At 43.8% G+C, this 68,256-nt stretch overlaps 3 protein-coding genes and 2 long non-coding RNA genes across 7 annotated transcripts; 3 read left to right on the plus strand and 2 right to left on the minus strand.

The window, feature by feature from the left end:
• The first annotated feature begins 5,832 nt into the window (after positions 1-5,832).
• Positions 5,833-7,854, plus strand: LOC107278699 (GDSL esterase/lipase At4g10955). Its single transcript, XM_015790697.3, has 2 exons — positions 5,833-6,032; positions 6,389-7,854. The coding sequence occupies exons 1-2, from the start codon at positions 5,947-5,949 to the stop codon at positions 7,494-7,496; spliced, it is 1,194 nt and encodes a 397-aa protein (XP_015646183.1). The 5' UTR covers positions 5,833-5,946; the 3' UTR covers positions 7,497-7,854.
• A 7,344-nt stretch (positions 7,855-15,198) lies between these two features.
• LOC4343174 (P-loop NTPase domain-containing protein LPA1 homolog 1) lies at positions 15,199-21,223 on the plus strand. 2 transcript variants are annotated; one of them, XM_026026957.2, is made up of 18 exons: positions 15,199-15,292; positions 15,389-15,457; positions 15,780-15,929; positions 16,024-16,156; positions 16,255-16,428; positions 16,521-16,594; positions 16,954-16,987; positions 17,133-17,191; positions 17,400-17,514; positions 17,612-17,649; positions 17,735-17,832; positions 17,951-18,006; positions 18,318-18,600; positions 18,893-19,008; positions 19,639-19,695; positions 20,047-20,112; positions 20,381-20,455; positions 20,803-21,223. In XM_026026957.2, the coding sequence occupies exons 3-18, from the start codon at positions 15,895-15,897 to the stop codon at positions 20,860-20,862; spliced, it is 1,473 nt and encodes a 490-aa protein (XP_025882742.1). In that variant the 5' UTR covers positions 15,199-15,292; positions 15,389-15,457; positions 15,780-15,894; the 3' UTR covers positions 20,863-21,223. The 2 variants fall into 2 exon arrangements, with proteins under 2 accessions (XP_025882742.1, XP_015647758.1); XM_015792272.3 differs by having other exon boundaries at positions 15,783-15,929.
• A 1,026-nt stretch (positions 21,224-22,249) lies between these two features.
• Positions 22,250-24,724, plus strand: LOC136357325 (uncharacterized). The gene is made up of 4 exons (XR_010742583.1): positions 22,250-22,462; positions 22,548-22,849; positions 22,981-23,165; positions 24,445-24,724. It is a non-coding gene; the product is annotated as an uncharacterized lncRNA (long non-coding RNA).
• Positions 24,725-25,225: 501 nt separating this feature from the next.
• LOC4343175 (ubiquitin-related modifier 1 homolog) lies at positions 25,226-26,867 on the minus strand. The gene is made up of 4 exons (NM_001422144.1): positions 26,630-26,867; positions 26,440-26,518; positions 26,235-26,317; positions 25,226-25,553 (listed from the first exon to the last, which is right to left on the minus strand). The coding sequence occupies exons 1-4, from the start codon at positions 26,650-26,652 to the stop codon at positions 25,436-25,438; spliced, it is 303 nt and encodes a 100-aa protein (NP_001409073.1). The 5' UTR covers positions 26,653-26,867; the 3' UTR covers positions 25,226-25,435.
• Positions 26,868-43,802: 16,935 nt separating this feature from the next.
• On the minus strand, positions 43,803-49,110 carry LOC136357187 (uncharacterized). 2 transcript variants are annotated; one of them, XR_010742361.1, is made up of 5 exons: positions 48,489-49,110; positions 48,094-48,174; positions 46,848-46,965; positions 45,342-45,451; positions 43,803-43,984 (listed from the first exon to the last, which is right to left on the minus strand). It is a non-coding gene; the product is annotated as an uncharacterized lncRNA (long non-coding RNA). The 2 variants fall into 2 exon arrangements; XR_010742362.1 differs by having other exon boundaries at positions 46,844-46,965.
• Between the last annotated feature and the right edge of the window lie 19,146 nt (positions 49,111-68,256).

Consider the following 68,256-nt stretch of genomic DNA (forward strand, 5'->3'; position numbering starts at 1 on the left):
AGATCCTCTAACTTAAGTCACGTGACTTTGATTCACTGACATGTAGACCCTCTTTGCTATGGACACACATGTCAGTGACTCTAAAATCACCTGACTTAAAGTAGAGGATCTCGATCCTATACCTATACCTATATGAGGGGTGGCTCGGTTCTCTCTCCTTCCTGTAGGACAATGTTAATATGGATTTCTCTAAGGTGGTTGAGTCAGCCTTAGAGTACTTGCTCTTATGTAATACATTGAAAAGGAAAGTTCTTGATAATCAGAACTTTTACGGTATTTGCATATTAAAAAAGTTAAAATTCAACACTCCGAAAGAACAAAAGTTAACATCTAAAACATATTTAATTATTGATATAGATAGGTAGAAAGGGTAAAATGATAATTTTGTTGTTAGATGGATAAGAGCGTGATTATCTTTGATATTAGTTGTAGGTACATTAGTGCCCCGTAGGTAATTCTTCCCCGTCTGCAGTCTATGCGTTAGGTAATCTTCATCTCCATTATGTCATTTGCTTGTTTTTGTCACTAGAAAAACTATTTTTCTAGACGGTGGTATTTTTATTCCAAGCGGGTAGGTCGCTCGAAGCTAAATAAGCCACCTATGAAAATGACAACCATGGGGCGAGAACGTTATCCGCCTGCAAAAATCTATTTTTGCAAGCGGATCACTTAAGTGGTAAGCCTGCAAAATGGTTAAACATATTAAAAACGCCACCTACCCACCAAAATCATTAAGTCAGCCTCTTCGGCTCTCCCCTCCCACCTCTCCCTCTCCTCCCTCCCCTCCCTTCTCTCCAGATCTCCTCTCCTCTCCTCTCCCGGCGCGGTGGCGGCGGCTCCAAGCGGTGGCATCGCGGAGGGTGGAGGAGGCGGTGGCTCCCTCCCAGATTCGGTGGAGACGACGGCGGCACGAAGGGTGGAGGCGGCGGCGGCTACCAGCGGTGGCAACGTGAAGGGTGGAGGAGGCGGCGGCTCCCTCCCAGATCCGGTGGAGACGACAATGGCACGAAGGGTGGAGGCGACGGCGGTAGCTCCCCTAGCTCCCTCCCTCCCTCCAAGATCTGGCCGGAGTGGGGAGCGGGGAGGGCGGCAGCGCTCTAGGCGGTGGCGGCGCTCTCCCTCCACGATACGGTCTCCCTCCCTCCCGGCGGTGGTGGCTCCAGGCGGTGGATCCCCTCCCTCCCTCCCTCCCTCCCAAATCTGGCCGGAGGGGGGAGGGGCTGCGGTAGCGGCGGGGCTGGAGGTGGGTAGGGCTGGTGGTGGGGGTGGTGGCTTTTTCTTATTTACCCAAAATATTTTCGTGGGCGGGTGGATATGATGCCTGCGAAGATGAAGATGACACCTGCGAAAATGATTTTTTGTAGGCAGGCCGTTGGGCCGCAAGCTAAAATCATCTATTTTCGCAAGCTGATGCGTACAGGCGGACATTCCTCCTGCCTGGGAAAATGATTTTTTTGGCCGCCTGAAAAACGATTTTTCTAGTAGTGTGTTTTCTTAGATTTATAAATTGTGACCAAAAGCATGATCGGTTAAACTTGGTGTGTGTTTTGTGATAGACATGTATAGATTCTTAGGTTTGTTCCTAAAAGACAATGCTCATATATTAGTAGTTAATTAATCCACTACCATCGTGATCCACGTTACTTCATCTATTTAGGCAATCTTAACCCAAAAACTATCTATTAGTTCTTATACTTAGCATACTTAGCATATAAACACTATGTTTAGAAACAATATGCATATATAATAGGTGGTTCCTTTAAAATAAATTTGCTTCCAATCATCTCTCCACTCTCTTTTCATCTACCTATCCTCTTGTTTTTATTTTTGTTCTTGCGTAGAGCTAGTTTCTTGCACTACTAGAAAAAACCATTTTTCGATGCGAGTTTCTTTTCCAGGCGGGTATGGTCATTGGAGAGAAAATATGTTTTTGCAGGCAAACCACATAAGGGCGCCGCCTGCGATTATTGCTGGCGGATGCCTTACATGGTCTGCCTGCCAAGATTATTTTCGCGGGCGCACCATCTGATTCTGCCTGCAAAAATAAGGCTATATAGCCTTCTTCCTCCCCGAACACTGTTCTTTTCATTCGAAGTTTCTCTCCAAAAACAATCAAAATATAGGGTGGAAGGTTTTGAACTCCAAATCTTCGAAAGATTTTTCTATATTGGTTAGATCTATGTCTTTCCACTTTTGTTACGTATTTCTTTTATAATTTTAAACCTCCTTTTGTGATGGATCTATGCATGTAAAATAATGAAGGAAAAGCACCATGTTTTTTCCTTTCTTTTATTTTTAACTTTCCTTTGATATGGTTGTGTTGGATTTATGTATACTCGTTGATGCCATGTGGTCCTCTCATCCTCTAGTGGTTGCATGAGAAATTGTTTCATCTTTTCCCTCTTTTCTCATTAACTATCTTGCCACTTTAGCCTTTTCTTACCTGCTAGTATATTTCATACTATGGAAAATAGCTGAGTGGAAGTGTTGGGATTGCCCTAAATTATTGCTGAGAATCAGAGATGTCGACAGTAGCCTTTGATTCTCAACAGAAAAAAAAGGGACCGACGCGACAGTATGATTCTTACTACAAAACCGGACCGATGGACCAGACATGCATATGAACCGTTGAACCAACCAGTTTTCAGTGAACCGGCCACAAAACCGACACTGGTCAGACTGTTGTGGCATTGTCCAGTCTGACCAGTGTCAGTCTTTTGGCCCATATAACCTGCCAACTGCCAAGCATGCTCACCTTTTTGGCCCATATAGCCTGCCAACTGCCAAGCATGCTCACCCCTGTTTTGGTTGCCAAAAATTGAAGGAAATATGCTCGTGAGTGGGTTCGACCTCGAGTCTACAGGCTACAAGCAAATCAGGTTTCCTAATTGGAGCAGACAAGCAAGTCTGTTTCCTAATTGGTGCATATGCGTCCTGGGTGCGCACTTATGGTAGACACGGTCCAGCCCCTGAAGACCGAGACCTAATTTCTCGTTCCCCACTTCCTATCTCACTTTGATTTTTTTTATTTTAGAAATTGATTCTTCCATCTCTAATTTCAGTTGCAAGTTTTGAATTTTGGTTGAAAGTTTTTGAAATTTGAGTTGAATGTATTGAATTTTGATACAAAAGTTTTCAAATTTGAGTTGATAGTTTCCAAATCTTGACTTGGTTTTTTTCAAATCCAAGTTTAAGCTTTCAAATATTAGTTAAAAGTATTCAAGTTTGAGTTGAAAATTTTAAATCTTGAGTTAAGAGTTCAAAATCTTCACTTGAAAGTTTTCAAATATGAGTTTAAAGTTTCAAAAAATAACATATAAGTTTTTGAATCTTAACTTGAATTTTTTTTAATATGTGTTGAAAGTTTTCAACGAGGGAAGAGAATGGAGATTGGATAAGGTGTGTGTGCTATTTAGCTTGCTAGCGCATATGCGCGAAATAGGAACCATCGAATTTCCTAACGCGCACAGACGTGCCGGCAATCCAAGATGCTCGCGTTTTTTTTGGCCCACATCTTCGCAAGCGGTTTTGGCCCACTAACGAAATTTTTCGTGCAATGAAACTACTAGAGAGGCACATGTTCGTGCGCTTGACTCGGGAGATAAAAATTGTGATTTGCTTAACTTTTACATAATTAATTTTTGATAATCGTGATGTTGAGGGTAGATATCCCGACCATGGTATTTGTAGAGTATGGGGATCGTCGGTGCTAGAGTATGTGTGAAATTGAGGTAAAAAAGACGGGAGGCATGGATTTTTATACAGGTTCGGGCCTCTTAACTAACAGGTAATAGCCCTACTCCTGTTAGCCGAAGTCGGTATTGCCTTTATATATCAGAATCACACAAGAACAAGATTTGGTATGACCTAATCTAATCTCTGTCGGCTTGGTGATATGGAGCTCTCACACGTAGTCGACGGCTAGCTTAGTCTTCGTCCTCGAATATGAACTTGGCGAGATTGGAGGTAGCGCTAGATTTCTTATGTCGGCCTTCGTGGCTCCGGATTGGGTATGTCTAGACTTGCATTCCGTTAGCTTGTTGGCGTGTCACCCCTCCTTATAAAGGGTCTTGTATTTATTCCCTTGGGCGTCTTCTTGTCTAGGTAGAACTAGGGAGACAAGTGTAGATAAGATCCGAATAGTCCTTGTAGTGCTAGTAGAGCTCCGTTTCTCCTTCCTTATCCAGAACAATTTCTATATATGTGACATGATTCTGTATAGTACTTGATATATGATTAGCCCCACCGAGTCCAACCCAAAATTATTACCTTATCTATAACACATACACATAGTCTTAGTTAACCTTTTCTCTTTTTTCCGCATTAGGTTGTTTCTTTTTTAACTAAAGCTAGACAACATGTACGTTAAATTTGTAGCCTTCAAATAAAATTTAAAACTTTATATAAAATGATTAAAAAACGTATCCAAAATTTAAAACTTCCAACTCGAAATTTAAAAACTTTCAATTTAATTTTTGAAGATTTTCAACTCAAATTATGAAAACTTTCAAGTCGAATTATGAAAACTTTCAACTCGAATTAAGACATTCAACTTGAAATTTTAATTTTGGAAACTTTCAATTGAAAATTTAAAATTTCAACTCAAAATTTAAACATTCAACTTAAAATTTAAAACTTTTAACTCAATTTTGAAAACTTTCAAATTAAATTTTGAAACCTAATGATTGGCCCCACGAGCCCAACCCAAGGCTATTGCCTTATCTATAACGCTGACACATCGTTTTAATTAACCTTTTCTCTTTTTGCCGCATTAGGTTGTTTCTTTTTTTTTACTAAAGCTAGACAACCTGTACGTTAAATTTTTAACCTTCAAATAAAATTCAAAACTTTCTATAAAATAGTTAAAAGACATACCCAAAATTTAAAACTTCCAACTTGAAATTTGAAAACTTTGAATTCAATTTTTGAAGATTTTCAACTCAAAATATGAAAACTTTCAACTTGATATTTTAATTTTGAAAACATTCAACTGAAAAATTAAAATCTCAACTCAAAATTTAAACATTCAACTTAAAATTTAAAATGTTCAACACAATTTTGAAAACTTTCAACTTAATTTTGAAACCTTTCAAGTCGAATTTGAAACTTTTAACTTAAAATATAAACTTTTAAGTTAACTTTTCAAAAATTTTCAACTCAAATGTCAAAAACTTTAAACTCATATTTTAAAACTTTTCAAATTATAAAAACTATAATTAGAGTAATCATTACCGCTAATGAGGTGCGAGCGCAGGGCCATGGGCATGGCTGCGCTAGTTAATAACCAACCATGCTACAGGACCTCCCCCCCCCAAAAAAAAAAAAAACCATCCAGCAGCCCAAGAACTTGTGATGAAATAATAAGTATTGAACCCTAAATAATAACATATGTTGATATAAGTATTGAACCGCGGTTCGACCGCTTGGTTCACGGTTGGATAGGTGGATGTGAACCAAGATATCGACCGGGTTATCCACTGGTCCGATTTTTTTTATACAATGATTTGATCGGACTGTAAATGAATGTGTACGTTATTAGTTATCGACGACGGGAGTTTAAAATTTGAGTAACCCAGTGCGAGGAAAGAGTCAGCAAAACGTGGGTGCTTGATCCAATCTTGTTTCAGCGACCAAGTTTTGTATGCCTTTACATATGCAGTGAACATTCTTCCTTGCTAACCCAGTGGGTTTATTTTAGAAGTCAATGCTATAAGTTTCAAAAAAAAAAAAGAAGTCAATGCAGCTTAACTAAAGGATGCGTTATTAACTTATTACCTCAGCTACCTCTAATCCAGTATAAATACGAGCACATTAGCACTAATCCTTTCGCGGCAAAGTACGACACAACAACCAGTCGAGCACTTGAGCACTTGAACACTGTGTCCCTTCTTGAGCTCTCATTCCGTCTGCTTCCTCTAGAGCTAGCTCGATTGATCGCATTGGCCGATGGCCTCATCAAGCGACGTCGACCTCGCCGACCGCTTCGACATGTCCGGCCCGACGCATATGATGAAGGAAAAAATTATTCATTGGTATGCAGCATGCTTGTGCATATAGTACTACCTCCGTTTTTTAATATATATGGCTTTTTACATCATGTTTGACCATTTATTTTATTCAAAATATTTAAGTAAATATATTTTCTTTTGTCGTGGTTTGATTTATCACTAAATGAACTTTAAACTTTAAGTATGACTAATATTTTTTAGATTTATACAAAATTTTTGAATAAGACAAACGGTCAAAGATTATAACAAAAGTTAACAGCGTCATATATTAAAAAACGGAGCGAGTATATACATACGTGCATTCATGATGAGATCATGAGCTATATTGTATATTGGCGGCTGTTCTGCAACATCGATCGATCAATGCCACCCGTGTGCAGGGACAAGGAGGAGCACCGCCGTTGCGTCGCTGCTTGCCTTGTCAAAGGCGCCTACGTAGTGGAGAACGACCTCAACAGGCGCAGGATGTGGGGTAAGGAGCTAGCGCCGGCGTGGTGGGAGAACTTCGGCTTCCGCACCGTCGACGTGATCAACGACGACGTAATCGACGATAACGATCAAATCGTCACAGGTACAATATACGAGCACGAAACGCCACCTGGTGGTGGCGAGCCCCGACACCCGTTATCTCCCCGCTATGTGGTCGCCTTCCGTGGCACCATGACATGGCACCCCAAGGCGTTCGTGGATCTGTACCTCGACCTGCAGGTCCTCTTCAACACCCTGCAGGACTCCCAGCGCTTCCGCCTAGCGAAGGCGGCGGTTCAGAAGCTAGTTGACACCATCCACAAGGGCACGGGAGTCTGTGATCATGCTGTTGGTGGTAGATGCGTTGTCTGGCTCGTGGGTCACTCGCTCGGTGCTTCCGTGGCGCTGGAGGTAGGCCGGGTCATGATGACGGAGCAAGGTTACAACCTCCCGACCTTCCTCTTCAATCCGCCGCAGGTGTCACCGGCTCCGGTGATCAACTTGCTGCACCCGAATGAGAAGGCAAAAAGGCACCTGCACGCCGCGAGCTCCCTCCTCAAGGTAGGCCTAGGCAAGATCATGAACTCCCACGAGGAGCACATGGAGAAGCTATTCGAACGGCTTTCTCCGTGGACGCCGGAACTGTACGTGCACGAGAGCCACCCCATCTGCCAGGGTTACATCGACTACTTCGAGCAGCGGCAACTAGTGCAGGAACGCTTCCGTGGCATCGGCAATTCGGCAATGAAGCTGTCGTACCGAGACATGTTCTTTTCAGTGCTCGGGAAAAACAAGGAGCGGCCACACCTCCTGCCGTCAGCACTGCTGTGGAAGAACTCGAGGGTGGACGATGACGTGGAGGATCACAAGAAATTGTCCAAGTGTAAGATGCTCCAGGAACAACTGCACCAATACAAGAAGCTGGCCTTCAACGCGCACAGCCTCGAGCACTGGTGGAAGCCGGACAATGAGCTGAGCTTGACCAAGACGCAGTACATGTACAGCTATCCTTCAGCATAGCATTGGAGGCCAGCTCGATCGGGTTCGAATTGCACCATACCTTTGTATCGTTCATAAACGTGTGTGATATGCGTGTCTTTCCTTTCTATTAGCGTACCTATATTGCATCATGTTTCCTTATTTCATCTTGCTATTTTGGCACTTTGTATTCCCACAGAGAGTTTGTACGAGCCACACGCGTGCGTGTTCACGTCCTGGTGAAGTCTAGGTCGCTCGCTCCGTGTTCTGATCATGTGCGATGGCACGCGACGCTGTGGGACTTGGGGCACGCATGTAGGCTCTGAAATTAATGGCCACTTCCATTCAGTTTGTAATAAAATTAAGGAGAAAGAAAGCAACGAAAACGCTGCGCAAGTTAGCAGCACAAACACCTTGCGAGCATTCTGGACGTTCATGGTTTAAGCGAGTTTGAAAGCAAAGATCAAGGATCCTGGCTGTCAACTGGTATCATAGCCATGTTAGCTTTGATGCCACGCATGTTGTTAACTTGTTATTACTTCCACTGCAGACATTATTGTGAGGGACTACTTATACATTTGTTGATAAATTTTCTTCTAAAAATTTGGCAAATGCAATCGTAGTATAATTATGATATAATTACATTGTAACTTGTATGTAACTACGATGTAATTTTTTATGTAACTTCCAAAATTCCTCCAAAACTTGAGATTTACTAGAAGGGGCGTTGTGCGCGCTACTAGTCCAGTCACGCGTGTCTACGTCCATATCGCGCATCCCATCCCACAGTCCCACCCCCATGCCCCCTCACATGTTTTCACCACTCGCCTATTTTTTTTCTCGATACATCTTCTTTTGATTTCCCTATTTTTTCTGGATCATGTAGAATCTGGATAAGCAACTGCCCTACTCCTCCCTGACCTCCATTCTCCTAGTCGCCCACAGCAACCATCCCTCCCAGTCGTTCCCGACAGTGGGAAGCAGGGCTGCCCACCTCTACGGCAGATATGTTGGTGGGGGAGAAGCGAGCTCGTCAGTGGAGAAGGTAGGTGGGATTTCAGCTATAGCCTCTTCCCATCGAGAATGGAGTGGGGACAGGCAAGGTGGTGGCTAGCCCACTCAGAGCATTGAAGTCGCATCAAATCATATCATGAACATGGGACAGAAATAAACCGTGGGACAAAAACGGAAATCATACACTGAATCACCCTTGAGGAACATATCTGGCCTCTCCAAAATCAAATTGGACTTCACCCAAGCGAGGAGAAAAAGGACAATATGGCACTCTATACTTGTAGTTTCAACAAAATGACACTCATTTGGATGCAAAGGATTAAATGCCACTCAATAGGTTGCCTTTAGGCTCCGTTCGGCACCCCAGGTTCCCAACTTAAACATCCAGCACGGAAAACGAAGCAATCCACTAGCACGTGATTAATTAAGTATTAGCTATTTTTTAAAAAAAATAGATTAATTTAATTTTTTAAGCAACTTTCGTATAGAAACTTTTTTAAAAAAACGCACCATTTAGCAGTTTGAAAAGCGTGCGCACGGAAAACGAGAGAGAGGGATTGGGAACATGGGATGCTGAACACACCCTTAGGATAGTTTGACAATTTAGAGAGTTTTAGCTATTTTATTTTCTTTTCTCCTCATTTTAGGGCTGTTCAGATTGTTGTCATTTTGAACCATTCCTTATTTGGCAAGTTGTAAAAATTTGGCTTCATTTGGTTTGCTACTAAATATTGGTAATACCCATAGAATTTGGCAAGATTCTAGAAACTACTCACAAAATTATGTCAATATTTGGTAAGGTAACAAACTAAACATTACATTTACATTTTCAACTTGCCAAAATTTGGCTTTACTAACAAATGGTAAGGTTGATTTTGGCAAGAAACTGAACAGGCCTTCTTTCATGAACTAACCAAAACACCCCTAGCTGCTCCTAAATAGATCAGATCGATCCTGTGTCCATCCAAATCGAGCGCCACTTCTCCAGCACCGCTCGCTGCCTCACGCTCGCAATGTTGCTCTTCTAGCACCTCGCGATGCTCCTCCAACTCCCTCACCTTGCATGGCTCCTCCAGGGCCGCTCCCCCAACACCACCACCTCACGCGCGATTTCTCCCTCTCCCTCTCCTCCTCTCTAAAAGAGGAGAGTAGGAACAGAGATAATGGATAGTAGATTAACCACACAAGGGTGAGAAATTAATGAGGTTATGTAGTTTCAAGAGAAGAAAGAAATATCACCAATTATACTTAATGGAAGGCAACTATGTAGGTATACTAGTGGATACCCCCTTTTGCAGCGGAGAATTTAGAAATACATCAAAGGGAGCTAAAAAAAACAATATGTATGTCGTGTACTCATAATATCTAAATGGATAATATTTGTTCCATAATAGTTGATATGAAATCGCAATTCTACATGACATATGGATGATTACGTATCAAACATGAGAGGAATCCAATGGCTGTTAATTTTCTAGTGTCTGATTTCAATGCGTATGGAGTTTTATAGCAATAACTACACTTAATGGGTTCTAAACGCATATGATAAAAGGATGACTAAGATCAATGTATGAACGGGATCCAAATTTTACTAATTTCTAGATGATCTGGCTCAATGCATGTTAAGTTTTTTATTCAACTATATATGATATATACAGAAGTATATAGAGTTCGGGATTGCTAAATTTATAATGCCACATTTTTCACTTAATTCCACTCACTTTTCCCCCCTTTGATTGCTCTCTCTCGTATGTTTCTATCTCTCTTATCTACTCTTTTAAGTAAATAATGAATCACTTTTGATCATAATTCTCTTGTATATTATTGTGTATTAGATAAGTTACAATATAAACATTAAAACTTGCAATTAAAACTTGCAATGTAATTACAGTATATTAAATTTTTTTGTGTAATTATAATATAAGTTTAGGCTAGTGTAAAAATGATCTGATTATTTTTTTAGTAAAAAATATGAAGCTATGGTAAAAACTACTCCTATGAAGCTAGTCTCTAAGGCCATATGTGTAGAGGTGGTAGGGGTGGATAACATACTAGTTGGCATCGCTCAATTCAATAACCCTGAAAATCTTATAAGTCTAAGGGCCCCTTTGAATCATAGGAATGAAAAAAAATGAAGGAATAGGAAAAACACAGGATTCTCACAGGAATACAAGAGTAAAACAGAGTATTACAAAACATAGGAAAACATAAGAATGACCGTTTGATTGAGCCGTAGGAAAAACACAGGAATTTGAGGAGAGATAAAGACTCAAAGGATTCTTAACATAAGGTTCTACCTCATGCTAAATTTCCTTCAAAACTTACATGGGAAGAGGCATTCCATAGGAATTTCATAGGATTCCATAAGATTTATTCCTTTGATTCAAAGGGCTATATAGGAAAAATTCCTATAGAAACGAAATCCTTTAAAATTCCTATGAATTTCCTTTGAATCAAAGGGGGCCTTACTCATCTTTCTCAGCATGGCATACTGTTGGGATACGCGTAGGCTATGATAGCATAAATCAAAATTTTCTATCACGTAAACCAGGAACCATGCAAGTATTAGATCATAGATCGTTACCACCCGACGCGCTGCGCAGCGGAAGAAGACGCTGAGAAGTCGAAGGAACTCTCGCGAAGTAGCGTGCGTCGATGTAGAGGAAGTAGTCAATCGCACCGGCTCGACTTTCTCCACCTCGTGCGTTCTCCTCGCTGTACTCCCACGCCGATCAACACCGCAAACCAGCGGCGCCTCTACCGGTATCCACACGTACAGGGACAGAACGCCACGCGCAGATGTGCTAGCACCCGCGCGCGGCTAGGGTTTTGCTTGAGGAAGGAAGTGACGGCTAGGGTTTCTAACGTGATGCAATTCCTCCGCCGGTCACACCCCTCACGAATATATAGGATCCATCACTCGGGCCTCCAAGGCCCGTAGGACTCCTATTCGGATCCCTATCCGAATTAAGCTCATATTGGATCTCCATCCAATCCCCTTATTCCGGCTCATTAAGCGTGCGACCCTGTAGGTTCATATATACTCAGCTGTAACCCGAAAACTCCTGTTCGGTCCACGCGTCAACAGCGGCCCCTAGCAGAACATATTAACCCACCGGGCATACATAAAGATCATATCGGCTAAACCTCTAGTGTATACTTGTATGAACCCCTTTGCCTCACGATATCGATTAAGCTCAAGGCTAGATATGTGCCATCCTCTAATAGCTCAATCATTCACTCGAACCTGTTGGTAGATTATATAACTTGTGATTGACTCCTCAATCACCTTTGGCATGGCCATGCACTTCCATAATCTACAACATCAAGGGGCCCAGAGATATCTCTCCATAGGAGGGGCAAATCCCATCTTGATTATTCATATTCCACTACATGTTTCATAGCATACCCGAAAACTACTTTTATAACTTACCCAATTACAGAGTACCGTTTAGCAGTCCCTAAGTAAGCTACTACACATGTTAGGAACTATGATAATCTCAGGTTTAAGGATTCAACACCAACACTAAATGAGATCACTGATGATACAATACATATGGCTCTTGCAGTGCCTCATGTTGGGTCTATCCAACAACATGTTCACTAACATATATGTCCACATTATTAATTTGGTATCTCTATACTATGATCCATGAGACATGATCATCAATTAATACATGTGCTGATCATTTAAACATATTTGTTCCACATATGATATTTGATCAGGAATTCTTTAGAAATAACAACACATAACATAATGAGTCTCATGAAAAAATCACATATTCATTAACCAATAATGAGTTTATCTATTTTAAGGAACAAAGTCGGATAAATATGTAAACATAGTGTGTGATACAATCATCTCTATGATTGCCTCTAAGGTATATCACTAACACATACGACAATGACGGAAGATATGCGAGTTCAGTGTAAATAATTAAAGATTCAAATATTAACAACATAAAGTACGGTAACATCTATCCCTATACCAAAAATCATATTGAAATTTGATCAACATAATAAAAAATGGAAAAAAAATAAATTCAGATGTGAATAATACCAATACTACCATTTGTACGATGGGTTGATTGTCTTTTTTATTTTTCAATGTATTAGTTAATTTTTGACTTGTTCGTGAATCTCATCAATTTTTCTTAATTTTTATAATTATATATTTGGATTGGCGTTTGAACGACGTCACCTCCTCCGGAGCTTAAAATACTTACCCGAACTTGTGCATTATATTCCGATGCACACTGATTTTTTTCGTAGCTTTTCCGTAGAAAGTATGCCCGATACAAAACTACCTTTACAGTTGGTACTACGACCTTATTACTAAGTATTCCCTTCGTACTATTAAAGGAAGCTGTTTAGGACAATATTTAAGTCAAATCCTGTAAATATAAATCATAAATAACTCTCAAGTTGTTGGATTTAAAAATGTAAAAATTATATAAATAGATTTGTCTTGAAAAATACTTTCATAAAAGTATAAATATATCATTTTTCAATAAATATTTTTATAGAAACAAGAAGTTAAAATGAAGTTAAAATTGTGTTTTGGAGACCATATCGCTGTCCAAAACAACTTCCTTTACGATTACGGATTACGGAGGGAATTCTAACGTTCATCATCTCAAAAAAAAGTTCAATTAGATGCTCGACTGGCTGCACAGCAACAAACAGTGTAGTGATTCTTCTACACCGGTGATGCTCATTTCTTTTTAACTAGGTGATTCCCCGCGCTTTGCTGCGAGAATTAATAAATAATTTTTAATATATTTTTTTTGAAAATTAAGCAAGGAGTAAAAATAAAAAAATGAAATATCAGGGTTTATAAATACTTATCATAAAAAAACAAATAATACCCACACTTTAATGTAGAACATGTTGATAAGTATATGTTAAATATTATAAAAATAATAGCTAGATTTATTAAAATATTATGGAAATGATGTGAGAGATAATGATTGGATATACTTACACGTTGATTTGTAGAATTAAATAGATTGTAAATGATGTTTCATGCTTGCATGAGGTTAAATATACTGTATATTATTACTGGTGGGTGATGACGTGGCATTGTTACATGTTAAGCTTTAGTGGGTTGTAACTTTATAGAAAGTATACATTGGCAGGCATGCATTGTAACTTTATAGAAAGTATACATTCGCAGGCATGCAGTGGCAGGGGATATGTACTTTTGGAATTTCGTATGGTGTGCTGCAGCCTCTCTATAATTATAGTATTACATATCTAGAGTAAATTTCATACTCCTCCCTCTGTATTGGAATATGTTTATTTTTTTTCTTCCAGTTATTCCAAATAAGTTCATTTTTAAGCTATCATTGTAATAAAGTTTGTGAGATTAAGGAGTGAATGTATTGGAAGTAGATAAATTATTAAGAAATAATTACATGAAAATTTAATAAATTAAAATGAGGGTATTTTAGACTTTTTTATTTTAAGTTGCTGTTTAAAACTCAGACATGGATTATTTAGAGGGTTCAAGATTTTAGAAGTAGCTACAGGGTACTACATTATTATGAAAAACAAGAAGTAAAAAGTCCGTTTGATTACAAGAAGTAACAAGACGATAGTGGGCGGAAGATGAGTCAGATGACCGTGAGATTTTGGTGTCGTTTCGTTGGATCGCTCATTACATGATGGATGAAGCGGTAAAGAGAATGTTGTTAGTAGTATATATTGGGTGAAGGGATTTAGGCCCTATGCAAATTCGGGTCGATCTTGTTGGACAGGGAATAAGTCTATTTTTCTCGGTTATTTTTCTTTTTGCTTTTGGTTGAATTGTATCGTTCAGGCCTTATATATTTGGGGAAAATTTTAGGTTTGGTTGTCACATCAGATATACAGACCCACATTTGAAAGTATTAAACGTAGTCTAATAATAAAACAAATTACAGATTCCACCAGAAAACTGCGAGACAAATTTATTAAGCCTAATTAATCCGTCATTAGCAAATGTTTATTGTATCACCATATTATCAAATCATGGCGCAATTAAGCTTAAAAGATTCGTCTCGTAATTTACACGCAAGGTGTGTAATTAGTTTTTTTCCTATATTTAAGACTTCATGCATATATCAAATATTTGATGTGATATCGTGAAAATTTTTATTTTGGGAGCTAAACAGGGCCTCAATCATAAGAAAGCAGCCCCAACTTTTGGATTCACCTTTGATATAAGGAAGCTCAACCGAACGGTTTAGCTTAAAAAAATCACACTAACTTCAACTCCAACTCCAACCAAATTTCAAAAGTAAGGGATGTTTAGATCTTACCCAAAATTTTACGCCATGTCACATCGAACATCAAACATCTGCATGAAGTATTAAATATAGGCTAAAAAATAACTAATTGTACATATTACGACTAATTTGCGAGATGAATCTTTTAGGCCTAATTACTTCATGATTTGACAATATGGTGTTATAGTAAACATTTGCTAATGATGGATTAATTAGGCTTAAAAATTTGTCTCGCGATTTATTAATGGATTATGTAATTAATTTTTTTATTAGTACCCGAACCTCTCATACAATACCCTATATAATACCATATGTCCTATATAATACCATATGTGACACGTCAAATTTTTACACCGCTGGATTTGACACCCCCAATTCTACACATGAACCAAAATTACCCACGAATGCCATCCAAGTCCAACTACTCCTCTATGTCAGCCCGTACCGCTTCCCCGCCACCCGTCGCCCCTGTCTCGCGCGGCGCAGCTGCGAAGAGGAGAGAGGAGCGCGCGGTTTTGGCGGAAAAAACGAAGCATCGGCGACGACGGCGAGCAGGTTCCTTTTCCCCTCCTTTCTCTTCTCCCCTCCTCTCGTCTCTTCCCTCTCCTCTCCATATGTTGAGTTGTTGACCTCCGGCGGCCCTTGTTGCAGATCAGGGCGGCTGCGATTCGCGGCGGCGGAGGCGCAAGGAAGCCACTCCCCATCCCCCAGCCCCACACGGTATCCCCTCCTCAAACCCTAGAAATCCCTCCAAATATTTCCATCAGATGTGCATGGTTTTTGTGGGATGGGTTTTTTTTTTGGGGGGGTTGATGATTGCTTGGTATTTGCTCAATCTTGTGTCACATAGGAGTTGTAGACTCTGATCTATTGGGTACATTACATTGTATCACAGCAGGTGTTCTCTTCACTATTTCTCTTGCAGCGTGAGAGGATAATGTATATAGGTGGATTAGGTTGTATGCTTGATTTATCTCTCTTGATGACAATGCTACCGGTTATTATTTCTAAACATTTTTATCATTACCTACATGTCATGCAGCAGCAGGTGGCAGCGTCCCGTCTTCCACTTCTTCTTCATTCATCTCCTGTGAATGTGAATGTGATCCTGTCCTGCTGCTTCTTCCATTTCCAGTTCCACCCCTTCTCTCTTGTGCATGCTTTTGTTCGTGCAACACCCAACACCCAACAGGTGGTGGTGGAATCAATCAAACCAATCAATCGTGCAAGAAAAGGGAAGAAGGGAATCAAAATCGATTCTTTTTTTTTTTTTTTGCTTTTTGAAGGGAGGGGAGGGGGGCGATCGACATGGTGCGAGCACCGGCAGGGGCAGATCCACCACCATTCCTCCAAACACGCATGGACATGGCCGCCTCCTCCTCCTCCTCTTCCCTCTCTCAATCTCACTCTCAGTCTCAGGTTCTTCTTGATTCTATCTACTCTTTGTTTCTTAGTAATTTCCTTGTTGATAATAAGAGTAATTCATTCCTCACTCTCCCAATCCGATTCGCATGCAGACGCAGGCGCACAAGGTGGAGGAGGAGGAGCACGCCGCCGACCCACCCTCCCCATCCCGTAACGCCTCCTCCAAGTACGACTTCGTCAAGGTCAAGGTGTGGCTTGGCGAGAATGCCGATCACTACTACGTCCTCTCCAGGTTCCTCCTCTGCAGGATGCTCACCGTCACCAAGGTCACCCACTTCCCCTCCCTCCCCCTCTTTTATGGCTGGCTGGGATCTTCTCATCCCCCATGACGGATTCCTCTTCTTCTTTTTTTTTTCAGATTCCTAATCATGTTGCCATTAAGATTGCCCTCGAACTCAAGAAATTGCTTGTCGACAACAGCCTGCTTGATGTGTATGCTCATCTCCACCCATCCTTCTCCTCCCCTTTCTCACTATCTTTTCTTTCTCTTCTTTTTTTTATCATACATACATTGCACTCACTGCTTTCAAGTTGCGCTTTCAGCTGTTACCCACATGTATGATATGTATTCATCAATAAAAAAAACACCATCTTTTTATTAGTTTTAGTTTTCCTTTGTCTATCATTTTGACACACCATTGTTGTTGTTTTTGTTTTTGTTTTTGTTTTGGGACACTCCACTCATTCCCCTTGCCATCTGTATAATATACTATGCTCTACCTCCTGTTTTTAACACTAATGTGTATGGATTGCCTCTTGGGTTTACACTAATGTAGCTTGGAATCTTGCAGTTCTCAGAGTGACTTAGAAGCTAACCTATTCAAGGTGATTTCTCTTTTACTTTCTTGTTATTATCTCTTCCTGTTCTGTGCATATCTTTTTCTTTTCCTGCGGGCTTGAGTGCGCGTGTGTGTTTTGGGTGTTAAAAGATGCTCGTCAATTTCAAACTCAAAAGGCACTACTTTTGCAGCTGATGGAGAAGCGGGGATACGGCGAGGATTATATTAATCGGTATAAAATGATGACCAGGTATTTGCAACATGATGTTTGTAACATCACTATGATAGTCCTGAACTAATGAAAAAGATGCATATAATTTGGTTTATCCGTAATCCATACTCTTATCTGTGTAACTGCTCCATTTTGCACCATTATGACATTCATGTTATGTTTACTCTCGCAAACTTCTACTTCAATTGCATTTGGACAGTATGTTTATGCTCTATTTGTCTTGCAGATTCCATCATCAAAGAGTACCACTAGTAGTTTTAGTGTGTGGAACTGCTTGTACGGGAAAATCAACAATTGCTACGCAACTAGCTGGAAGGTTGAATCTACCAAATGTTTTGCAGGTTTATTTTCCTTTTCTGTTGCATTTATGATATTTTGTGTTCCAATATTGTTATCGTTTCTACCTTGACCACCTCATTTCCTGATTGTAACATGTAGACAGACATGGTGTATGAGTTGCTACGGACATCAACAGAGTAAGTTGTTTCATTTCTTTTGTCTCCATTATCCGTTGCTATATGATATCTTTGTTTCACTCTTGGCCCCCACCTCTCTTTGCAGTGCCCCTCTTACTTCGGTGCCCGTGTGGGCTCGGGATTTTGATTCTCCTGAAGAGCTTATCACAGAGTTCTGCAGAGAATGCAGAGTTGTTCGCAAAGGTATGTGATATCTTGTGGGGATTTTTTTTTTGTTCACAATAAATTGTTCTCTGCATCAAATATGATTGGATACTGGTTGTTCACTGAGTTGTTTTCTGGTTGTCTAAATATTGACTAGGTTTGGCTGGTGATTTGAAGAAGGCCATGAAAGATGGGAAGCCAATTATCATCGAGGTATGATGTCTTGCCTCTTGATTACTCGGTCAACCATGGTCCACGCGTCATATACGCATGACTGACAAATCCCCCAATAACCCCATCAGACCACACTACCTCCTGTACATGTCATTGTGTGACATGGCTACGAAGGTCAGGAGGGGTGTCGGTGCTGCATAGATCCACTGGTAGTACTTATCTGCATTTTGATAGTGCTGCCTCACAAGTAAGCACAGGACATGTAACCATCAATTTCTTTTAACAGCATGAGCCCTGTGCCATATTTGTATATAGATTTTACCTAATATTAACAAATATTTTCATTGCAGGGAATTCATTTGGATCCAAGCATTTATTTTATGGACGAGGAAAAGAGAGATGATAATTCAAAAATGGAGAAAAAGGTAGCTGAATGTGAACAGTCACCAGCATCTGTAGAGAGCAAGACAGAAAGGCAACAAGAAAACGAACTACATGAGAAGAGAATGGATGACAGTCAGGAGTGCATGTCTGAGGAGGGAGGAATAAGTGAAGGGCTATCTTGTGCTAAAAGCCACGTAATTAGCTCTTCTGATTCTGCATATTCTAAAGAGAAAAATCCCAGAGCTGAAGGTAAGCCAAATGGAAGTAAATTTTATTTCTATTACTAGGGGAAAGGTCAGTAAAAACACCACTAGGTTCATGCAGATTCAAGCAATTTTAATTGTATTACTATGTAGTATGCACTAGTTGGACAATATAATCTTGGTGCAAGTAGGGAGAGCGCCCAATATAAGAAAACAAATGTGCAAAAGACCCAATCCTACACTATTCGAGTATTCCAAGATACCTGACACTAACCAGGCCAGTTTGTTAGTTCCAGTCTCACTGCTGAGGGGAGATCACCGTTTGTGATGTTTTGTAGACGAAGGACATAAGGATTTGGACCTACAGAAAAACAACACCACCAAGAAGGACAAACCTGCTGCTGAACCAATAGTAGTCCCAATTGTGTTGAGGATGTCTGATTTTGATCACAAGGTCTGTTTTCTCTCTGTCACAAATTTAGATACTTTTATGCTCTTTGTTTTTATTAAATTAAACCTAGTTCCATATTGGGAAAGAGGAGTTTGCATAAGATGCGACAATGATAGGCTCAAGGCAAGTGATTGTCCTGCTTACTGTGGTAGGGTTCATTCCCAGCCAGCCAGCCAACCGTGACAGGAGGCTCCGATCCCCCAACTTTGGATTTAATTTGGTCTTTGATGATCCACCAAGAGACATATGCCAGCCTTATAGTTTATCTGCCAACTAATAAACCAGCTAACTGGAGAATCCTATTTCTAACCAAGCAATAACCTAGTAGAAACTTGACTAACAGCTAAATCATTCCTTGGCATCAATGATGCTGGATGCTATCTGTTCTGGTTTGTCCTCCCATTCTCCCAATGAATTCGTCCACTAGTATTGAGTTTTAAACCCATCTATTTTTATTTCACATTAGTGCCACCTCTGAAAACTATTGAGTAGAATAAGGGAATGGATGCACGCTCCCAATAATCAATACTGATGTCATGGATGCTTGTTTTTTTATATATTCCACACTTGTCATTTGTTTCATTTGTTTATATTCACTATTCTCATTCAGATTGGTTTTGTTGTTTTGTTCAGGCATTGCTAGAGGAATGGACAGCCACCAGGGCTTCCAGGGATAATTGTCTTCCTCAGGTACTCATATAAGTTAGTGCACAAATGGTATCTTGTTTCACACCAGGAAAAATGCCATGTAATCCGAATGCTTATGATCTGCACCTGTCATTGAATGATTATTGACATCTTGCTCTATGTTAGACAACTTATAAAAATAGGACCTAACAGTGAAATGCCACATGTGGTGCTGCACATTGTGCGACTTTTAGTAGTATTGCTGCCAGTAAGAATTGATTCATTATAAAATTGTTGAAATTTTTGTCTGATATTGTGGCTATTGACTAATATGTGTACTCTTAATGTTCTCGGCTTTGTGAGCTCATTTGAGTAATATCTGACTTTGTGTAATGTTAACTTCCCATTATTCAGGATCATCGAAAGCTTATAAACAACCTTAAGCTTATTCAGGACTATCTTTGTTCTTTTGAGTCGCAGGTAACTTTTCCTTCATTACTGAAAATCATGAATTCCGTTCCTCCAAAAAAATCTACCTACTACTGCATGCAGTTGCCTACCCTTGTACTGGTGCAATCATTTTAATGGAGTAAATATGTTCTAGTTCAAAAAATGGTTTGATGTATATTTTTTCATATACCCCTCATGTGCTACTGTTTTTTCCCAGTAAGATGCTGCATTCATTTATCTCACATTGGATTATCATTTGGTTTCAGTATTTTCTTACCTTTTGTAAAATGTTATTCAGGGGTTGACCGTTGTTGACATTTCAGCGAACTCATTCCCTCAGACACTAGATTGGCTTCACAGCTATCTTCTTCAGGTACCTGAGAAAAGGGCATATCCTAATGTGCTTTCCTTATAGCGATTGAATCATCGCGAGCTATTTCCATTAAACTATGCATTGCCAATCTATATAACTTTTTTTTTACGAATTATTCAGTTGACATGCACCACAATATACCAAAACATTAACCAAATGATAAGTTCTAAACCATTATTTATCTGTAACAGGTCTTTTCTCAAACTGTCATATATGAGTATATGATCTGATCAAATTTACTTGATGAAGCTTCATGTTTTTTTAAAGAAAAATCTTATAATCTTGATTTGACAATATACTATCTAGTGGTGAGTTGGTCCTTGATTTTGTTATTATTTACTTGACAGTGCATCGAACGTGGCCTTTTGGCTGCATGTTCAGAAAGTCCCAAGCAAGGTGGGAGCTAACGGATACAGATGAGCGAGAGGGAAGCCCGCATTAGTCTTGCTTAACATATACTCACTCTGTTCCAAAATAAACCAACATTGTACGGATGTGCCACATCCTAATACATCTTGGACACAAGTACTAGTATGTGTCACATCGGGTTTATTTTGGGACAGAGGGAGTATGTCACATATATGATGCTTGTAAAATTGTGCTTTTAGTGGGTTGATAATCAGGAACTTGTGCGTTGCCGCCATCCATAAACGTTGGCAGTGGAAATGTAACCGAGTAGAGAACTCCATAGTTCGATAAAAACCTTTTAGAGCTGGAATAGGAAAAGGAAAATTAAAAAAAAAAGCTCAAAAAAGGTTGACAACCAAAGTTCAGAGCGATGTGCATGCGCTAAGGCCCAAACGAAAAATGCAAATATAGGAGGTGTTTAGATATAGGGGTGTGAAGTTTTGGCGTGTTACATCAGATTTATATAGGGTGTAGCATGGGTATTCGGACACTAAAAAAAATAATTACAGAATCAGTTAGTAAACTGTGAGAAGAATTTATTAAGCTTAATTAATTCGTCATTAGTAAATGTTTATTGTAGTATCATATTGTGTCAAATCATGGAGTAATTAGGCTTAAAAGATTCGTTTCGCAAATTAGTCGTAATATGTGCAATTAGTTACTCTCTTCATTCCAAATTGATCACTATAGTTTTTTTTGAGGTTATTTCTAAATAATCTATATATTTCTGTTCCTTCTATGCACACAAGTATTTATAACCTACATGCAATATTTTAATTTACTATTGGTTAGGAAATAGTGGGGATGGTGCATGCTACTATTGGCTAGGAAATAGTGGGGATGGTGCATGTATCGAGTTTGTTGCTAGAGTAAATATAGCATTAGAGTTATTAGATTTTCTTGGTTTTGGTGTATCTATAAAATATGTAGATCAATTTGGAATAGAGGGAGTATTTTTTAAGCCTATATTTAATATTTTATGTATGTGTTCAAACGTTTAATGTAGGGTGAAAAATTTTAAGGTGGGATCATTCACAGATGATGCTAACGATCCATCCACAAAAGTTCTGTTTCTCCCAGAGCTAGTACATCTCGCAGAATTGAGACGAGTATGCTTAATTAATTGAGAGAAAAGACGAGTATAAAGAGGTCAATCTCGGGTCATCCAACATAGAAGTATCAACAAACTCGATCAGCACATCAAGGTCGTCCAAAGTAAAAAAAAAAAAAAAAAAAAAAGAATCAGGTAGTCGAAAGCCAAACTTGCGCAAAAATAAATGTGGCGCAAAGTGGCCCCGATGAAAGCGGAGACGTTAAAGCCGACGAAATGGCCGGCACTCCTGCGGCGTCGGCTTCGCTAGCTAGCCGTTCCCCCATGTCGCTCTCCGCGACATCCGGAGCTTAGACTTGCGGCAATGGCGGCGGCCACGCATGTCGCTGCCCTGCTTTGCGTTGCCTCGATCGCTGCCTTCCCTTCTCCGCCCCGCAGGTAACTGACCAAAGAAGTGTGCAGATCTGGTATATGTGCTACAGTGTTAATTTGGGATTGACCTGTGGCATCGGCTGGTAAACACAATATCATTTCCCTACCTTGATTTGGTGAGTCTGTCTACTCCTGATTAGATCTTATCACTGTGCTTCCTGTTATTTGGGGTATGAATATGATTAGGCCTTGATTTGACAGCGACAGATACACAAGTTGCCGCCCAAATCATCAATGCAATGTAGTGTGCTTCACTTGGAAAAGCTTCCATTGTACCATATGCTGTGTGTTCTTCTACGACAAATCAGAGGAGCTATAGAGCAAATAATCCTTCTGACCATCTCAAACACAGGGGTCAATCAATCATCTAATTAGGCCTCTTTGTTGCAGGGGATACCCAATTATTGGTTCCTCTGAAAATGTCCACAGGGTAACAGAACTTAAGCTTTAAGACCGTCGCGAGCACTTGGTTAATGTTCCAGTGTTAGTTCCAACCTGAAAAGGTATGGTTGTGTGCTTCTATACTTTCACTGCTAGTGTTAAAAATTACATTGGAATTCTGTGAGGGGGTGTATGTGGTACATCGCCAAACTTTGTCACACTTAAGTTAGGCAAATTTTGCCTTTTATGGCAGTTGTTTGATTCCATGCTACCGTTGTGTCATGCCAAACTTTGCTACATCTATGCCCCAACATATCATAGGCTCATCAACTAGCCAAAATGTGCCACAACAGCCAACTATTTTGGCACCACAAAAACTACGGCATTGCTACATTTTTGGCACAAAAGATTGGTGAAGCGAGGGAACCATCCAAACAGGTACGACACACTATGGCCAATCAGACTAGTCATCTCAAACATTCGAGTGTTTAGTTGCTTTGTCTAACAAACTTTTATTTCATTCTTGTCCTGTACCTTTTTGTGAACCTGTAGTTTAAACATGGTTCTGATCATTGTGCATCCACTCTTTGAATTTTACAGCCTGATATTTTCTTTTCTTCACTTCGATCGCTCATTTTGTTATCTTTATTTAGCAGTTGCAATTCTATTAACCAAAAGCATGTTACTGTTATGGATTCCTAATGGGACTTGCATAGTTTCGTAATTTCATTTGGGGCAATGATGATGGATGCATGGATTGGTTGTAAAGTACAACCAACCAATTACTGATTGAAGTATTTTCCACCAAGATCCCTGTATTTATACAGGTTGTCATGGCAGGCATCCATTCCTTCCTTTCTTCCTTCCTTCCTTCCTGCCTTGCCTGCCTATATGTCTGTCTGTCTGTCTATCGATCATCTGTTATGCGGTTTAAGATGAGAATGGTCATTGAATGACTAAAACACCATCTGAGCCCTAATTTTATATTTCAAATGTTGAGAATTATTGACAAATGGATCTTTTCTCCATGTACAATCCCTTTCTTTAAACCATAATTCATTTCTTTTCTTAAACAACAGAGCATATGGCTATACTCCACGACATTCTTGATTTGGCACTTCCAATCTTTTTTTTTCCTTTTGACCAAACACTTCCAATCTTTTCAGGTTCTGATCTGTATTTCAAATTGATCTTTATTTTATTAATGTGGCAGCATCATCAGAAGTAATTCTCAGACAGTTTTATAACCTTGCTGATTATTAGTATCGGACAACACTCCAAGCATGAAGCGAATGGTGCTACTTTGTTCAGTTAGCACAAATGATTGATTTATTGAGCTGGAGTATGTTTTGTTATTATAGCAATGCTTTTTAAAGAACATCGCTAGTTTCTTATTAGTACCAAGGATTGTTTTACTCATGCAACTCAATATGACAGTATTCTCATTTATATGTTTTTTGTCATCCAATAATTTCTGTGTCACATACTGATGGTGAGTAGCAATCATACTGATGCACACTGCTATTGGACAATGTACTGATATCATGGTTTTGTTTCAAGTGATATCATGGTATTAGCTCCACTGCGAACCTTCATGTGATCGTCTACTCTCTCATGTTTCAACTAATTCTCTATATCTGCATTTTTCTTTGGGCATATTTTATGTATGGCAAATTTCTGTTTCCAATAAATGTGATATACCATCAATTCTATGCAGATGGGAAACTGTCAGCAGAAAGAAGAATTGGGCAAAGAGGTTCTCTACATGATAGCGTTTGAGATTAAAATAAAAAGGAAAAATTGTATATAGTTTAGTCCACGCAAAAAGATGTGAAAATGATCTGAATGATAGTCAACAAAACTTAAGCTACTTATCATATTGCCGAATCGACAAGGCCTTGAATGAACTCATGTTTTGCTCACTCAGTGATACTGTTGTAATGACTGATGAACAGAGTTCACAAAATTTGCTCAGTAATTTTTCAAGCTTGTAACCATGGTACTGGCTGGCTTTAGTAGGTAGTATTACTGATAGTCTGATACTAATGTACCTCGATCACACGATGAGCCCATTCAGATTTGCCATTTTTGAACCATTACCATTTTTTGAAAAAAAAAATTGACAAACACGTGAATGCATTTAGTTTGTTACCAAACATTGGTAATACCTAAAACATTTTGGCAACAGCACACTTAATCTATTCTAACAAAGTTTTGGTATTGCCAAATTTTGAAAAGGATCATTGTGGCAGCAATAGCCACGCTTACGATTGTTTTCATTTTTCACCCATGCTTTCCATGCTATATATGTGCACTAAGTAGATTAAGATTTGATGGCAACACCATGTATGAGGTTTTATTAATTGATCCACAGAGCAGGGTAAAAGCAAAGTCGTGGATGCTTGGCCTAAAAATATCTAGTCATCGACATTTCAGACTTCAGATAACGCCTACGATAGTGATGGATGCAGAAAAGCACAGCAGCATTGGAAAATACAGGATCAGTATACTGCAAATCTGTGATATTGAATATTCATAACTGACAACTGCCTTTTCATTACAGAAATTGACCATATCAACTTCAGCAGATTCCTCTCCACAATCCATTCTCTCCAGAAATTTATGGCACACAACCTCTGTTTCTGATGGTACAAGATGCATTTAGCAACATGATATCAGTGGTGATTTCGGTAGTCCTAATAGTTGTACTAACCACCGTGTAATGTGGAGATAAAAACAACAACATCCTTCTCCTCCAACTCCGCGTCAAGGCCACCGCATAGCTCCCAGTCACAATCATTTATAAGTACGAGAACACCAGGCCTTCTGCAAGCACGAAAAGAAGCACCTCATCAAGACTAATGGACTTAACTTTGTCCACAAATTAAAGAAAGAGAATTTCTAAATTTCCTTCAAGTTTGACATTGCAAAAGTTTAATGATATCCCCCAGCTTATTGCGCTAACAAAGCATCCACTTCTCTGCAAAGAAAACAGCAAATAACCTGTATACCACCCAAAGCATTCATAAGCACATACTAAACTGTCATTAGAAGGTTTCCTTATTCAAGTAAAATCACCGGATCAATAACCCTAGTTCATTATGCATATTTCTAATGAAATCAACTAAACTGTCATTAGAAGGTTGCATATTTAACATTTACTCCATCCGTTTCACAACGTAAGTCATTCTAGCATTTCCCACATTTATGAATTACGTTGTGAAACGGAGGAAGTAGCTCCAGAAACAATGACAAACATTTTTAACGAAATAACAGAAATAAAATATTTGAGCATTTCTCCTATAACTTAAGTTTGCATGGTTAAGTTGAAATTCAGCAGAAATAACAGCCAGCATCACCAAAGAAGCGACACCACTCATCACCTAGCAATATCCATACCGAAGTGGACCGAAAACAAATAAAATGCTTTGGACACACCATTGATCATTGAAGCGGATCAAATCATATCATGCACATAAACCATGAGACGGAAAGGGAAAATCATACACTGAATCACCCTTGAGGAACATCTCCGGCCTCTCCTTGATCAGATTGGACTTCACCCAAGCGAGCAACCCTTTCATCACGACCTGCAAAACGAAACAAACAACAAAGAAAATGTTCACACACAAACAGCTCAGAATTCTAAGTCCGTGATTAGCTAAGCAGTAGCTGCACGCGGCGCGGCTCCGTCGAGGCGGGCGGGCGTCACCTTCCCATCGCCGTCGTTGGGCTGGAGGTCCACCTTGTGCACCTTGGTGGACTTCTCCAGGAGCAGCTCCAGCCCTCCCCTGCAACCACCACCACCATCAATCAACCCACACAGCTCATCAGCAACCACAAAATACACAGCAGCAACACAACGATGGAAGGCATCGAGAGAGAGAGAGTGAATCACCCACCCGAATTCGAGGGTTAGATGCATGGCGGAGAGGATTGGGAGGAGGCGAAGCGCGAACAGCGATCGAGCGTCGACGCGGCGAGGGTGCGAGCGGCCGAGGAGGGGGGAGTCGCGGGCGGCGGCGAGAGCGAGTAGACGGCGGCGGCGGCGGTGGGGAATAATTGGCTCAGCTCGCGGCGGAGAAGAGACGAGAGCGATGGGCTGTGGCCTCTCCTGGGTTTCTGGCTGTCCAGAGGAATAAGTTCACTTTAGGTCCTTCAAGTTGTCGTTGAGTATGCAATTCGTCCCTAAACCGAAATACCAGAATAGCAGGTCCCCCGCTTCACAAAACTGGATCACCCGAGGTTCTAGGCAGTATTATCTTCGGTTTTAAGACAATCTAAGTCAGCGTGGGACTCACATAGTGCCCCCACATGTTAATGACACTTATCTCTCTTCACCTATCTCTCTCTATCCCTCCCCTCTATTCCCATCTCACCAGGGCGGCGGACGGTGAGGAGCAGCAGCCGACGGCGGCCTGTGAGGAGGACGATGCTGGCAACAGCAGGCGGCAACAACTGCACACTAGAGCTCGAGCTCAGTATTCCCAGTAGAGTAGCCAAGCTAGCTTATTTCTACTGCACAAGCAAGTGAAATCCTACCATGATCACAGCCTACTCCTCCATGACCTCATCCTCTTCCGCCTCTGAACCCTAGTGTTGGGATACGCGTAGGCTACGATAGCATAAATCAAAATTTTCTATCGCGTAAACCAGGACCATGCAAGTATTAGATCATAGATCGTTACCACTCGGCGCGCTGCGCAGCAGAAGAAGACGCTGAGAAGTCGAAGCAACTCTCGCGAAGTAGCGCGCGTCGATGTAGAGGAAGTAGTCGATCGCACCGGCTCGACCTTCTCCTCCTCATGCGTTCTCCTCGCTGTACTCACACGCCGATCAGCACCGCAAACCAGCGGCGCCTCTACCGGTATCCATACGTACAGGGACGGAACACCACGCGCAGATGTGCTAGCACCCGCGCGCGGCTAGGGTTTTGCTCGGGAGGGAAGTGACGACTAAGGTTTCTCACGTGATGCAATGCCTCCGCCGGTCACACCCCTCATGAATATATAGGATCCATCACTCGGACCTCCAAGGCCCATAGGACTCCTATTCGGATCCCTATCCGAATTAAACTCATATTGGATCTCTATCCAATCCCCTTATTCCGGCCCATTAAGCGTGCGACCCTGTAGGTTCATATATACTCGGCTGTAACCCGAAAACTCCTTTTCGGTCCACGCGTCAACATCGGCCCCTAGCAGAACGTATTGACCCACCGGGCATACATAAAGATCATATCGGCTGAACCTCTAGTGTATACTTGTATGAACCCCTTTGCCTTACGATATCGATTAAGTTCAAGGCTAGATATATGCCATCCTCTAATAGCTCAATCATTCACTTGAACCTGTTGATAGATTATATAACTTGTGATTGACTCCTCAATCACCTTTGGTATGGCCATGCACTTCCATAATCTACAACATCGAGAGGCCCAGAGATATCTCTCCATAGGAGGGGCAAATCCCATCTTGATTATTCATATTCCACCACATGTTTTATATCATACCCGAAAACTACTTTTATAACTACCCAATTACGGAGTAGCGTTTAGCAGTCCCTAAGTAAGCTACTACACATGTTGGGAACCATGATAATATCAGGTCTAAGGATTCAACACCAACACTAAATGAGATCACTGATGACACAACACATATGACTCTTGCAGTGTCTCATGTTGGGTCTATCCAACAACTTATTCACTAACATGTGTCCACATTATTAATTTGGTATCTCTATACCATGATCCATGAGACATGATCATCAATTAATACATGTGCTGATCATCTAAACATATTTGTTCCACATATGATATTTGATCAGGGATCCTTTAGAAATAGCAAAAAACAACATAAAGAGTATCATGAAAGAATCACATATTCATTAACCAATAAGGAGTTATATATTTCAAGGAACAATGTCAGACAAATATGTAAACATAGTATTTGCCTCTAGGGCATATCACTAACACCTAGATCCCCTCACCTACTGTGTAGAGAGTTGGCTTGCCCCGGCATCGGAACCACCCCCACCCATGGCAAACGTGCGCAGCACGCCAGCACCTCCGCCGCCACAACAGCACCGCGCTCGCCTGTGGCTAGTGCTGCTCCTTCACTGCCACCCACAGGGCCCCGAGCACCATCGCGCACTCTCCGTCGTGTCAGGAGGAGGGGAAGTCAAAGGCAGCACGCGCAATAAGCTCCCGCTCAAGTTGCCCTCGTTGCCATCCTTCCAAAGCTCCCCGTCATTCTTTGTCGGCTGTGTGTCCCCTACAAACCTAGACAACTCGTCCGTGGTGGCGGTTGGAGCGAATTTGGAGGAGGATGTGCCACTGAGACCGTTGGTGCCATTCGTGGCAGTGCGTAAAGAACGGGAAGAAGAGGGGAGAGGGCTGGATCTGTAGCTGTGCCTCTAGGGGAGGGATGGGAGGAGCGTGGCGATGGAGCTGCCATGGCACCGTCGGGGGCCACTGTTGGCAGCGGGACCAAGAGGATTGAGGTGGAGAACATGGAGGTGTTCAAGGAGACCGTGGAGCTCATGTGATTTTGTAGCAACTAGCTAAAGGCCATTTTATTGCAATGGATATTATAGAAATAAAAGCAAAAGTAAAAATTATAAGTTAATAGTACAATTAGTTGATTAGGCATATAATAACATATCAAAAGTAAAAGCATTCACGTGTGAGGACCATATGGCTCCATATGTTAGCTTGTGATGTTGGAGATGGACTCGGACACCACCACTAGCATCATTTTAAATTATAGTTTAGATTGTTACTTGTGTTACATGTCGGACTGCAATATATTACGAAATCATAGCTTAATTAAAAATAAGAAAACTACTTAGACTTAGAGACTTAGAGTGACAGTCTAAATACTTATGTAACATATTGCTAAACCTTGTTGAGAATTGGCATAACTTTTTGTTATGACCATCTGTCTGTAAGTTATATGTAGTCCTTATCTGTCTCAAACCAGAAAACTGAAACTTCGACATCAAAGACCGATCCTTTGCTGACTGAATTTTGCTCATCTAACCACTGATGACTGACATTGAGCCACAACGGAAGATAACATCAAAGTGTAACTAGTTGTAAATCAGTCGTCCGATCACTTTTTGTCACCACCAAAACCATGGAAGCTAATCCGGTGGGAATAAAGCCAGCAAGAACACTGCACCAATAGAAGACTTTCAATTTGATCACTACTGGTGAAACGATCTTTGAAGGGTCGAGCGATTTCCACAATAGTCTCGGTTCTAATAAGAACCGGGACTAAAAACAATCTTTAGTTCCGGTTAAAAAAAATTGATCTACCAACCGGGACTAAAGGTCCCGGTTCATCCCCTGTCAGAAGCCTGCGAGGGGGCCGAGGATCTTTAGTCCCGGTTGATACTACCAACCGGGACTAAAGATTACCACTTTAGTCCCGGATGGTACTATCAACCGGGAGTAAATATTTATCTCCCATCTCTGATCGGTTAAGTCCTAGATAAGATCAGATAAGTCCCCTCGATCTCTCCTCCCCTCAGATCCGATCTCATCCTCTTCCCCTCCCCTCTTGTCCTCACCTTCTCCCCTCCCTCCTCCTCCTCCTCCACTCCCCCTCCTCCCTCTGCGCGGGTGAGCGGCTGGCCAGGTGCGGGCGAGCGGCGAGCGGCGGTGGGGGCCGGTGGTGGCGGGCACGGCGGGGGCCGGCGGCGGCGGCGGGCGCGGGCAGGCGGCCTGCGGCGGCGGCGGGCGCCTAGCGGGGCTGCGCACTCAGGCGGCAGCCGGAGTCCTCCATTTTCTTGCCTACAGCCGGAGTCCTCCCGTTTTCTTTTTTTTTTGTGATTTGTGATTCACTGGATGTATAATTTCTAGAATTTGTGATTCATTGCATAGATCTGTGATGTGTTTTATTTTATGTGTAATTTATTTAAGGATTTGTGATGTATTTAAGGATTTGTGATGTGAATGATTTGGGATGTTACTTGATTTGGGGATATGCATCTCACCTGATTTGTGATGTGAATGATTTGTGATGTATCCAGATCTCTGTGTGAGGATCTCACTTACAAGACCAGGCTGACCAATGACGAGACAACTCAAAAGCCATGGTCCATGGAGGAGCAAGTGTGGTCGGAGTCGGAGAGGAAACCTTGGTCATCAACCCTGTTGCCGCCTTACTTGCACACGCGTGAGGTGGCGCACTTGGGCCACGACGAGACATGGTTGTTGTGAAGCCCACCAATCCCGGTATTCACAACAATCATCCGCGAAAATCAAACATACTATAATATTTTCTTAATAATAAAATAGTAAGGATGCCCCTACAATAAATATATATAGTTATAATTATAGTGTGATTACAGTAAAATTATACATTAACTATATTATAACTTTTATATTACTTACATGTAAGTATTGAAAACATACGTCACTTCCATATAACTTGTACAAGTTCTATAAAAGTTTCAATACAGTTACAATGTAATACCGCTACAACTATACTATAGTTATAATGTAATTACATAGCACTATCTTATAGTTACATTTGTAAGTTTCCAACCTTGCAACAGTTTTTAAGCAATTCCCATCTTTATTCATATTCATGTATTGTACATAGAGTTGTGGACTGTAGAATCAATTGTATACATCCATCCAAATATAATAATAGGCTAATAGCACAAGAGCAACAGTGGCTAGTACAGAGTAGAGCTAAAATGCGTGTGCACTGTGGTACATGAACAATAAAGAAAGTACTAGCTCATCTAATCTCAGTTTCTACCAGATTGTTTTGTGAAGGAAGCCCGAATCCGGTCGTACAAGCGGTCAGAAACCAAGAAACAAATGATTCTCCATCTCTGCATGAACAAGAAGGTGCATAAGACAACCCAGAGACCAACTACCCATCCTATGCCCATGCCAAGGTACAGGAAAACCCCATCGCTCAAACTTTTGTCTTCATCAACGGCGTCTGGCAGTAATTTCGACGATTCCGAACAATTCCTTGAGAGTGGTGGGCCACAAAGTCCCGGATTGCCGATATATATAGATGCCTGATCATCAAGTGTTCGTAGCTGATTACCATAAGGTATTTGTCCTGACAAATTGTTATAGGACAAATTCAAGTGGCTCAGTGACGCAGGGGCTGATAAACTTGTAGGAATTTGGCCAAAAAGTTCATTGTGTGACAGGTCCAAAGATTCTATTGATTGTAGTGCTCCAATGTTTGTTGGTATTACCCCGCTTAGATGATTCCAAGATAGGTTCAAGTTTTTCAGTGCAGTGAGCATGCTAATATCCTCAGGAATATGGCCTGTTAAATTGTTGCAGGACAGATCAATATTTACCATATAAATGATTCCGCTTCTAAATTCAAGCTGTTGCCCTTTGGTGACAACCAACAAACTCTCATTAGTGGCACTAGTAATGTGGCTGAAGTCAGGTCCAGATTCTTCAAAATTGTATGGTCCAAGATTAGCCAACATAATTACTCTAACATTTGACGTCGAGAGTGACCATCCGTAATAGACAATATATGAAAGTGAATCATTGTCAGCAGGCCTGTGGGACATTGCCGTCAAATTCACTAGTGACCATGGTATTGCCCCTGAGAAGCTGTTATAAGCTAGGTCCAGATACTGAAGCTCCTTCATCTTGGTAAGCTGGGGAGGGATTTCACCGGTGAACATATTTGATCGTAACCGTAAAAAGTGCTAACGCTGACAACTCATCTATCCATGCTGGTAAGCTCCCAGAAAATCGATTAAATGCGAGATCAAGAAATATTAGGTTTTGGCACTTTTGGAGAAATAAAGGGAACATTCCAGAAAGATTATTGTCATTTAAGTTCAACATAATGATGTTTTGGTGAACACCTAGCAGGTCGGCCCTTGACGTGTTGCCTGCTTGTGAGATATTCAAACAATTGGGAAATGGCCCTTGTAGTAGATTTGCAGATAGGTCTACAAATTCTAGATACTTCAGTTGACAAAAAGATTGTGGAATTTTACCAGACAATGAATTTTCGAAGAGAATAAGGGACTCTAGAAATGGAGCTCCAAAATCAAGTGGTAGTGGCCCTGATAGATTATTTTTTGAGAGGTCAAGGTATGTTAAATTTTCTGGAACCTTTTGTAATTGACCTTCCAGAAGGTTGTTACTGAAATCCATTACTTCGGCTACCATTTTTTCGTTCATCATTGCTGGTAGCACTCCACTAATCTGATTTCCTGATAGAACAAAATATCTAGTGTTGGAGAATGTGGTCCAGAACCAATCAGGTATAGAATCAGCTATGCTTGTATTTGAAATATCCATCATAGTAATCGTATCTTGAGACCTTAGCCATCCTGGGAATTTAGGCCCTAGTCCACAAGATTTTAAACCGGCTATCATCAGTTTGAAAGGAGGAACCCAATTATGGTCAGCCACTATTGCTAGAGTGTTATGGGATAACCCTAGAATTTTCAAACTAGCTAGATTAGCCAAGTGGAATTGTGTAATCACGCCATGGAAGTTGTTGGAATCAAGCTCTAGACTTGTGAGGTTTGTGAGTTCTCCAATCCAAAGTGGTATATCTCCTGAGATTTTGTTATCACTGATACGAAGGTTATAAAGACTTCCCAATCGTCCCTTTTGAGCTGGCAAGCTTCCCTCTAAATTGTTCCCGTACAATTCTAGTACGTACAATCCATTATCAGGCAATTTATCTAACAATTTTTCTATGTCACCACTGATATTATTCTGTGCAAGGTACAGAAACTTCAAGTTGCTTAGTCTCTTGAATGTGGTTGGCAGCCCTGTGAGATCGTTGAAGTTAAGGCCCAAATTTACAAGGGATGTGGAATTTCCCATATACTCGGGGAGGATACCCTGAAGCCCACAACTTTCTAGATAAATTGTTTCAAGTCTAGGAAAATCCCAAAATGGCCAAAAGAGTTTTTCGACTGCAACAGGTGAGTGGAAGGGGTTACCACTTAGGTCAATTACCTCCAGAGATGTAAGGTTCATGTGTAGCGGAGGAGGGATAGCGTTGCGTAGGCCACAGTTGCGAAGGCTCAAGTGCTGTAGAGATGGAAGCATGTTGAGAGAGTGAGCCCAGTCGAATGCTGTGCTGAGGTTCACGCCGCCCAAGTAGAGATGCTGTAGGTTTGCCAAGCGTGACAACCACGCAAGATTCGTCGAGTAGAGTCCTGGACCCTTGTAGCTTGTGAGATCCAGATCGATCAACCTGGAGAGGTTGCCGAGATGAGGAGGAACCAGCCCACTGAAGTTGGCATCACCGAGGGTGAGATGCCGCATGCTCTTGAGTTCACCGAAGAGCTCCGGGATCGGCTCACCTCCGAAGTCATTGCCAGCAAGGCTCATGGACTTGAGATGCCGTAGAGCAAGCAGGGATGGGCTTATCTTACCTCCGATTCCAGCGTACTCGAGCGTAAGCGTCGCGACATGGCCGTTTCGCTTGCTGCATACGACGCCTTCCCATTCGTCGCAGCAGTTGTCGCCTTGCCAGGATGCCAGGTAGTTGCTGGGATCTTGGAGTCCTGCTTTGAGGTCAAGCAGAGCGTCCCGCTCGCGGGCGATGCAGGGATTGCTTGGTGGAAGTGCAGGTGCAGGTGCAGTTTGAGGAGGAGGGGAGGAGGAGCCTGCTTGGAGTAACAGAAGGCACCATGTTGTTGCTATGACTGGAAACACAAGATTTGGCCTGGTCATTGTGCCAGTTCCTTTTTCGGATTGTAGTTGCTCTGCTAAAATTTGGCCTTGTATTTATGGGGGAGAAAATTGGAAAAAAAAATGCATCCACCAGGTTCCCTGAGTCAGAGGGAAAAAACAGGTGCTCCATCACACCGGACATCCGGGGGAGGAAAAGCAGAGTTGAACGGCATGTCCCATGTGTGAGTACGTACCGCGCGGGGTGCATGCTATACAGTCTATTTTGACTGCTGTATTCAATGGTCTAATTTCACTGTTGTATTTATTTCAATTAAATATTTATAGAGAGATCTCATGTACTATATTCTGATGTAAAAATGTATGTGTTTTAACTATTAAAATTCTATGTTTCAAACGCGAGAAATGAATGTTTTATGTGAAATTTGACTTTATTGCATGTTAGTGTCTGGTTTTTATAAATTTTAAAGTTGATTTAGTCGTTGGGATTGGATATTTCATGCAGTGTTGCAATCAGTATTTAAATGTTGCATCTCTTTGAAGTATTTGATGGAGTGTGTTGAAACAATCAATATCTTGATAAGGATGCTAGGTCTCGATCTTTCGATACGTGAAAATATCCACTTTCCAACCCTTCCTTTCAATATTGGAGCCGATAATATGTATCTAACAACGTCGGTCTTGCATATAATAGTACATTCATTGGACAGTAAATAATGCCTTAACCTCGTGCATGAAAAATATAAATATAAGCATAACTTCTCCACAGGAGAATATCTAGTCTCTGCATCCAAGAGCCGACGACTGAGATAAAATACAACTCGTTCTTTTCCATCCAACTCCTGAATCAGGACTGAGCCGATTGACTTCTCACCGGCCGACAGATACAATCTAAAAGGTATCCCTTTCTGTGGAGGAATCAAAACAGGAGGGGAACTCAGGTATCCTTTAATATTATCCAAAGCCTTTTGCTGCTCTGCTCCCCAAGTAAACTACTGATCGGCCTTCAATCTCAACAATGGTGTAAAAGGTTCTAATTTTCTGGACAAATTAGAAATAAACCTTCGAACAAAATTAATCTTGCCGATCATCTCCTGCAATTCGGTCTTGTTTTCCGGGGGCTTAATCTTTTTGATCGCATTTATACTTCTCTGAGTTATCTCAATTCCCCTCTCATGGACAAGAAATCCCAAGAACTGGCCAGCCGATACACCAAAAGCACACTTTGTCGGATTCATCTTCAAGCCATATTTCCTGGTCCTCTCGAAAACTTTTCTTAAATCGGCTATGTGGTCTTTTATTTCCTTAGATTTAACAACCACATCATCAATATAGACCTCAACCAGCCAGCCGATTAGATCATGATAAATATAATTCATGGCCCGTTGATATGTAGCTCTAGCACTCTTCAAGCCGAAAGTCATAACAACCCATTCAAATAAGCCTATTGCACTAGGACATCTACAAGCTGTCTTATGGATATCTTCTTCAGCCATAAAAATTTGATTATACCCCGCGATTCCATCCATAAAACTCAAAATTTTGTTCCCTGACGCAGCATCAACCAGCTGATCGGCTACTGGCATTGGATATTCATCTTTCGGTGTAGCTTTATTCAGATCTCTAAAATCAATGCATACCCTCACCTTGCCGTTCTTCTTGATGACAGGAAATATGCTAGAAACCCACTCAGCATATCGGCAAGGACGAATAAAACCAGCATCATATAAACGCTTAATCTCAGCTTTGACAGGTTCAAGCATATCGGCTTTGCATCTCCTCGGAGGCTGCTGGTGCGGCCTAACCCCTAGTTTGATAGGTAGCCGATGTTCTACAATTGATCGGCTGAGTCCAGGCATCTCATAATACTCCCAAGCGAAGCAATCTCTAAACTCTTTTAAGAGCTCTATCAGCTTGGTTCTAAATTCTGGAGACAAATTCTAACTAATAAATGTCGGCCTTGGCCAATCGCCATCGGTTCCAATCCCTTCCAAGCAATAAGCTGTAAGAACCCTTCCCATCGATGACAAAAAACGTGGTAGGAATAGTCTTACTGCTGACTGTCAGCTCCACATTTAGAACACCTTTGGTTTCCGATGGATTGCCACCAAAGTCCTTGAGCACCATAATTGTCTTGAGCTCCATTTGCAATATCTCTTTTTGCCTAATTCCTCAGCCGACGGAATCGTATGACCAGCAGGGAGTTGAATTTGCTTCTCTCGGAGTAGCAGATCAAAAATCTTGTCAGCTTTAGTAATATCAAAATCATACTTCTCTTCCTTTCCAGAACTCTTTACCCATTGGCACGGTATGACCTTTTTACTCCTCACCCATTCGGCTGCAGCTATCTCAAAGTCATCCTCATCGTCATCCGACCCATACATGTAAGGACAAACATGATTAACCTTCTTAGAGCTTTTCCTAGCCTCCATAGACCTATGCTCGTGCAAGGTTACCTTTTGTATCATATGTGACAAGCTATCAAAGTCTTCAGATGAGAATTTCTCCCTAATCGGAGCAATCATACCCTGAAAGGCCAGATCGGCTAACTGAGCGTCAGTTAAACTCAAGCTGAAGCACTTGTTCCTCATCTCCCTGAATCTCTGAATATACTCGTGCACAGGTTCATCATGCCGTTGCTTAATCGCGGTCAAGTCAGATAACTTCATCTCATGAACCCCACTGTAGAAATAGCTGAGGAATTGCTTCTCCAAATCGACCCAACTATTGATCGACCCATACGGCAAAGAAGAAAACCAAGTAAAAGCCGATCCAGACAAAGATAACCAGAACAACCTAACCCTCAGAGTGTCCACAGCCGATGCTTCACCACACTGAGCTAAAAATCGGCTAATGTGCTCATAAGTTGACACACCATGTTGCCCCGAAAATTTGGAGAAGTCCGGAACTTTGAACCGATTGGGGAGAGGAACTCTCTCAAACCACTCAGGGTAAGGCTGCCGATACAAGCTTCCAGTCTCTTTTGGTTTAAGCCCGAACTGTTCCCTCATTACATCAGCAGTCACATCGGCCCACGGTCGTTGCTGAGCTGCTCCCTGTGACTGTTGTTGCATGGGCTCGAACTGACCGTACTAAGATGCAAACTGAGGTTGAGCCAGTCCCCCTGGCTGATATTGGGCTTGCGGAGAAGGAGGCTGATATTGATAATTCAAGTTGCCCCCCTAGTAATTATGAAGGTTCGGCTGAATATTACATGCCAAATGCTCGGGAACAACATGAGGCATTACTATGCCATCCGGCAGTACGTGGTGAACCAAGTGTTCTGGGACGACTTGATTTAAAAATTGTTGTACAGGCTGTCCACCAGGCGTCATTTAAAAACCCGGCCGATGCGCTCATTGAGCCTTGGTGCTGAATCGGCTGAACGATTTGCTATCTTAACAACGTTTACTGAATCGGCCGCGGAGGCTGTTGCCTTGGTGGCGTTTGCTGGACTGGTTGCACAACTTGTTGCTGGATTGGTTGTACAACCTGCTAAATCGGAAGTGTCTGTTGAACCGGCTGCTGCTGTATTGGATCAACAGCAGGTTGAGGCGGCAGAAACATGGCAGCAACTTGATCTTGCGTCGGCCGATTCACAACCTGCCCACTATGCTGTGGCTGCTCTCTCATTAACAACTGAGGGTTCACCAGCTGGCCTAGTGCCAATGCTGACGGAGCAGGTAAGGGAGTCGATGCCGGCGCCGTCGGCTGAGCTAATGGTGCGATGGGGGAAACTGCCTGAATAGATGGCTGTGCATCAGTGATCAAAGGCCGATAATTTGGAAAGACACCTCCTTGCAAATAAACTGGGCCTGCAGCCTGATGCTCAGCTATTGATCCATCGGCTATTGACTTCATCATGTTTGATAAGGTATTGACTAACACCTCAGACTGATTGATCAAAGCATGGTGCACAGCATAGTCGACCCGGTCTTGAAAATTATTGAAAAAATCTTATGCCGCATCACTATTCTGATTAAGATTTCCCCCTTGCAACCGCTGAGCACCATCACCTTGAACTCCATGCACTCCATCGCCTTGAACTCCATGGACCCCTTGAGAGTTGTCACCTTGACTTCCTAGAGAACCGTCGGTAGCACCTTTGTCACTCAGTTGAGCCGAGCCATCTAGAGCTTGTTTCACGTCTTCACCTTTGGAAGAACTGGTCCCAGGATCATCGGCAACTACCTTTACTTTATACTTCTGAACCAATGTTCCCTTGCGGGTCTGCATGAATGAGTTCAAGAACTGATCCCGGGCTTGCTGCAACATTACTTCAAAATACTTCTTCTGCTCAGGTGTGAATTTCTCTGGATCGATGGGCACGATGTTTCCTTCATTGACGTCAGTCAACCCCAACTTCTGGATCTTTTCTTTAACAGTGCTTGGGCTAGCCGAGGATGGCGACAGCGGTGGCTTCTCGGCCATGAGGAAGAATTGCTTGCTGACTTCTAATCGGTCCCACCAGGCGTGCCAAAAGCGTGTTGATAGAAAACACGAGGCCTGGGAGATCTGCTTAACTCCAGTGCAGGTCCAAAGCTCACCTTCGAATGCATGAGCGTGCCAGTTGATTTGATCCTGTAATCAACAAGAAATAGAGACAAAAAATTTCTGGTTAAATCTATAAATGAAAGCCGATCGGCTAGGTACCGATGACATATCATTTATCTTTGATCCGATGTCATATATGAATCGATCGGCGGTTATAAATAGATAGTAAGGAACTAAATCTATTCAATCGGCTGTAGATATTAATGATATATAGTTCTTATATTAATATATACTTAAATCAAGTGATTGGGATAGATCGGTCACCATGCCGAGACAGTATAAATCACTTAGATCGAAATATATATTAATAATAGGATTATATATGTTTATAGCATAGCCGATCAGATAGAGCTAGCATGTATCGGCTAATACTCCGATACTACTTTATATAAAGATATCAAAACAAATATAATATACCAAACAAAATCTTAATATACTTAAATGCAATAAGATCTTGACATAAAGGGCGGATTTAACATGTCATTGAAGCATATAGATCGAATATGGTTAAATCAGATAAGATCGGCTAAAACTCCGATACTACCCTAATCGGCAACCAGAGGACAGGCTAAAGATTGATATTCTAAGCACGACTTAATAAATCAAACTCAACTGATGCAACATTAAGTATGAAAAGAAGAACAATATCTAGATAATCAAGCCGCTGGGTGTTTCATAAAGTGGTAGATATCTTATATAATCTAGGACAACGTCGCTATTTAACCTAATCGGCCGCCTTCTATTAACAGATGTTAGCCGATTGTAGGTTAGATGACGATATTGCCAAAGATTATGTAAGATATATGATAACTTGATGAATTATATAGACAATATTAGAGTGTCATAAAGATGGAAGCACTAATCTCGAGAACACAAGTCGTCATAATAAATTTTACCTCTTGTTGAAGATCGAAACCAATGCAGCTCAACCCGAAAGCAAGAACTCATCGAAACAAAACTAAAGCAAAAAGGTGGTGATGCGCCGAAATTGTGTTGAACGTGTGTGTTAAAAATTACATAGGGCTCGGGGTCTATTTATACCCGAGAATTACAAGATATGTCCATACCGGACACGACCACTATCTCTAACAAACTCTAAGATACCATAAGTCTTTGTGGCAGACTTTTGCCCAAACATATCTCTAAGGAAGTTACATAAAACATCCTAAATAATAGATACAATTGCCTTCTCAGGACTCTATCCATGTGCGGCAATCATCTTGAAGCACCTCAATTCAACCCAATGTCATACACCAAATTATACTGTCAGAATCGGCTGCATCGGCTCACCTAGTCCGACTCAGACCCAGCCGATCCTAATCGTAGCCGATCTGGACTTCAACCGATTCTTGCTCTGTTCTCAAATCAATCTCCGCCTTTGACTCCACCTTGATCTAAGCTCCTTTTCCGATGCCGATATTACCAAATTTGGTCGTTAACAGCCGGCGGCTGAACGACTTGACGGCGGCGACAAGGGGCAGCCAGCGGGAGGAGTGGCGGCGACTGGCCGGCTGGCGCGGCCGTCGGCGACAAAGGCGCAGCTGGCGATGGCGGAGGCCAATGAGGCGCGATGAGGCCTCGTCCAGCAGCCGCGGAGGCGGTCGCGGTGTGTGGTGGCGTGGCCGAGGCAGGTGCTGATGTGGCACGACGAGGTTGGCCGGCGCAGCGAGAGGCGAGGCCGATGGAGACGGAGCTCGGTGAGGTGCAACAGTGGCAGTGCGCGGAGACTGGCCTGCGAGGGGCGCCGTTGCAGTGGTGTCCACGAGCCGACAGAGGTTTAGATGGCGGTGGAGCAATGGTGCTTCAGTGGTAGATCGACAGGTGATGGACGGCGTCATTCTCCTCTTGAGGGTGTTGTCGTGCCGTCTCACCACCTCAAGTGTAGCTACCGGGCGAAAGCCCAGTTTCGGCTACTCTTTGAGACCTTGACAGACGGTGGCAATGGTGCTTTCGTTGCTTCTCTCCTTGGAGACGTCGTCTAGGCACTGTCACGCCCAGAAATTTCTGAATAGAATTCCAAGCAGAATGTGCATTAAAACCCCCATCCAGGACCGGCCGGGGTACACAAACGACAAAGTTGACATACAGATCCACGTCTTACAAACATCATAAAAGTCTTACATAAATGCAGCGGAAAATTAAAAGATAACTGGAGCTAAGCTTTTACTTGGACTGCAGCGGGAACACCACTCCACAGGCATCCTGGATGGCACAAGCGAAGCCTACTCCTCGGAGAACCCACCATCTGACACGTACTCAAACTCTGGGGGTTTTGGGGAAAATAGAGCAAGACTGAGTACAACCACCGTACTCAGCAAGTCATACCGGAATAGAGGGTATGATGTAGGGTATAATCAAAGAATAGCTAGAGCGTTTCATTAGCATAAAGCGAGCATTTTAAAGACGGTAGTTGAAAGCTGTAAAACAGTTGTAATAATTACTCAATATTAACCATCCACTGTCCAACGCTACACCACGCTGCGACAGGCCCAACCATCCACCTGAACTAATCAATTCCATTAGACTAGACTAGGGTGAGACTAATCACGGTGAATCTGGTTGACCGCCCATAACTGCGGGCACAGCTATTCGAATAGTTTTACTCTGATCAGAGGTGTACAACTATACCCACAAGACACAGTCCCACGACACGTTTCCGTGCGCCGACATGCCACCACAACATACCGGAAAGAGGCCGTGACAGGACCCTTCACATAACCCCCTCTAGCCAAACACACCACACCTCAGGTTTCACCCCCATCCCCAGCGGGCAACGGGCAGTCCCCTCTCGTCCTAGGTGAATCCAGAAGCGACAGAGGCCGTCGTAGGGCCCGCCCCGCTCCATCACGCCCACCCTTGCCTGGATGCGTCAACTAGAGGAAAGCTACACTACAAGCCCAGCCGTTGCCCATGCTGGCTTGTGGTAAGTACGAGGAATTCTTCTAGGGTTTCCCGCGAACCGGTCCTTAAGTGCCATGGGCGCGACCATCAAAACCATGCACCCACAGCCCACCATATGGTATATTTTAATTGACTAACACCAGGACGGTGGCTTTAATCCAAAACCAACACTAGAACGTGAAGACTATGCATTAATGTGATTTCCCCCACGGTGTGCTAGTTGAACTAAGCATGGCTAAGCAATCCCTAGTCCAATCTCTAGTCATGTTATATCCCAAGCTAACAAAGGAGCATGGTACAAAAGTAGCATGGCTGTAACAGTAGGTAAACATCCCATAGTATCATTATAAAACAATGCAGTATTTAAGGGAAAACGGTAGAGCATTTGCAATATAGGATCAACATGTTCAAGTGACAAGCATGACTTGCCTTGCTCTGCTGCTGGAGGAACCTCGGCGACTATTTCAAAGTACAACGGAGCGTCGGGAGAGCCGGAATCTAAGCGACATACAAAGCAAATAATACAAACAGGCTATAAGACTACTGAAACAGAGAACAAAACCATTTTTAATGGATTCAATGCATTTTTCTTGATTTACTGAGACTTGAATAGGCTCAAACGGAGCTCGGATGAATTAGAATTGAATTTTAGAAGATTCACTGTGTTTTTACTATAAACAGAAAAATCCTTAATTGATTTATTGCGCAATAATTAAAATCCCGGGGAGAGAGAGGGCAGCGCCAACATGCGGGCCCCACATGGCAGTGACTCGGGGGGGTCCGCGGTGGACCGGGTCCACGGACCGGGGAAGGAGCGGCGCACCACGTGGTGCACACGTGGCGCCGACGCGGCGCACACGTGGCGGCCATGTGGCAGCCACGCGTGCGGCGGGGTTGGGTAGATCGGACGGCGGTGGGAGCGCGTGGCCGGCGCGCACGGGTGGCTCAAGCCGGCCCGGCGGCCATGGCGCACGGCAGCACGGCTCTACGCAGCGGCGGTGCAAGGCGGCGACCGGCCGGTGGCGGTGGGCGGTGGCGACGCGGCGACGTGGACAGCGACAGCGGCGGCTAAGCGGCTAGGCGGCGGCGTGGCGGCCAAGCGGTGCGGGAGAGAGGGAGAAAGGGGAGGAGGTGGTTCACCGACGGCGATAGGCGACGGCGAGCGACTGAGGGCGATGACGGCAGCGGGACGAGCTCCGGAACCACCTAGCGAACACGAAGAAAGGGGTTAGAGAGAGAGAGAGGAAGATGGAAGAGGGTGAGGACGCCGGCCGAAGGCGGAGCTCACCGGCGCGTGGTGCGAACGGGGTTCCCGTGGCGGAAAGCGGTGGCGGAGAGGAGGACGGCGTGGCCCTCGGGTTTGCGAACCCGACGACGGCGACGGTGCGGCTCGGCGCGGCAGCTAGCGGCGGCTAGCGGCTACCGGAGCGGTGGCAGCGGCGGCGGAGAGGAGGGTGACGGCGCTAGGGCGATAGAGGGCACGAGAGAGCTCGGCGAAATGCAGAAAAAGAGAGAGGGGAGAGCGGGGATGCTTAAATAGGGCAAAGGGGGCTCGGACGTGGCCGGGAGCGGCCTGATTTCACCGGAGTAGTGGGGAGGGGGTGAGTGGGCGTGGCCGGTGGGATTCAAAATTGAATCCCGGCCGTTTCGGCGCTGGCACGGGCGACGACGTGGGCAACGTGGCCCGGGAGGCACAGGAGCGAGGGGGCGGCGGCGGTTGCGGGATGCGCGGCAGTGGTTGGTGGTTGGGGGAGGACCCGACTGGTGGGCCCTACCTATCGGCGACCCCGGGAGAGAGGAGGGGGGCTCGGGCGGCCAGCTGGGCCGTGGCCTTCAGCCGGCCCAGCGGGGAGGGAGAGGAAAATGGGCTGGCGGCTGTCGCGACCGGGAAAATTAACTTTTCCCGAACGCTAGTGTATTAATCCCCGTCCCAGGAAAAGCCGGGGTACACCACACAAACATGATACAAAAGGCACATCTTTATTATATCGATAATATTTACATTATTACAAAGGCACTTAAGGCCTGACAATCAAAAATAAACAGCAGCGGACTAGTGGGCCTACGGCTCCATCTTCACAGGCGCTCAACTGAGGTATAAGCCAGGACTCCACCTAGGACTTCTTCTCCAAAGCTTCTCTTACTGAAGGGGGGAAAGATAGAGCAAGAATGAGTACAACCACAGTACTCAGCAAGCCACACCGGCAGATGCATGATTAATGCAAGGGGGTACAAGGGGTAATAATATAGGGGTTAAGTTTTGTAGTAAACAGCATTTAAAAGTCATTTAGTTGCCCAAAGCTATTTTGTAAACACGATCCTAGAGCTACACAATATTATTAATCAAGGCTGTGGACCCACACGAACCTGCCTTAACCCAAGGCCTACGATGATTCAGACCGAACTGGCAACCCGACCTGGGTCCCAGCTCGTCCCAAGCCAACCCAGGCCAACCATTCCATATTTTAGTTGTTAAGCAAATTTTAAGAATTAAACCACTAACTTGGGTACATTGCTAGGCTTGCCCATATCCGAGGGCACGGCTATTCGAATAGATTATACTCTGATCAGAGGTGTACATCTTTACCCACAAGACACGCCTTTACTCTGCATTCCATTGCAATTGGAACCCATCATAAAAAACGTGACATAACCCTTTTACCCATCCTAGCCGTGAACAAAAGCACCGACCCAACCCTGCCTACGGTCGGTATCCCGGGACAGGCAGGCCAGGATTGAGCCCCTAGCAACAGGATCTAGACTGGGTGCGCCACACGCATAGGGGTGAGACCACCCGTGTACTAGTCCAGTGCCATGGCATCTCGACTAATGGGCACCGACCCGTGTAGCCTTCATTTGCCTAGACATCTCGATTACCGAGCCGCAGCTCGCGTAGCCTTCATTTGCCTCAGAGATATCCATCGTCGCAACGACTTCATCCATCTCTATCCGTGTCCTTTTGTTCAGGACTAGACTGAGCACCGAGTTAAGCCTTACCCATTAGACATGTGGTTAGTACGGTAGTGCTTTGCAACAGAGGCCCGAGCTTAATCCTTATATTGGCCGGGGTGCTACTTCCCACAACTGGCATGCACCCAAACCCCACCGGAAAACAGGTTTTAGGGGTTTTGAAAGAGGAAGAGAGGGGTATGTCCAATTCCACCATAAGCCAACCATTCCATAGTGTCCACGTGATATGAGTATTCCCAAAGTCTAAGTTATAAAACCACCTAATGTTGCCTAATTAATCAGCGAAGCATGTACCTAAATTCATACTAGTGGAACCATTAATCGAGTACCCACTAGTTGGGGTTTTATTTGCCTAGGGTAAGCAAGGTGATAATAACAATTGCAATAATAAGGCTATAACAAGGATTAATAGGTAATGCTAAATAAAACAGTGGTAACGCGGGAATTCAAATAAAGCGATAATGCATTAATTTAAATCAAAATAATTTTATAAACTGGGATTCAATATGCTCAAGGATGATGTGACTTGCCTTGCTCAGAGAGAACGGCCTTCCGAACCTTCGGCGACGACCATGAACCACACTTCGGGAACCTCCGGAACGACGAAAGCTACGCGAAGCACACAAGCAAAACTACAAGCCTATAAAGAAGCAATAACAACACATTAAAACAAAGCACATGGTTCTTTAAGTTATAACAAACATTAAGAGACTTGAACGGCTCGATTCAGAGCTCGTATGACCAAGACATGGTCATCCGAAGTTTAATGCTGTTATATGGAGATTTGCGGATTATTATAGTTAGGTTTTGCAACTATAAAACATGTGTAAGCGCTAGCCTGGAAAAGTGTCACGTCCCAAAACGACTCTAAAATACATCCTCTAAATTATGCCTAGAATAATTAAAATCCGTGTGAAAGCCTCCAACAATTAAAATGTGCAAAGTTAAAAGTCAAATAAGGCTTGGAGGATTTTTGTATATTTCCTAAAAGTCTAAAATGCGTAAATAAATTTTAGTGGAATTTTCAGAGCACAAATAATAATTATTAAGAAATAAACAAAGTTAAAATGGTTTTATAAAAAGAAAAGCTCTAAAAAGTCCCTTTTCCCTCCCTCTCCCTCTTAGGCCGGCTCGGCCCATCTCCTTCCCCCTCCCTCTCCTCTCCCCGCGGCCCATTCGGCCTCCTCCCCGCGCGCGCGCCGCTGACGGCCGGGCACGCCCGCCACCCTTGCTGACCGGTGGGGCCAACCCGTCATCCCCTTCCTCCCGCCGCTCCTGCCGCCTCGCCCGCGCCCTAGCGCCGCCGCCGCCGCGAATCCCGCCGCCTCCCGCCGTCCTCGCGCGCAATAAAGTGGGGGGAATTATTCCCCGGGATCCCCTCCCCCTTTCCCCCCATTTTTCCCTCCCTCTCTCCCTCGGATTCGTTTGGAAACCTCTCCCCTAACCTCGCCGGCGCCATTAATGGCGGCCGGGTCTCCCGCGCCCATTCCCCCCTCCTCCGGCCGCCCTCTCTTACTCCCAACCCTATATAAACCCTCCCCGAGCTCCCCACCACTGTTTCCGCCACTCACCGCCCTCTCTCCCCGCCGGAATCGAGCTCGCGCCGTCGCTCTCTCTCCGCCGTCGCCGCCGAGCTCCGGTCCGCCGCTGTCGTCGCCCCGGACCACCTCCCACCTCGGCGCCGCCTCCTTCGGCTTCGCCGCATCCTCGCCGACCTCGTCCACCTCTCCGTTTCGGTCGCCGACCGCCGGAGCACCGTCGACCCCGTCCACCCGAGCCACGCCGCCACCTTCCTCCGCTCCGGTCGCCGTTTCCGTCGTCGCCGTCGACCCGGGGTGAGCCGTGGACCGCCGCTTCGTTTCCCCCTTTCCCTCCCCTCTCTCGGCCGCCGCTCCGCCGTGCCTAGGGCACGCCCAGAAATTCACTAGTAATTTCCGAACTAATTTGTGCATAGAACCCTCATCCAGGAATCAGCCGAGGTACACAAACTGACAATTTAATATACATAATCATCAATAATAGCGTTACATACTTACAAAAGAAAAGAAAACTGCAGCGGAATTACGGTCTAGCGAAGCTCCGGCTCCACTCCCACAGGCAGCTCAACTGGGGTATAAGCCAAACGTCTTCTCCTTCTGGATCCTTTTTCTTCAACTGAGGTTGATTGATTATTGCAAGGTGAGCATATGACATACTCAACAAGCCACACAGCAAATATGCAAGTGCACAAGGATACCAAAGGATGGCATAATATAGGCTCATTTGCAAAAGCAGCATTTAGCAAAGAGTTAAGAGTAGTAAAACAGTAGAGTAATTAATTAAAAATTTTAATCAACACTGAACAGCACACCCATGCTGCACAGGCCCAACCATCCTGAACAACCATACCCGGCTGTACAGATCTAACTCTAAACCAGGAGCTAAGCAAATTATTACCAGGTATAACATCCATAATTATTGTGAGAGGTGTGAGACTAATCACGAAAAACATTGCTCAACCCGCCCATAACCGCGGGCACGGCTATTCGAATAGTTTTACTCTGGCCAGAGGTGTACCACTGTACCCACAAGACACAGCCCCACATCATGTCACCATGTGCCTCAGTACCACCACGGTACCTCGGAAAGGGGCTGTGACAATACCCCTTGCACAACACAATCCACTACAGCGCACCTTTCCTGGATCATAATCACCCCCTCAATAACCAGAGGCATGGACTCCCCAGCGACCCCCGTGGGCTTATCTCCGCCACTTCTCAGTCTTGTGCTCTGCAATGAACCATGCTATACGAAAGGTAAAGCCGTTGCCCACGCTGGCTTGTGGTTGGCACGATTAATGTTTCACAATAGTAGCTCGCGAACCGGTCCTTAATTGTCATGAGCACGACTCTCAAAACCATGTGCTCACAACCCACCACTATCAAGTTTTAGTTGGCAAGTAATTAATTAACCAATCACGATTAACCATCGTGAACTATCATTAAGCCATCCTTAAATAATAGTGAGTCATAAGTTATCCCAATAGTGTGCTAATGTTTCTAAGCATGGCTAAGCAATCATAACTAATATCTAGCTGAACCAATATATAAAGCCCAACTAGTCAAGTTATAATAACCCAAGGTATCAAGGAATAAAGTAATCAATGCAAATTGGCCATAACAAAGGAATAAGTTCACACCACCCGGTGACATTCGAAAATAAATACACAGTTGAAATAAATAGAGAATTTAAATATAGGATCAACATGCTCAAAGGATTGTGTTTAGGATCTGTGTGACTTGCCTTGCAATAATCGGTCTTCAATTAATCTTCTTGAATACTTCCGGCGCAATCACGAACCTTCGCAACGACGGAAACGACAAGCTAACACGCAAAACGAAGAAAAAGACTAATAAAAACCAAATAAACAGTACATATAAAGTAAACAAACATGTAGATGATTTTAGATGAATTTAGCAACTTGAACCACTCAAAACCGAGTTACGATGATTTAGTTATGAATTTCCGAAGATTTAATCTATTAGAAAAACAGAAAAAAGAAAAACGATGATGACGTCATGATGACCTCATCAATGGCCGGACCAAGATGGCGACCTCGCCGGAGATTGGATGGTCGGCTGCGACTTTGGAGGACATGTACACGTAGAGGACGACGAGACGAACCCAACGGTACTCACCCTCGAACCAAACGACGAACGAAGACGGCCGGCGACTAGGTCTAGCGGCGGCGCGGCTTCGGTCGACGGCGGCGACGGGGCTCCGGTGATCAGCGGCTTCGGGGGTCAGGCGGCCGGGCTTCTCCACCCTCCCGCGCACCTTACGGCGGTGACGGCGACCCGCGGCGACGACGGAGGCGGCGGCACGACGCGGATGGAGCTCGGCCGGCGACGACGGCGGGGTGGAGCACGTGGCGGCGGCGCTACGAGGCACGGGAGATCACGGGAGAGGGGGCAAACGAAAGAGGAGGACTAGGGGGTCCTATTTATAGCCTTGGATTGAAGAGATCGGACTCCTCCCGCAAGAAATCGATCCGGAAAATCAAAAACTCGGTTTTGGAGATAAACTCGAAAACGAGTTCGATTCGGATAAGATACTCAACGATTAGCTCCGATTTTTGGGGTAAAGATAGAGGAGGATAAGAGGAATATTTCCCCTCAACAAAATTGGAAAAAAGGAGCAACGGGGAGGCGAGATTTGGAAGGAAGAGGCGGCGGCACTGTGCACGGCACGGCTGGCTCGGGCTCTGCCTGAGTTGGAAGATGAACAGTAGCGCAGGGAGGACAAGTAGACTTTTCCGGCTGGGCTGAGAGGAGAGGAGGCGGCTCAGGTTGGGCCGGCGGAAGAGAGAGGAAGGAAAGGAAGGAATGGGCCGAAAATGGCCCAAGCTGAGGAGGAGGATTTTATTACTTTCCCAATTAAAATAATCACTTAAATGATCTTTGAATTATTAAAAATACTTCCAATGCTCAAATAATTTCAAGAAAAATCCTGAAAATACTTGGACACTCAAAGTACTTAAAAAAATTACAATTAGACCATTTAATGATTAATTTAATATGTGGGTAATTACTGAAATGCTCTTTGTATGATTAAAAATTAGGAATTGAGCTCCGAAAAATCCGAGAATATTCCAGAGAGTATAATTAACCATGGAGAATTTAATAAAAATTAAATCCAACCATGCTTTATATTTAGGAAATTTTATTTCCCACATTTAACTTCACTTGTAAATTAATGAACATTTAATATAAATTCTAATAATAATTTATTAAATAATTTATAAATCCTGAAACAAAAATCAGGATGTGACACGCGCCGCCTCCCGCCGCTGCGCCGGCGTGGCCGTCTTCGGGCGCACCGAGCGGCTGCCGCGTGGGGCCCGGACGTCAGCCGCCCACGCCCTCGGGTGCGGCTGACGCGTGGGACCCACGGCGCCGGCCGGTGTGAGCCCGGGTGCGCCCGGTCCATCGTCGACCGTGGGGCTGCCGCGTGGGCCCCACTCCCGTGGACCCGGTCCGCGCGCCCCTCCCCTCGGCTGACGCAATAAACCTTTTTTTATTTAAAATTTAAATGAAGAAATTCGCAAATATTCATTTAAAGAGCATATAAACTTCAAATGGCCATAACTTGGCCATTGGAACTCGGAATTGGACCGTTCAAGTCTCTAATTTTTCCTTAAGAAGTCAAGAACCCATTTTTGTTTTTTGTTTCAGCTTGTTATGTGGAGTTTATTAGAGTAAAAGCATTTTCTTTTCCGTTGGTCGTGTAGACGCTGCAGCTTCGGAATATCCGCTCTTCGTGGAGGTTGAAGCCGACGTTTGGGAAAGCGAGCAAGGCAAGTCACATCATCCTTGAACATATTGAATCCCAGTTTATAAAATTATTTTGATTTAAATTATTGCATTATCGCTTCATTTAAATTCCCGCGTTATCACTGTTTTATCTAGCCATGCCTATTTACCTTTGTTATGACCTTATTATTGTTATTGTTATTATTTCCTTGTTCACCCTAGAATAAACAAAACCCCAACTAGTGGACACTCTACTCATGGTACCACTAGTATGATTTTAGGTAGATGCTTCGCTGGTTAATTAGGCAACATTAGGTGGTTTTACAACTCTAGACTGTGGGATTTTCTCATCACCTGGACACTATGGAATGGTTTGATTATTGTGGAATTGGATTCACACCGCCCCCTCTATTCAAAATCCCCAAAATGGTTTTAGGCTGGGCTCGGGGTGCATGGTTTTGATAGTAGCACCTCGGCCATATATGGACCGGTCTTCGGGCCTCTATTGCAAAGCACTACCGTACTTCCACATGTCTAGTGGGTAAGGCTTAGTTTGTGGCTCAGTCTGGTTATAAACAAAAGTACACGGATGGAGATGGACGAAGTCGGGGGTCGATGGACATCTCTAGGACAAATGAAGGCTACACGAGCTGCGGCCCGGTAGTCGAGATGTCATGGCACAGGGCCGGTGTCCTGCTGCTAGGGGCTCAGTCCTGCCTACCTGTCCCGGGGGTTCCGGCCGTAGGTGGGGTTGGGTCGGTACTCTTGTCTATGGCTAGGATGGGTTGGAAACTATGTCACGTCTTCCGTCCGTATACCGTGGTGGTATGTGGCACGTGGCTACACGTGAGGAAGATGTGTCTTGTGGGTAAAGATGTACACCTCTGATCAGAGTATAATCTATTCGAATAGCCGCGCCCTCGGTTATGGGCAAGCCGAGCAATGTACCCAAGTTAGTGTTTTAATTCTTAAAACCTGCTTAACAACTAAAATGTGGAATGGTTGGCCTGGCTTGGCTTGGGACGAGCTGGTACCCAGGGTCGGGTTACCAGTTCGGTCTGAATCATCAGAGGCCTTGGGTTAAGGCAGGCTCGTGTGGGTTCACCGCCTTGATTAATAATATTGTATAGCTCTAGAAACGTGTTTACAAAATAGCTTTGAGCAACTAAGTGTCTTTTAATGCTGTTTACTGCAAACCCTAACCCTTTATATCATAACCCCCTTCTACTCCTTTACATTTATCCTGCACTTGTGGGTGTGTCTTGTTGAGTACGGTGGTTGTACTCAGTCTTGCTCAATTTTTCCAAACCCAGAAGAGGAGTCCCTGGAAGATGAAGGCTTTGGTGTCTAGCTCGTGCCTGCCGTCAAGCGCCTGTGGTCGTCGCCCTAGTCTTCCGTTGTTTCTCGTTTGTCTTTGTGTGTGCTGGGCCTTCGCTGCCTATGTAATAAATTAACTATTTACGCTTCCGCTTGATAAACTCTGAAATGTATCAACTTTTGGTGTACCTTGCCTCCTGGGACAAGGAATAATACACGCACGTAAGGAACGCCCGTTGGGTCAATTCCGGTCGTGACAAAAAGACAGGAAGGCTGCGCCGTTGACATGTGGATCCCACATGTCAACCTAAGGGACCACGGTAGACCGAGTACACAGAGACGGTCCACGGGTCGATGGAAGCGGACCCCGTGTGCCAACCGAGGCGAGTGGCCGACAAACGGACTCCACTAGACACCACGCGGGCTGCACACGTGGAAACCACGTGGCTACCGAGCGTGCACACTAACACGGTCACCACACGCACAAGCGAACAACTACCGACACCAGTACACGGGTACCGGGGTCGACAGCCGCACAACGGGCACGGGTGACACTGAAAGGACTAGACGGGGCAGCGAGAGGACGGACCCTTACCACCAAGCGACGAGGCGTGGGAACGACGACGGCGAACGGGCGCGGCGGAGATGGACGGGAATGGCGGAGACGAACGGCGAGGGGGCGACTTCGGCGGCGATCCTTGGACGAAGGCAAGACGTGGCTGGCGCAGAGCTTGATGACGCGGAGGCGAGGACAAAGACGACGATGGGGTTGCAGCGGCACACTTGACGGACGCGGACGACGGATGAGAACGGCTTGACGGAGGGACGAACGCCACGACGACCGGGAACAACGAGACGACGATGACGACCGGGGCTGGCGAGGAGATGACGATGGCAGCCGGCAGCAGCTGCACAGAGGCAAGGATGACGTGGAACACGCCGCTGCGATGCCGACGACGGTGGCGGTGCAGCGAGACGACGAGCCGGGCGACCGATGGGACGTCGATCGGCGAGGACGAACGGTGACGAGGAAATGACGATGGCAGCCAGCAGCGGCTGCGCGGAGGTGGAACACAACGCTGCGATGTTGGTGAAGGTGGTGGTGCAGCGGGGCGACGAGCCGACGAGGAGGAATAGGCAGTTGGCGCGGCGGCGGCGTTCCGGCGAACTTCGGGCGACGCCACAGCCGGGCCGGAGAAGAGGATGGCGCAGCAGCACCGACAGAGGTGGCAACGACGTCGGCCGGCGCTCAGGCGAGGCGGCAGGGATGGCTGGAGATGGTACAGTGGAGGCAAAGCCACTTGAAGCCGGCGGGGCCGCGTCTCCGGCAATTTCCCCATGAATCGGAGGCGGCGCCGGGGAAGAGGAGGCAGCTGCGACGCTGGGGAAGGCGACGGCACGGCCGGCCGGCGTGCTGAGGCGGCGGCAGGGGCGGCTGGAGGTCGGCCGGCGGCACGGGAGAGAGAGGGAGGAGGCGGGGAGAGGTGGTGAGGCCACGGGAGAACGCGGGAGGGGGCTAAAACGATAGATCGGAGGATGGGGATTCCATTTTATAGGCAAAGGGAAGGAGCCGGCCACGGGAGGAGCGGGGAACGGCGGCGGAAAAGCCGGCCGGCGGCCATGGAAGGTGGCCGGGGTTGGCGCGTCCGTTCCCGGCGATTGAAGGCGCTATTCAAGGAGAAAATTAGAGGCAATTGAAGAGGAAGGAATGGGGATTAAAACCCCCTAATTAATTTTGGAATCCAACGCTTAAATCGCGCGGATTCGAGGGAGGAACGAACTAGGGTTTGCACGGGAGAGAGAAGAGGCCGTGCGGGAGGAAGGAGACAACCGGGGGTGGGACCCACGCGGGGCGTGTGTCGTCAGCGCACGCACGTGCGCAGCACGGGCGAGAGGGCGCCGCTCGGCTTGGGCCTGGAGGCGGCCCAGGAGGTGAGGAGGGAGAGGCAGCTCGGGAGGGAGAGGGAGGAGGAGGGAGCTGGGCCGAGGGGAAAGAGGGAGGGCGGCCCAAGAGAGAGAGAGGGAAGGAAAAAGAGAGGGAGGAGGGAAGGACTTTGGCCGTGGGCCGAGAGAGAGAGGGAAGCTTTGGGCCAGACTTGGCCCAAAGGAGGAAGGAGGATTTATTTTTAGTTTTCTTTTTAATAAACTTTGATAAAGGTTGTTGTTGCTTAATAAATAATTCCGTTGCTCTGAAAATTCAAGTAAAATTTGAGGGCTCCTTTTAGACCAAGGAGAATTTAACAAAAATTCTCCGGACCACATTCAAATTTTTCTTATACGTATTTTAGTGCTTGCCAATTTCTTTTCGAATTTTAATTAATTCTATTACTCCTTTTAGAGAATGATTTTTATTTTGGGATGAATTTATTAGGACGTGATAGCGGCCCATTGGGAAAAAGGAGGGAAAAAGGAAAAAAGAAAAGGGAAATGAATTTCCAGGGATTAAATATTGCTTGTGCTCGTTTTTAATTGGTTAAAATTTTTTCTAGAGCTCTGAAAATTCCTCCAAAAATCTTGTTAGCATATTTCAACATGTAGAACTCAAGAAAAATTCCACATGCCAATTCCGATTATTATTTGCATTAATTTATTAGGGTTTCTCTCTTGCTTTTACACCGATATTTTCTCTCGGTGATTTATAAATCCAATTTAGGCTTGGGGAAAGAACTTCAGGGTGTGACAAACCTACCGCCCATAAACGAAATCTCGACCCCGAGATTCGGAAGAGCTGGCGAAGAGGTGCGGATGGGCGGCCTTCAACTCATCTTCCCTTTCCCAGGTTGCTTCTTCCTCTGAGTGGTGGCTCCACTGAACCCTGCAGAACCTGGTGACCTTGTTTCTAGTCCACCTTTCACTGGTCTCAATGATGCGAACTGGCTTCTCCACATAAGTCAGATCTTCTTGGATGTCAATGTGCTCCGAATCGGCTTGTTCTTCGGGTACCCTCAAGCATTTCTTTAACTGGGACACATGGAACACGTCATGGATGCCGATCATGTTGGATGGAAGTTCTAGCTGATAGGCAACTTTTCCTCGTCGTTCCAAGATTTTGTATGGTCCCACGAAGCGTAGTGCCAACTTGCCTTTCGTCTGTAAATGGTGTACTCCCCGGAGCGGAGTGACACGGAGGTACACATAATCCCCTGCTTCAAAAGTGAGCTCTCTTCGGCGGTTGTTTGCGTAGCTCTTTTGTCGAGGTTGTGCAATTCTTAGCCTCTCTGACGGTTCTGACTTTCTCCTCTGCTTCTGTTAGCACTTCTGTTCCGAACAATTGACGTTCACCTGTTTGATCCCAGAAGAGAGGTGTGCGGCACTTCTGGCCATACAACGCTTCGAACGGTGCCATTTGTAGACTGGCCTGATAGCTGTTGTGGTAAGAGAATTCAGCATAAGGCAGACTTTTATCCCAAGCTCTGCCAAAATCAAGCGCATAGGCTCGCAACATATCCTCCAAGATCTGATTGACCCTCTCGGTCTGGCCATCAGTCTGCGGGTGGTAGGCTGTGCTGAAATTCAAACGGGTCCCCAATTCTTCCTGCAGTTTCTGCCAATATTTTGAGGTGAACTGACTCCCTCGATCAGATACAATCTTCTTGGGTACCCCATGCAGACACATGATCCTTGCTAAGTACAGCTCTGCCAATTTCTTTCCCGTATACGTGGTATGCACTGGGATGAAATGGGCAACTTTAGTGAGTCGATCCACGACTACCCAGATTGAATCGTGGCCAGATGATGTCCTGGGCAGACCTGTTATGAAATCCATTCCAATCTCTTCCCACTTCCATTCCGGCATCTGGAGAGGTTTAACAATCCTGCGGGCCTCTGGTGTTCTGTTTTGACTCGCTCACAAACATCGCAGAGTGCGACGAATTCAACTATTTCCCTTCTCATGCTGGCCCACCAAAATTTTTCTTTGAGATCTTGGTACATCTTGGTACTGCCTGGATGAATGGAGTACTGAGTCTGATGAGCCTTGGTGAGTATCAGATCTTTCAGCTCTTTGTCAGCAGGTACGCAGAATCTTTCTCCCATCCAGATTGTGCCATGTTCATCCTCAAGGAAATCCTGGGCTTTTTCGACCCTCATATTCTTTTTCAGTTCAGCTATCTCAGGATCATTTATTTGAGCTGCTCTGACTTGATCCACGAGCGTAGGCCGTGCCTCTAGAGCAGCCACGAACCCGTGTTCTACGATTCCCAAGTTGAGATGTTCAAGCTCCTGCTGCAATTCCTTACACATGCGTTCGGTGCACAAAGCATTGCAATAGCTCTTCTTGCTTAATGCATCTGCCACCACATTGGCTTTGCCCGGATGGTAGTGAATGCTCATGTCATAATCTTTGATTAACTCCAACCATCTTCGCTGTCGGAGATTCAGGTCAGGTTGGGTGAAGATATATTTCAAACTCTTGTGATCCGTATACACTTCACAGCGGTTGCCAATCAGGTAATGCCTCTAGATTTTCAAGGCGTGAACCACCGATGCCAATTCCAGGTCATGTGTTGGATAGTTTTCTTCATGTGGACGCAACTGCCGCGAGGCATAAGCGACCACTCTACCCTCTTGCATTAAAACACATCCAAGCCCGTGACAGGACGCGTCGCAATAGACTTGGAAGTCTTTCGTCTGATCGGGCAGAATCAGAACTGGAGCAGATATTAATTTCTTCTTGAGCTCCTCAAAACTCTTGTCACACTCAGCTGTCCACTTGAATTTCTCGTCTTTCTTAAGCAACTGAGTCATAGGTCTGGCAATCCTGAAGAAATTTTCAATGAACCGACGGTAATAACCCGCAAGTTCAAGGAAACTCCGAATCTGTGACACTGTCTTAGGTGGGGTCCACTTGGTAACTGACTCCACATTCGATGGATCCACTACCATGCCTTGAGCAGTAATGACGTGACCCAGAAATTTGACTTCCGACAACCAGAAGTCGCACTTACTGAACTTGGCATATAACTGGTGCTCCTTCAACTTCTCAAGTACCAGACGGAGATGTTGCTCATGTTCTTCTTCAGACTTTGAATAGATAAGTATATCGTTAATGAATACCACAACAAACTTATCCAGAAATTCCATGAACACTTTGTTCATCAGGTTCATGAAGAATGCAGGTGCGTTGGTAAGTCCAAAAGACATAACCGTGCACTCATACAACCCATACCGAGTGGTGAAGGTTGTCTTGGGAATATCCTCTACCCGAATCCTCAACTGGTGGTAGCCTGATCGCAGATCTATTTTGGAAAACACCCTAGCTCCTTTCAGCTGATCAAACAGATCATCAATCCGCGGCAAAGGGTATTTATTTTACTCTAATCAGAGGTGTACAACTATACCCACAAGACACAATCCCACGACACGTTTCCGTGCGCCGACATGCCACCACGACATACCGGAAAGAGGCCGTGACAGGACCCTTCACATAACCCCCTCTAGCCAAGCACACCACACCTCAGGTTTCACCCCCGTCCCTAGCGGGCAACGGACAGTCCCCTCTCGTGCCTCGGTGAATCCGAAAGCGACAGAGGCTGTCGCAGGGCCCGCCCCGCACCATCACGCCCACCCTTGCCTGGATGCGTCAACTAGAGGAAAGCTACACTACAAGCCCAGCCGTTGCCCACGCTAGCTTGTGGTAAGTACGAGGAATTGTTCTAGGGTTTCCCGCGAACCGGTCCTCAAGTGCCATGGGCGCGACCATCACAACCATGCACCCACAGCCCACTAGATGGTATATTTTAATTGACTAACACCAGGACGGTGGCTTTAATCGAAAACCAACACTAGAACGTGAAGACTATGCATTAATGTGATTTCCCCCACGGTGTGCTAGTTGAACTAAGCATGGCTAAGCAATCCCTAGTCCAATCTCTAGTCATGTTATATCCCAAGCTAACAAAGAAGCATGGTACAAAAGTAGCATGGCTGTAACAGTAGGTAAACATCCCATAGTATCATTATAAAACAATGCAGTATTTAAGGGAAAACGGTAGAGCATTTGCAATATAGGATCAACATGTTCAAGTGACAAGCATGACTTGCCTTGCTCTGCTGCTGGAGGAACCTCGGTGACTATTTCAAAGTACAACGGAGCGTCGGGAGAGCCGGAATCTAAGCGACATACACAGCAAATAATACAAACAGGCTATAAGACTACTGAAACAGAGAACAAAACCATTTTTAATGGATTCAATGCATTTTTCTTGATTTACTGAGACTTGAATAGGCTCAAACGGAGCTCGGATGAATTAGAATTGAATTTTAGAAGATTCACTATGTTTTTACTATAAACAGAAAAATCCTTAATTGATTTATTGCACAATAATTAAAATCCCGGGGAGAGAGAGGGCGGCGCCAACATGCGGGCCCCACATGGCAGTGACTCGGGGGGGGGGGGGGGGGGGCCGGGGGGCGGTCCGCGGGGGACCGGGTCCACGGACCGGGGAAGGAGCGGCACACCACGTGGTGCACACGTGGCGCCGACGCGGCGCACACGTGGCAGCCACGTGGCAGCCACGCGGGCGGCGGGGTTGGACGGCCCCGATCTACCGGGTAGATCGGACGGCGGCGGGAGCACGTGGCCGGCACGCACGGGCGGCTCAAGCCGGCCCGGCGGCCAAGGCGCACGGCGACGCAAGGCGGCAACCGGCGGCGACCGGCCGGCGGCGGAGGGCGGCGGCGTCGCGGCGACGCGGACAGCGACATCGGCGGCGTCGCGGCTAGGCGGCGGCGCGGCGGCTAAGCGGCGTGGGAGGGGTGGAAGGGGAAGAGGTGTCTCACCGACGGCGATTGGCGACGGCAAGTGACGGAGGGCGATGACGGCAGCGGGACGAGCTCTGGAACCACCTAGCGAACACGAAGAAAGGGGTTAGAGAGAGAGAGGAAGATGGAAGAGGGCGAGGACGCCGGCCGAAGGTGGCGGCCATGGCGGAGCTCACCGGCGCGCGGTGCGAACGGGGTTCCCGCGGCGTAAAGCGGCGGCGGAGAGGAGGACGGCATGGCCCTCGGGCTTGCAAACCCGACGGCGGCGACGGTGCGGCGGCTAGCGGCTACCGGAGCGGCGGCGGCGGATATGAGGGCGACAGCGCTAGGGCGATAGAGGGCACGGGAGAGCTCGGCGAAATGGAGAAAAAGAGAGAGGGGAGAGCGGGGATGCTTAAATAGGGGAGAGGGGGCTCGGACGTGGCCGGGAGCGGCCCGATTTCACCGGAGTAGTGGGGAGGGGGTGATAGGGCGTGGCCGGCGGGATTCAAAATTGAATCCCGGCCGTTTCGGGGCGGGCGCGGGCGGCAACGTGGGCGACGACGTGGGCAACGTGGCCAAGGAGGCACGGGAGCGAGGGGGCGGCGGCGGTTGCGGGACGCGCGGCAGCGGCTGGAGGTTGGGGGAGGACCCAACAGGTGGGCCCCACCTGTCGGCGACCCCGGGAGAGAGGAGGGGGGGCTCGGACAGCCGGCTGGACCGTGGCCTTCGGCCGGCCCAGCGGGGAGGGGTAAAAAATGGGCTGGCGGCCCATTGGGAAAAAGGAGGAAAAAAGGAAAAAAGATAAGGGAAATGAATTTCCGGGGATTAAATATTGCTTGTGCTTGTTTTTAATTGGTTAAAATTATTTCTAGAGCTCTGAAAATTTCACTAAAAATCTTGCTTCGGTCGGCCTAGCAGGGAGGGGGAAGAAAATGGGCTGGCGGCCCATTGGGAAAAAGGAGGGAAAAAGGAAAAAGAAAAGGGAAATGAATTTCTAGGGATTAAATATTGCTTGTGCTTGTTTTTAATTGGTTAAAATTATTTCTAGAGCTCTGAAAATTTCACTAAAAATCTTGTTAGCAAATTTCGACATGTAAAACTCAAGAAAAATTCCACATGCCAATTCCGATTATTATTTGCATTAATTTATTAGGGTTTCTCTCTTGCTTTTACACCGATATTTTCTCTAGGTGATTTATAAATCTAATTTAGGCTTGGGGAAAGAACTTCAAGGTGTGACAGGCACCCCCTTGTCGAAACCTCCCAAGCAATTGGTGCAAGCTCGCTCTAGATTCATATCCTCTCGTGGTGGCGCTCTAGCTTCTGCAAGTTAGCCACGTCGGAGGGCCTAGGGGGAGAGCGGTTCCATTCTTCTCTCTCACCCTCTTTCCCTCAATCCCAAAGATTTGGATAGAGTGGGTATTGTATTGGTTGTAAGGGTCGGGTTTTGGGCGATCTCGGTTGCATTCCGTTGTTGGCCTAGTGGCGGTCGGTCACGCTTAGCGGCGGCTGACCCGGTGCTAGCCTTCCCCTAGGTGGTGGTATACTTTTTTCATTTTCCTGGTTACGACCAATAGGGTTGTAATCTTGTAATTTTTTCCTGCTTTATAAACAAAACTTCGCACTATCGGGTGTGATTCGTTCAAAAAAAATAATTATAAATTTTGAAATCATTTAATCAAAAAAAACATATAATTGAGAAACCAAACCGAGGACAACTCTATATTCATTAATTGTAAATTTTAGAACTATTAAACCATGAAAACTATAATTCAAAATTTGAACTGAGTACAACTTAATATTTATTAATTACAAATTTAGGATATATTATATCATGAAACATATAATCCAGACTACAAAACAGTAAAAATCAATATTTATTAATTACGATTCAGGAATTATTGTATCATTAAAGGATATAATTCAGACTACAAAACCGAGTACAACTCGACACTTATAATTTCCAAATTTCTAAACTAAACTATGTAGTATAACATACTAAATTGAGAGTACAACATGCAGCATGAGTCCAAAGTAGTAATATTTAGTAATTTTGATTTTGAAAAAAAAAATAATTTAATGCGATAGAAAGTAATGGAAGAAATATTAGGACAGATTATATAAATTAATTACTAATTATTTTTTAAGTATAAATAAAATAAAATCGTTCGGCTATTAAACCTTTAATAGAGTTACGTATTGAACAAATATTTGAAATTTTTAATATTTATAATATCAGTAATAATAACTACTCGTATGAAAGGATCCCTTTAGGCACACACGTACCTCCTCTCAATTACTTTTTCTCCTTTTTTCTTCCTATGGAAATATTTGCAACAATAGCTTTTAAATAACCATAACTTCTAAATTATATATTATTTGTAACAATATATTTTAAATCATCATTTTTTTTACCTTTTAAATCATGCAAATGGACATCAAAACTTTTGAAAAAAGTGATAACTAGATTGTATCGATTATTATGTATCACTTTACAAACATTCGTAGCTAAACTAGATATAAGATGTCAAGAATGTAAAGCTTGCACTAGTATTCTTTATGATTAATTAGCAGTTTGACACCAGTTTACTTCCTTTAAATTTAAAAAAGAAACTGTCTTGGTTCATATTTTAACTCTTCAAGTCATTTAAAGCCAGCTCCAGTGATCTTTTGACTCTCAAAGAAATCATTTGAGATATAAATCAAAAGATAAACTTTTTTTTAAAAAATAAACCAAACCAACACCTAGAAAATGCACTAAGTGAAGCACAAAGAAGCAACCAATACCCTGACAGTGATAAATTTGCCATGTAAAGCTCGATGATGATTTATGGCTTAGCCACATCATGGTGAAGCACTGCGTGGCAGCAGGAGCACAACCATGGATGTACATTGTGGCCAAAGCTAAGGGTGCTCATCACTAGCAACTTGTCGAACAAGGAAAAGAGCAATATGATCGACTAAAATTAGCTTTAATATTAGAAGCTATAAGATGATATAAGAGGATACGGGAGATGACATATATATATATATATGTATATATATATATGTATATCTATGTATATATATGTATATCTATGTATATATATATGTATATATCTATGTATATATATATATATATATATATGTATATATATATATATATATAGTGCCAGGGTACTATATATAGGGGTTTGTTTTTCGGTGGTTGACAACGGAGTCCGTCAGAGGATTGTATTTGGCAGTGGCAGCAGCATAGTTTAATTGTGTGAGAGAGAAAGTGTTTTATTGACTTTGGTTATGAGAGATGAGTCCTCCTCCACTGAGGAAGATGTATGGTGATTTGGATTATATCACTGGTGGAGAAACCATCTTTGATCGGTCGACCCAAATCTACAATAGTCCCGGTTCCATTTAAAACCGGGACTAAAAACAATTTTTAGTCCTGGTTTACAAGAACAATAGGACTAGATGATCTTTATTCCCGGTTTGTATTGTGACTAAAGATGATTTTTAGTCCCGGTTGGTTCCATGTCAGACCGTGTCAAGCGTTTAGGATCTTTAGTCCCGGTTTGTAACACCAACCGGGACTAAAGATAGATTTTTAGTCCCGGTTGGTGTTACAAACCGGGAATAAAAATCAACACGTACTATATAATCCCTATTACTTATCCTCTTTTCTCGTCCACACAACAAACTATCTCTTTCTTTCTTCCTCTCTAACTCCTGCCTTATCTCTTTCTTCCTTCCCTGCTCTTTCTTCCTTCCTCTCTTCTTTTTGGATCGGCCGGGCCGGGCGGCGGGCGGCGCGGCCGACGTGGCGGCGGCCGGCGCGGCGGCGCCTGCGCGGCGGCGGCGCGCGGGGCCGAGCGGCGGGGAGGCGGCCGGCGCGGCGCGCGGCGCGGAGGGCTACGGGGAGGCGCGGCGGCGGGCGGCGGCGCGGAGGGCGGAGGGCGGCGCGGCGGCGGGCGGCGGCGCGGCGGTGGCCGGCTGGCGAGGAGAGGAGGCGGCAGCGGCCGGCCGAGCGGCGCCTCTGTGGTTTTTTTTTAAGAATTTGTGATTTATTGCATGATCCTGTGATGTATTTGATTTGTGTGTGATGTGAACTTGTGATGTATTTGCGATGAATTTTGTAGAACTTGTGATGTAATTTGATTTGTGTAATTTTTTTTAGGATTTGTGATGTATTTGATTTATGTGTATAAGTAACTTAAAGATTTGTGATGTGGATTTGGGATGTTACTTTGATTTGGGATTTGGGGATATTCATCCCACTTGATTCGGGAGAAAATAAAAAAGAAAAAAAAAGAAAAAAGAGGACCATCTGTACTGCTGTTATTCCCTCTTTAGTCCCGGTTGGTAACTCCAACCGGGACTAAAGATAGCGATCTTTAATCCCGGATTCGTAGTCCCGGTTGGACAACCGAGACTAAAGGGGGTTATGAACCGGGACTAAAAAGCACTTCTCCACCAGTGTATATCAAACAACAAAACTATGAAAACTCAAATATTTATATTGACTACACGTGATACTTGATTCTATGTTTGGTGAATGAAGGAATACAATTCGTACTAAACCAATATATTATATAATAGTTCATAAGATAGAATATACTCTCCTAGAATTCACGCAACAAAAGAAGACTAATTCAAATGACGGAAATCAACTTTTGTTTATGGCACTCTAGCATTTATAAGTGCTCTGCACATAGTTATTATATTATACAGTTGCAATATTATTACATATTAAATTCATCTTCAAATAAAATAAGAAAGATGATGAAAAAAAGAAATTTAAATCCAAGATATGCTAACTAGCTAGCCACACAGTTATGTGGATCTTTATTTACTTACGTACTTTATATGTAAAAGGAAGTCCATACAACGACTTTGAATTAGATGGGGAAAAAAACAAATTGTGGGAATATTTTAGAGAGAGAAAAAAAGGCAATTTTGATTTTGTATATGTGGCGTGGGCGTGAAAAAGACAGTGCAAACTAATATGAATGGTTTTAGAGAATAGTGATTAAAAGTGAGAACATCTAAACATTCATGTAGAACATTCATGTAGAAAATAACAGCATTAATTACATCTGTACTTCAATGTAAATTTGTTAGACCAACTTTTTAAGTCTTAACAGTAAGAAGAACGTCCAACCACGTAATTGTGCGGGCTATCTTTCTAGTTTGTCATGTTGTCATGTAATGGAACATATTTTTTTTATTAGTCCATAAGGATACTTCAATAGTATGTGTTTACGTATTCTTTTTTATAAATACTAATTTATAATTAAGTAACGTGTGAATTTGGGAAGGAGTATAGTGACAGCGTGAGTCAAACTTACTGTATATTTATTAGTCCTTGAATCGATATAATGTCAACGATCAAATATGGAGTACACGGTGAGAGCGTATAGGCCGGGCTGCTAACATACCTTTTAGGGTACGGCATAGGCGGTACATAGGCCGTGTTCAGTTCCTCCTTCAATTTTTTTTTTTACATATATAAATGTACATTTGAAGTATTAAACATATACTAATAACAAAACAAATTATATATTTCGTCTGTAAACCACGAGATAAATTTATTAAGCCTAATTAATTCGTCATTAGCAAATGTTTATCGTAGCACCACGTTGTTAAATCATGGCATAATTAGGCTCAAAAGATCCGTCTCGCAATTTACATGCAAACTGTGCAATTAATTTTTTTATCCATATTTAATGCCCCATGCATTTGATGTGACGGAATTTTTGGAAGTTTGAAGGTAACTAAACACAACCATATTCGTCCAAGTGATTGGGATAGCTGATTGACATGTTTCTAGAAATACATTGTCACATACCAGGGGTGTGTTTAGATCCCAAAATTTTTTAGCCAAAAATGTCACATCAAATGTTTTGACACATGCATAGAGCATTAAATGTGAACGAAAAAAACAATTGCACAGTTTGCATGTAAATTGAGAGACGAAACTTTTGAGCCTAATTGCGCCATGATTTGACAATGTGATGCTATAGTAAACATTTGCTAATGGCGGATTAAGTAGGCTTAATGAATTCGTCTCGTAGTTTACAGGCGGAATCTATAATTTGTTTTGTTATTAGTCTACGTTTAATACTTCAAATGTGTATCCGTATACTTAAAAATAATTTTGGCCAAAGAACAAAACACGGCCTTGGAGTAGAACCATGTTCAAACATCCTAATGAGAGATGAAATTATCATGATATGGATACCACATACTTAATAATAGTAGGTTACTAAGCTCGGCAGGGCCCACCACATACCATGTCTTACACGGAAACAAACCTCGTATATAGAAGGAGTTCCGAATAAGGAAGGACAAGAAGAGTTCTACATGGAAACGACAAGGATTACTTGGATTATATCCATATTGATCTCCCTAATTCTACTTGGACAAGGGGGCATCTATGGGTATAAATACAAGCCTCCCTAGGAAGAGAGGGAACAAGCCACAAGACGCAACATATACACAAGCCAACACACATCGCCCGATCTCGACATCAGAGATTAGACTAAACATACTCCATCCGGTACCTACGGAGGCCGGCAAGAGGGATCTAGCTCTATCTCTGATCTCGACAAGTTCACGCTAGAGGAGGAAGACTACCCTGTCGTCGACTACTAGTTGGTTATCCATGCCGCCAAGTCCACGACAACTAGATAGGTTATCCCAATTATTGTACTTGTGTGATCAAGATGAATAAAGAGCAACACCGGCTTCGGCCAACAGGATGTAGGGCTATTACCTGTCAGATAAGGGGCCCGAACCTATATAAAAATCTCTGTCTCCATCTCTTTTACCTCAATCTCGCATATACCCTGGTACCAACGATCCCCATACCATCCAAATACCGTAGTCGTGATCTCAAACGTCGACAATGGCACCAGTGGCGGACGCAGGATTAAAATAAAGATGGGACGAAGATGCTCGTCTCAATAAGAACAACTAAACGCAAAAAATACCATATTTATGTTGTAATCATATAAACATATAGTATAATCAATAAATTAAGGCAAACAAAAAACAAAAATGATATTAAAATAAAGTAATAATTTTTGCGCCATACATAATTCATCATACATAAAAAGATACTAGTAAACATATCAATTTGCAAATATGAGTCAATTCATAAGCCATGGTTGATAGATATCTTTTAAAAAATAAATATATGAGAAGATATCGCATGCCCAGAATAAGATGATTATTATTTTGCTTAGAAGGGAGAGAGAGAGAGAAAAACATTAGGCACCTAACTATAGTAGGGGACGGGGGTAAGCAGTGTCAAGGAATTGACTCAGGAAAGCATCACATACGCATGATTAAAATTACACTTGGGCAGCTTATTTATGGGACAGTTGTGAATCGGATGTGGTGGTAGCTGGCCCAAGAAGGATATGGAGGGTTGGGGCAGAGCGGGCCATATGATGAGGATATAACTACCTCGGATATAACCATGACTACCTTATGTATTAGTCAACCAAATGTGCATATGTTCTACATTAGATTTACTTGTTATATATTTGAACAAATGTTACTACACAATGATCAACTTCAAACGGACCTAGGCGCTGATCTAGAAGGAATTTTGGGGCCCATGAGTACTTGTTGGAAAGCTTATGGAGTCTACTTTCGGATGGTTTTGGTCCCATGTCAAAACTCCTAACGAGCTGCCGGGAATCTGCAAAACAAGCCACGTACCTCATCCAGTCCGAATCTAATTTTGAGTTTTGGGCTCTGTAATTGTGTCGTGCGTTAGCCCAATGGGGTGTGTGCCCTACGAAAACCCTAGGACGTCCCTAATCACATTTATTCAGTAGCCGTCATCGTTTAAAGTCGGGTTTATCTTAGATTATTCTGTTGAGAACAGTTTCGCCGCTAGATCGGTTTGTGGAACCCCAAATTCGAGTGCTAAATCAATCTATCTTGTTCTTGCTTGTGTTCTTCGATTCGCATGCAGGGATTAGCCTTCTCGGCGAGGTCAACTAGATTTCGGCACGGTTGATAACCAGAGGAGACGTGGTGCTGCGATTGCGGGGCTCAGTAGCGTGTTCATTCAGAAGCCGGATCGAGTTGTGTCGCGACTCTGCCCAAATCGACTGTTTATCAGTACCTATTGGAAGATCGGGACCTAACATCCCTCATCAGTTGGTATCAGAGCGTGGATGCCCGTTAGGTAATTTATCTTTCCATAACCAGAAAATTGCCACACAAAAATATTTATACTTTACCTAGATAATTTGAGCCGTTGCATTGTTCTATTAGATTTTGCTTTGTTGAATTCTAGATTGCATCGTTATGTCAAGTGTTAGTTTAGTTTTACATTTCATTTTTAGTTTTGAGTATTGCATCTGTTCATCACTTAGGTCTAGGGTTCATCACTCAAGTCTGTGAGTTGTACGTCAGTTTTGGGTCTAGTTTTTCATCTCGTCAGTTGTTGCCAGGACCTTGAAAAATTGAATCGTCTCGTCGTCGGGTTTCCGTTTTTGTGATTTGGAGAAATTTTTATCAAACGGTTTTGAAGATGCTTGCGTGTACTGTGCGCGTGAGGAGAGACTCCGGAGTTGCCGTACTGTGCGCATGAGGGGAGTACTGTGTGCGCGTGAGGAGAGACTCCGGATTAGATCAGATCTATCCATGACTGTCTGTATTTTCCTCTTTATAGAATTGTTAAGTAGTGGATTTGAGATATTTTTATAAAAACGGAACCTACATGATATGAGCAATCTATTTTTGAGGTGATCCAATTTTAGTTTTGCACTTTGCATTTGAGTCCCTGTAATATTCATATTTATATTTGAGTCCATGTTCGAGGTCAGTGGTTAGTTCTTGTTAAAAAAATATAGTACAAAAACTAAAGAAAGAAAGAAAAGGCACAAAGGTGCAAAGAAAAAAAAAGAAAAAGCCGCACCTAAAAAAAAGGCAGAAAGGTGCTTGAAAAAAGGCGCACCAAAAAAGAAAAAAAAGATGAGAAAATTTAGTGATTCTTTTGAGTTGTATCCAGAGTGCAGAGTTGTGGTTTGAGCTGCTTCTAGTCCTTAGTATTGTCGGGTGCTTGCTTGAGCTATTGTTGAGTTTAGGTTAGGCCAGCACATTGACTAGAACTTTGAACTATTATTCAACTTTGCATTTTCGGATTAGCACAATTGCGTTCCTTTGCTACTATATATTACACCTCCCAAGCTACACATATATACTTCTGGTTAGCACCGCTTTGATCCTTGCAATCGCCATATCACGTCCTTCAAGGTGTCACGAACCAGCCACCGGTTGTACCGTCCTTAGCATTACTGGTAAGACACTTATACGAGCTTGATATGGTGCTCCATTTGGCTGAGTTGTTGTGAGGCACCACTACACCGCGTAGCAGATTATTAGGGATAACCTTCACTCTTTGCTGTTGTTTTTGTGTTTGCAATAACAGGTATGAGTGGCGCTCAAAATCAGCGATACCAACAAGGTGCACGTGATGAAAGTACTTTGGTGCAACAAGTGCTAAGTTCTCAAATGGAGAAAGCGGAGCAATGGTAGTACCACGAATTATTTGAAACAAAGTTTGTGGTTAAGGATAGAGCCTGTCGTACTATAATCGATAATGAGAGTTGCAATAACTTTGTGAGCTCAGATTTGGTTGAGAAACTTGAGTTGCCTACACAACCGCATCCTCATCCATATTACATCAAATGGTTAAACTCTTGGGGTAAGTTCAAGGTAAATAGAATTGTGAGACTGAACTTTTCGATTGGAAATTACCATGATACTGCCAATTTTGATCTTGTCCCTATGAAAGCATGTTCTTTGTTGTTTGGTCAACCATGGGTATATGATAATAATGGTTCGCATAATTTTGTTGCTAATACATACACATTTAGACATAATGGGCGGAAAATGAAATTGGTACCCATGAGTTTTACTGAAATTTTCGAAGATAATCTTGAAAGGATGAAGAATGGAATCGAGGAAATTTTCAAAAATAGTGCTGAAAGGACGAAAAATAGAATCGATGAGATTTTCAGAGATACCAGGAAAGATACTAATATTGTGATGCCTTCAACTAAGTCTGAGTTATTACAAAATGAATGTATTGTTC

Source organism: Oryza sativa, chromosome 7, assembly GCF_034140825.1.
Source record: "Oryza sativa Japonica Group chromosome 7, ASM3414082v1".
Classification (NCBI taxonomy): Eukaryota; Viridiplantae; Streptophyta; class Magnoliopsida; order Poales; family Poaceae; genus Oryza; species Oryza sativa.

What these genes read in the sequence shown, in the direction of transcription:
- LOC107278699 (XM_015790697.3), top strand. Translation starts at nt 5,947, where the DNA reads ATGGCCTCATCAAGCGACGTCGACCTCGCCGACCGCTTCGACATGTCC. An exon ending in AAGGAAAAAATTATTCATTG is followed by an intron (nt 6,033 to 6,388) that starts GTATGCAGCATG and finishes ACCCGTGTGCAG; the next exon opens with GGACAAGGAGGAGCACCGCC.
- LOC4343174 (XM_026026957.2), top strand. Translation starts at nt 15,895, where the DNA reads ATGCTTTTGTTCGTGCAACACCCAACACCCAACAG. An exon ending in TTGCTACGGACATCAACAGA is followed by an intron (nt 17,650 to 17,734) that starts GTAAGTTGTTTC and finishes CTCTCTTTGCAG; the next exon opens with TGCCCCTCTTACTTCGGTGC. An exon ending in TTTGTTCTTTTGAGTCGCAG is followed by an intron (nt 20,113 to 20,380) that starts GTAACTTTTCCT and finishes AATGTTATTCAG; the next exon opens with GGGTTGACCGTTGTTGACAT.
- LOC4343175 (NM_001422144.1), bottom strand. Translation starts at nt 26,652, where the DNA reads ATGCATCTAACCCTCGAATTCGG. An exon ending in CATCTAACCCTCGAATTCGG is followed by an intron (nt 26,519 to 26,629) that starts GTGGGTGATTCA and finishes TGGTGGTTGCAG; the next exon opens with GGGAGGGCTGGAGCTGCTCC. An exon ending in TTCCTCAAGGGTGATTCAGT is followed by an intron (nt 25,554 to 26,234) that starts GTATGATTTTCC and finishes TCGTGCTTGCAG; the next exon opens with AAGGCCTGGTGTTCTCGTAC.